The 72089-nt window shown below is 36.9% G+C and overlaps 1 long non-coding RNA gene and 1 pseudogene across 2 annotated transcripts; one reads left to right on the top strand and one right to left on the bottom strand.

Moving 5' to 3' along the window:
* Positions 1 to 27891: 27891 nt before the first annotated feature.
* LOC138311768 (uncharacterized) lies at positions 27892 to 43155 on the top strand. Of its 2 annotated transcripts, none has more exons than XR_011206739.1 (3): positions 27892 to 28212; positions 35572 to 35732; positions 41395 to 43155. It is a non-coding gene; the product is annotated as an uncharacterized lncRNA (long non-coding RNA). The 2 variants fall into 2 exon arrangements; XR_011206738.1 differs by lacking the exon at positions 27892 to 28212 and adding an exon at positions 29700 to 29795.
* Positions 43156 to 43835: 680 nt separating this feature from the next.
* Positions 43836 to 44981, bottom strand: LOC138311767 (uncharacterized; annotated as a pseudogene).
* Positions 44982 to 72089: the final 27108 nt, after the last annotated feature.

Below are 72089 nucleotides of genomic sequence, written 5' to 3'. Positions count from 1 at the left end.
ATGAGAACTGCTATGACAAGTAACGAATGAATAGGATTTACCTCTATTTCCCCTATTGGCCCCGCCCCTCCTGCCCCCGAGGGACCAGAGCCAAAATTTATACAAGTTCTGTTCCCCTTCCCCCAAGGATGTTTGTGGCCAAATTTGGTTACAATTCATGTAAAACTCTATGACTAGTAGTGATTTAAAAGATTAACCTCTATTTCCACTATTGTGCCCCGCCCGTCCTGCCCCCGAGGGACCAGAGCCAAAATTTATACAAGTTCTGTTCCCCTTACCCCAAGGATGTTTCTGGCCAAGTTTGGTTACAATCCATGCAGAACTCTAGGACAAGTAGCGATTTAAAGGATTTACCTCTATTTCCCCTATGGGGCCCCGCCCCTCCTGCCCCTGGGGGATCAGAGCCAAAATTTATACAAGTTCTGTTCCCCTTCCTGAAAGGACGTTTGTGGCTAATTTTGGTTACAATCCATGTAGAACTCTAGGACAAGTAGCGATTTAAAGGATTTTATTACCTCTATTTCCCCTATTGGCCCCCCGCAGCCTCTCCTGCCCCCAGGAGGGGGGTGTGAGAACCAAATTTATACATAGTTCTGTTTTTCCTCCCCTTTCACCCCAAGGTGTATTCTGGCCAAATTAGGGTACAATTCATGCATCGATAAACTCTAGGGAGGTAGACGAAGTTAGCGATTTATAGGATATACCCTCTATTTACCGCCCCCAATTGTAGCCCATGCCCCCTAGCCTTGGCCCACTCCGTTGGGTCTGAGGGCCAAAATTTATACAAGTTCTGTTCCCCCTCTTCCATAAAGGAATGTGTGAGGCCAAATTTGGGTGCACTTCCATGCAGAAACTCATAGGACAAAAGTAGCGATTTAAAGGATTTACCTCTAATAGCCCAGTCTATTTGGGATCCCTACCCCTCCTGCCCCCTTGGGATCTGAGCCGAAATTTTATACACGTACTTGTTTACTATCCCTTGGTAGCCCCAAGGATGTTGTCAAGGCGCAAAAGTATTGGGATTGCAATTCATGCAGTGAACTCTAGGACAAGTAAGCGGAGTTTAAAGGAGTTACCGTCTTATTTCCACTAATTGGGGCCCCGCGCTCGACCACGCCCGGGGTGTCAGAGCCAAAATTTATAAAGACAAATCTCAGATCCACCACTCCCAATGAATGTTTTTGTTGCCAAGGGTTTGGTTAGCAATCCATGCAGAACTCTAGGACAAGTATTAGCGATTTATAGGATTTACCTCTTATTTCCACTATTGGGCCCCTCGCACGCTCCTGCCCCGGAGGTGTTCACAAGCCAAAATTTTAATACAAGGTTTCCCCCATCCCCCAAGGATGTTTGTGGCCAAACATTTGGTTACAATCCATTCTGAACTCTAGGACTTAGCGATTGTTTTTAAAGGAAAAACCTGTTGACGAACGGATGACATAAGCTCATCAGCCCTTACGGGCCATTGAAGCCTAAAATATTCGATCATGATTTGCTATTTGTAAATGTTGAAAACTGGCTTTGAAAGGGCATGGACAAAATTCACTGCTTTGTATTCTTTATTTAGCTGTACTATAGCTTCATACCATTAATTATTGAACTACATGTCATTGACAAGTTTTCAGTTGGAATTGGTAAAGGGAGGTAATTTGCTGTTTGTTAATTTTCAAAAATTACTCAGCAGCATTAGCAATGCTAAATGATTAAGAGATATTATCTAAGGAAACAGTTTATTTTTGATAAAAATGGTATTAGGGAATGAGCAAGTCCATGTGTACACTTGCAATCATGTACATATATTATACTGGCAACATGTTTTTGTACAATATACATAAATGTGCACCCTATCATGAATAGTGTGTGTTAGGTAGGGGGGGGGGGCTTGTATTTTTCAGAATTGAAATCAACACGTCTCTTCTCTTGTTATCTACAATGTTTATAGCGCCTCACTAAATGGTATGATAGTAACATAATAATATTCATGTAATACTAATCCTAGATGTATGATCATTTAATCATGACTTTTAAATTATAACAGAGGCCCAGAGGGCCTGTATCGCTCACTCTGAGTTTGTAATGCCAAGTAATGTTTCTGAATACAGGTTCATTGTTTGCTGAAGGAATTTTCATATTAACCTCTAAATCCCCTATAAGGGCCCTGCCCCTCCCGCCCCCCAGGGAGTCAGAGCTCCAAAATTTATACAAGTTCTGTTCCCCGTTCCCCCAAGGATGTTTGCGGCTAATTTTTGGTTACAATTCATGCAGACAAAAAACTCTAGGACAAGTAGCGATTTAAAGGATTTACCGCTATTTCCCTATTGGGCCCCGCCCCTCCTGCCCCTGAGGGGTCAGAGCCAAAATTTATACAAGTTCTGTTCCCCTTCTCCCAAGGATGTTTATGGCCATATTTGGTTACAATTCATGTAGAACTCTATGACTAGTAGCAATTTAAAGGATTAACCTCTATTTCCCCTATTGGGCCCCACCCCTCCTGCCCCCGAGGGACCAGAGCCAAAATTTATACAAGTTCTGTTTCCTTCCCCCAAGGATGTTTGTGGCCAAATTTGGTAACATTCCATTCAGAACTCTATGACTGGTAGCGATTTAAAGGATTTACCTCTATTTCCCCTATTGGGCCCCGCCCGTCCTGCCCCCGTGGGACCAGAGCCAAAATTTATACAAGTTCTGTTCCCCTTACCCCAAGGATGTTTCTGGCCAAATTTGGTTACAATCCATGTAGAACTCTATGACTTGTAGCGATTTAAAGGATTTACCTCTATTTCCCCTATTGGGCCACGCCCCTCCTGCCCCCGGGGGGTCAGAGCCAAAATTTATACAAGTTCTGTTCCCCTTCCCCCAAGGATGTTTGTGGCCAAATTTGGTTACATTCCATCCAGAACTCTATGACTAGTAGCGATTTAAAGGATTTACCTCTATTTCCCCTATTGGGCCCCGCCCCTGCTGCCCCCGAGGGGGACCAGAGCCAAACTTTATACAAGTTCTGTTCCCCTTCCCCCAAGGATGTTTGTGGCCAAATTTGGTTACAATTCATGTAAAACTCTAGGACAAGTAGCGATTTAAAGGATTTACCTCTATTTCCCCTATTGGGCCCCTCCGCTCCTGCCCCCGGGGGGTCAGAGCCAAAATGTTTATACAAGTTCTGTTTCCCCTCCCCCAAGGATGTTTGTAGCCAAATTTGGTTACAATCCATGCTGAACTCTATGACTAGTAGCGATTTAAAGGAAATGTTGACGGACAGACGGACGACGGACGCCGCGCCATGACATAAGCTCACCGGCCCTTCGGGCCAGGTGAGCTAACAATAATGACTGACTAATGAGCGCTTTCGCTCACTTGTCAGTCGTTATTGTTTTTATTTCATATATATATGCAAGTATCAAATTATTTTTATAATTTTGTCTCTTTATCAATTTTAGATTGAGCATCTGTTGATACAGACTATCAAGAGAGTTGCCACTGAGACAATGATGTGCTAGAGCCTTGCTGCAGCTCCTAGACATCAGTGGTATTCCCACTGCAAGAAATCGGGTTATCTCCCCTGTCAGACATGCTTATCTCCCCTGTCAGACATTGTAATGATCTCCCCTGCCAGACATCATGATTATGAGCGAGTTCGATCACAAGCTATAGTCACCGTAGTGAAACTAAAGTGTGATCGAACTTACTTTAGTTTCATTTTGTTCAAATGTGCACAGAAACAACCAGAGGCCCAGAGGGCCTGTATCGCTCACCTGGTTTGTAATGCCAAGTAATGTTCTGAATACAGGTTCATTGTTTCTTTTCTGAAGGAATTTTAATATTAACCTCTAAATCCCTATAGGGCCCCGCCCCCCCCGCCCCCAGGGAGTCAGAGCCAAAATTTATACAAGTTCTGTTCCCCATCCCCCAAGGATGTTTGCGGCTAATTTTGGTTACAATTCATGCAGAACTCTAGGACAAGTAGCGATTTAAAGGATTTACCGCTATTTCCCCTATTGGGCCCCGCCCCTCCTGCCCCTGAGGGGTCAGAGCCAAAATTTATACAAGTTCTGTTCCCCTTCTCCCAAGGATGTTTGTGGCCATATTTGGTTACAATTCATGTAGAACTCTATGACTAGTAACGATTTAAAGGATTAACCTCTATTTCCTTTATTGGGCCCCACCCCTCCTGCCCCGAGGGACCAGAGCCAAAAATTTATACAAGTTCTGTTCCCCTTCCCCCAAGGATGTTTGTGGCTAAATTTGGTAACATTCCATTCAGAACTCTATGACTGGTAGCGATTTAAAGGATTTACCTCTATTTCCCCTATTGTGCCCCGCCCGTCCTGCCCCCGAGGGACCAGAGCCAAAATTTTATACAAGTTCTGTTCCCTTACCCCAAGGATGTTTCTTGCCAAATTTGGTTACAATCCATGTAGAACTCTATGACTAATAGCGATTTAAAGGATTTACCTCTATTTCCCTATTGGGCCCCTCCGCTCCTGCCCCCGGGGGGTCAGAGCCAAAATTTATACAAGTTCTGTTCCCCTTCCCCCAAGGATGTTTGTGGCCAAATTTCAAATTTAGTTACAATTCATGTAAAACTCTATGACTAGTAGTGATTTAAAAGATTTACCTCTATTTCCCCTATTGGGCCCCGCCCCTCCTGCCCCTGGGGGACCAGAGCCAAAATTTATACAAGTTCTGTTCCCCTTCCCCCAAGGATGTTTGTGGCTAAATTTGATAACATTCCATTTAGAACTCTATGACTTGTAGCGATTTAAAGGATTTACCTCTATTTCCCCTATTGTGCCCCGCCCGTCCTGCCCCCGAGGGACCAGAGCCAAAATTTATACAAGTTCTGTTCCCCTTACCCCAAGGATGTTTCTGGCCAAATTTGGTTACAATCCATGTAGAAACTCTATGACTTGTAGCGATTTAAAGGATTTACCTGTATTTCCCCTATTGGGCCCCGCCCCTCCTGCCCCCGACGGACCAAAACCAAAATTTTTACAAGTTCTGTTCCCCTTCCCCCAAGGATGTTTGTGGCCAAATTTGGTTACATTCCAATTGGAACTCTATGACTAGTAGCGATTTAAAGGATTTACCTCTATTTCCCCTATTGTGCCCCGCCCCTCCTGCCCCTGGGGGGTCAGAGCCAAAATTTATACAAGTTCTGTTCCCCCTTCCCCAAGGATGTTTCTGGCCAAATTTGGTTACAATCCATGCAGAACTCTATGACTAGTAGCGATTTAAAGGAAATGTTGACGGACAGACGGACGACGGACGCCGCGCCATGACATAAGCTCACCGGCCCTTCGGGCGAGGTGAGCTAATAAAACCACATTAATATTTTTTATCTGAGAGAGTGGTGGTGGTGGAGGGGGGCTTGTTCCTCATTAAAAGACCAATGGTCTGGACATACCCATTACCCGATTGATGCTCACTACATCCATCCTTTTCTGTTCATTGTATTTTTAACACAAAAGGCATGTATATGCCTTGTGTTTATACAAGCACGTATGGCTGACCTATATAGCTACTCATTTAAATGTGGTTGACCTCTCATTTAAATTGCGATTTTTTCTTTATCTTCTTCTTATTCATACCTTTATACCTTCCATTACACATCTTTGATTCTATCTAATTTAAGGAAACAGTATGTATTTAATGCATAACAACTTATATAACAAAAACACATAACACCAGGTTTGTAAGTTTATTGGATGGCTGGTGCTCTAAATTTCCTGCAATATGGAGTTATCTTCCCATGCTGACAAAATCCATAGAAAATACAAACAGATACATATTCCTTCACAGACTGAATATTCTTGAAGGATTCTTTGAAATGTATTGTGTACAATTTTCTGCAATTTTGGGTCAAAACTTAAAGTCATGATATTTGGCAAATTTTCATGATATAAATTTGCATGAATAAGCACAGGAAATGGAGAAATACTATCTGAATATCATAATGCAATTGCATATGTTGTGCAGATAAATTATATATACTTTTGTACAGGTATGTTTAACAGTTGAATGAATAAAATTTAGATTTCTAAGTCTGACATGTGCCTTTGATATTCTATAAATTGACCAAATCTTGTCCGAAACCAACCGGAGCAACAGATGGGAGATAAATCACATGTATTATGTGTAATGCCCCATATCGTTCAGGTTGTATGTGTAATGCCCGATGTTGTTCAGGTTGGCCCAAACCAAGATTTTAACCAGGGATGGGTAAGGGGAGGTAATTGGCTTATTTTCACAATTTCATGCCATGGTATGTAATCAAGGTTAATGTTAAATGATTCAGCTAAAATTATTGTTTTTGTTTGAAAAACTAACTCAATATATAATAACTTATTGAGTGCCATACAGTCCATATACATGGAAACTATAGTGTTATTTTGATATTCTTGTAAAAACACTATTTAACTTTTCTTGTTTCCTAAAATGTATGTATTTGTAAGAGATCGAGTGTTCGGCCAGGATGATATTGTGGACTGTTAGCAATTTCTTTTTTATTTTTTTTTTTGAGGAAAAAACAGTCTCTATTTGATAAAATGGGGTTAGCGGAAACTTTTACATAATTATTCATAAAAATACATGTTTCCAGTAATTATACAAAATTTGTGATGTCATATACATGACATTTCCAAATCTTTCATATCATGTAATTATTATTAGATTGAGAATCATTTCACGGGGGTAATCATGGTACATCGGTTTTTCAATTCCGTCAGAGTAGTACAACGGTATTTCAATTCCGTCAGAGCAAAATGTTGGCTACAAATTCCGTCAGAGGAAAAAAGTTATACACTGGCACTTTGAAGCAGAAAAAAAGAAAGTATATGTGATTAAAACCATCTTTTTACTTGCGAGACATGGATATAGATACAATTTTAATGTCAAGCTATGGTAATACACATCTACTGAAAGTTGCTATGGAATTATATCAAGATTGCCGTAATAGTTAGTAAAAATTGCTTTTTGTGTGTTTTTTAGATGTATTTCGTATTGTCCATAGATTATAACCAGAGTAATTATTACGATAATCATTATATTTGTGTAATAAGTGACCTATTGGTAAGTAAAATCATGGTTTGTAGATTATTTTCACTGTATGTAAAATTCAATGATACAATTTCCGTCAAGTTAAAAATGTAGGATGATACAAATTCCGTTGAAGTACGATACAATTTCCGTTCATGTCTTTTGATATTCCATTTACATCAATGAAGACATTTGTAACGTCACCGTACCCCATTTGGTACACGACCCCTTTTGGTACAAAATTAGGGTTTTCCCCTCTAAAATCCTAGTTACTGTGTTTTGTTATTTATACTATTGTGATATGAAAATACAAGTATAAAATGACAATTTAAGCTCAAATTTGACTTCGATCGTCTAGATTATATTCCTATAAGCCTACATCGAAATGGGCGAAATGGCCGTAAATGTTAGCAGTGGGTGCCGTTGAGCCATTCGACGGCTATTTTATGCTACATTGTTATCCGTTTTCATCTAAAGTAAACGCATTAAATAAATCTCTATATCACTAAAATTCTTCGGATATCATTTTCATAACGATACCTCTTTTATTAGCGCAGATACGCCACTTTTCTTAGTGTAACACCGCAATTCAAAAATCCCGCTTCGCCATTTTTGTTTTTACTACCAATGCGCATGCCTCAACGTTGCTGACTAAAACGATCTACCAGGCCAGGTGCTCAGTTGGGGGTTTAATGAGATCCGGATTTATAGCAAGGATATGTATTATGTGTTGGTGTCAATTATTACTTTCTGTCTATTAATCATTAAGATTGTAAGATAACCTACATGTACACCATATGATTTTTTGTCTTAAATAAAATGAGATAATCAAACAACAGACCATTGACATTTCCCCAAGACAATGACATACAAATGTACTCAGTACAGATACATGTAACTTAATGTAAGCAGTATCTCAGTAGATTTTTTTAAAGTGGTTCCTCAAAATTATAAAATGACTTAATCCAGATTTGCAGGCAAATACTATTTCATTGTTAATAGAGTTCATTACACAAAAACAGCAATAAACTGGATCAGTGTTGAGAATCACCATGGGGATTTAATGTCACATGCAGTCATGGAAAAAATATAACATTGAACTTACATGTACATCCTAGATCTTTCATTATATAGAAGACATTGCTCACAAATATTTCATTTATTCTCTCTCTCCATCTTTTCTATTTACATTAAAAAGGTAGTTGTATTCTTGATTTAAAGTTGCAATGTTATAAAATATAATATATAGATATAAAAATTCTTAAACAGGTATGACAAATTCTGCATTTCTGAAAACTGTGTTTAGGAATCAATATTGATATACCAACCAAAATATGGTCAGTGCATAGCATCAAAACTAATATCAATGTGAGGCCATGTATACACATACATGTATAGATAATTCATATTCCAATTGCAAGTGATCCTGAATTGAACAAACGTGGATCATTTATTTTCATCTGTAACTTGTAAGAAGATATTGTAAGAATTGTAATTGTGTGTTCAGTATTGTTGTGTTTAAATGAAACTGTACTACCTCCTTAGGCCCTATTGCATCCATTTTTATCCACTAATGAACTTAATATGCAATTATACAGTGTACCTGCATGTATTACCTAGTACCTACAAGTATAAATGTACATGTACCAGGTATATATTGCCTGTACCTATACTATTACCATGCATACTCTATATTGTGATTCCCAGTATTATAACTTTAAAGAAAGAACAAATTGATATATTAATGAGTGCTGTAATGTATTTACTGAAAATTAACAAGCATAATTAGGGCAATTCCAGTTATAAACTAGATCTTTTTTCTTAAAAATCATACTTAATTTCACAGTAAAACCATTTTCTGAGACATTCACGTCTTCATATAGGTTTGCATATGGCAATATGTTCCAAAATTATTGTGCTAAATGCTGAATGCTGCAGTTTTCCAATGAACAAAAGAAATTTAAACAAAATTTAATGACCTCCTCCAAATATAAATATAAAATTACATGAAATTATATAAATAACCGGTTATTTATAGCAAACGATAACCTTTTATTAATTAAATCTTTATCCATCTTGTGATATATTGCAGTATTATTAAGCTATTCATTTTTTCATAAATCAGAATTTTTACTACCCCCCGCGCATGCCTTTCAATTATTACTTGATTCTGTCTATTAATCATTAAGATTGTAAAGATAACCTACATGTAAGATAACACCATATGAATTTTTGTCTTAAATAAAATGAGATAATCAAACAACAGACCATTGACATTTCCCCAAGACAATGACATACAAATGTACTCAGTACAGATACATGTAACTTAATGTAAGCAGTATCTCAGTAGATTTTTTTTTTAAAGTGGTTCCTCAAAATTATAAAATGACTTAATCCAGATTTGCAGGCAAATACTATTTCATTGTTAATAGAGTTCATTACACAAAAACAGCAATAAACTGGATCAGTGTTGAGAATCACCATGGGGATTTAATGTCACATGCAGTCATGGAAAAAATATAACATTGAACTTACATGTACATCCTAGATCTTTCATTATATAGAAGACATTGCTCACAAATATTTCATTTATTCTCTCTCTCCATCTTTTCTATTTACATTAAAAAGGTATAGTTGTATTCTTGATTTAAAGTTGCAATGTTATAAAATATAATATATAGATATAAAAAATTCTTAAACAGTATGACAAATTCTGCATTTCTGAAAACTGTGTTTAGGAATCAATATTGATATACCAACCAAAATATGGTCAGTGCATAGCATCAAAACTAATATCAATGTGAGGCCATGTATACACATACATGTATAGATAATTCATATTCCAATTGCAAGTGATCCTGAATTGAACAAACGTGGATCATTTATTTTCATCTGTAACTTGTAAGAAGATATTGTAAGAATTGTAATTGTGTGTTTCAGTATTGTTGTGTTTAAAATGAAACTGTACTACCTCCTTAGGCCCTATTGCATCCATTTTTATCCACTAATGAACTTAATATGCAATTATACAGTGTACCTGCATGTATTACCTAGTACCTACAAGTATAAATGTACATGTACCAGGTATATATTGCCTGTACCTATACTATTACCATGCATACTCTATATTGTGATTCCCAGTATTATAACTTTAAAGAAAGAACAAATTGATATATTAATGAGTGCTGTAATGTATTTACTGAAAATTAACAAGCATAATTAGGGCAATTCCAGTTATAAACTAGATCTTTTTTCTTAAAAATCATACTTAATTTTCACAGTAAAACCATTTTCTGAGACATATAGAAAAGGTATGTGTATGCCAAAGAAATTCTTCTTATATTATGGGGGTTTCCATACCTGCAACATAAACAAAATAGAAAATTAGACATGAAAAATTATACCAGGTATACAGAGCTATCGATTATAGGGTATCTTTGTTCTATAGGGAACAAAATGCACCATGTACAGGTAAAAATACAATATTATTGCATTGACATGACCATTATGAGAGGACTTTTCTTAACCTCTTATTTGTGGTCTTCCAGTAAAAATGGACAGGATATATTTATATATATCATTCCCTGTATAATTTTACCATTTTACAGATAAACTCCCAGGTAAAAAATGATTTACATGTAGATAATTAATTACATATAATAAGTTAACAGAAGGAAGGATATCTAGTCATTGGTGATTTATATACCCAGTAATTGAATAGAATGGTATTTGTTTTACCATAAAAATATCTATATATGCTATAAAATAATTATACATGAATCACATGTATTTGAATCCTCTTAATAAATTAATATGGGAAAATTTAAATATGTAATGTTTTGTAATGCAAACCTTTTAAAATAAAAAATGGAAGATTATAACAAATTGAGTTGTAAAAAATTAAAACAGAAGAGTGTATAAATTCATTTTGTATTGTAATTTATAAAATTATTTCTAAATATCATACATACATAATACATAAAAACATTTTTAATTACCCAATATACCTACATGTATCTATCTATGATTTTGTTTAATTTTTCATATAAATAACATTTATTAACAAGTTCTCAACCTCATGATACAGTTGCATAACAAGATTTTCAGCAAGTATGTACTATTATGCATTAGCTGTGTATTGAGGGCTAAATGAAGTCTTATCAAATTAAATACATGCACATTATAAGGTTATATACATTTTACATACAAACAGTTCTGAACAAGCTCTTTTTTCACAATATGTAATGTACACTACATGGTACAATTAATAAAATCTTATAAAACCAGATACCATATCTTATAATTATGTTCTATTTGCTTTATTTCTAATGCTTCATTTGGAGAATGGATACTGGATAGATCTATAGTATAGGCCTAGTTATAATATGGACTGTTTAGGCATGTTATTTCAAATTTTATATGCAAATGAGCAGGTGCTTGTTTCGTTTTGATAACATATTTTAAAAAGTTTTGAAAATTGGTATTTACCGGGATTATAGATTGCAGAATATTCTGAAACAGGTATGTTCTATTTTAAATCAGTTTATATGAAGAAGTGTAGTGGATATTCCTCATATTTCAATTGTAACACCAAACCGTCTTTCAATTTCACTGAAAAATACGGGAAATGACTCGCCAGATTAGGTAGTGTTTTGAATGGCGGTACTTTTTAAATAATCGTCGGTAAATATCAAAGACAGTCACACAGAATGATGAATGAAAACTTTGTTTAGGAATCAATATTTCGATTAAAGTGCATAAATTAAAATTTCAGCATATAAATCGAGAATCTCAAAGCAAAACGTCCCGTGTACCAAAAGGGGTCCGCTCGCTGTATCAAAACCGGAAGTGACGTAGTGAGGAATAAAACCGGTCTATTTTTAGCTTGCAGTTACGACGATAATTTTTTTTATTGTGGACGTACACCCCAGAGGCAGTCCTTGTCAGAAACTGACAAACATTGAATCACAAGGAATGCATATTAAAAATATCGCAAAAAATATGTCAAATTTGTACCAAATGTGGTACGGTGACGTTAGCTTATTTATCTGTATTTCTTATTCCAATCGTTTTATTTTGTTGTGACAAAGCTAATTAATTATACATTGTATCTGTTTTGTTCATTAGAAGACCATTTCAGGTTCAGTTTTCTTGTTTTGAAGGGAATAAAGACAAAATTCAAAACAAGCACGATAATTTACAATTGTATTACAGTAGTGTTGTGGTTGTCTTGGTTGTAATTAGTCTTTTCATTAATACACGTATCAGGCGTGTAAAAATTTATTTCAAAGCACTAGCCCAGGGCTAGTAGACACCAAAATTTCACTAGCCCGGCCTAAATATCTACTAAGCTAGCCGCAGAAAAAGAAGGAGAAGAATTTATAATACAATAAATTTTTATATATAAATTCAAATTTTTTTTATTGAGGTGCCGTTTTTTTTTATTTATTTGCAGTTACTTTTTTTATTTAAATTCTAAATAAACATTAAGAAAATTTTTTAATCTGTGATATTTCTAGAATCCTACATTTTTTTAGATTTTTTTTAATCCTGAATCCGGATTCCGGATTCCGACCTTTGACCCGGATATTAGAATAACCATAACAAAATATGGCTGCCTGCTACAGGCATGGCTTTGCTGCCGACTTTTTGAGGAATAGATTCCAGTTCTTTAAAATCATTTTTAGATCACCTGGCCCGAAGGGCCGGTGAGCTTATGTCATGGCGCAGCGTCCGATCGTCCGTCGTCCGTCGTCCGTCGTCCGTCTGTCCGTCAACATTTCCTTTAAATCGCTACTAGTCATAGAGTTCTGCATGGATTGTAACCAAATTTGGCCACAAGCATTCCTTGGGGGAGGGGGAACAGAAATTGTACTAAATTTTGGCTCTGGTCCCCCCGGGGGCAGGAGGGGCGGGCCCAATAGGGGAAATAGAGGTAAATCCTTTAAATCGCTACTAGTCATAGAGTTCTGAATGCAATGTAACCAAATTTGGCCACAAACATCCTTGGGGGAAGGGGAACAGAACTTGTATGAATTTTGGCTCTGACCCCCCGGGGGCAGGAGGGGGGCGGGGCCCAATAGGGGAAATAGAGGTAAATCCTATAAATCGCTACTTGTCCTAGAGTTCTGCATGGATTGTAACCAAAATTTGGCCACAAACATCCTTGGGGGAGGGGGAACAGAACTTGTATAAATTTTGGCTCTGACCCCTTGGGGGCAGGAGGGGCGGGCCCCAATAGGGGAAATAGAGGTAAATCCTTTTAAAACGCTACTTGTCCGTAGAGTTCTGCATGGATTGTAACCAAAATTAGCCACAAACATCCTTGGGGGAAGGGGAACAGAACTTGTATAAATTTTGGCTCTGATCCCCCCAGGGGCAAGAGGGGCGGGGCCCAATAGGGGAAATAGAGATAAATCCTTTAAATCGCTACTAGTCATAGAGTTCTGAATGGATATGTAACCAAATTTGGCCACAAACATCCTTGGGGGAAGGGGAACAGAAATTGTATAAATTTTGGCTCTGGTCCCCCGGGGGCAGGAGGGGCGGGCCCAATAGGGGAAATAGAGGTAAATCCTTTAAATCGCTACTAGTCATAGAGTTCTGAATGCAATGTAACCAAATTTTGGCCACAAACATCCTTGGGGAAGGGGGGAACTAAACTTGTATGAATTTTGGCTCTGAACCCCCGGGGGCAGGAGGGGCGGGGGCCCAATAGGGGAAATAGAGGTAAATCCTTTAAAACGCTACTTGTCCTAGAGTTCTGCATGGATTGTAACCAAAATTAGCCACAAACATCCTTGGGGGAATGGGAACAGAACTTGTATAAATTTTGGCTCTAATCCCCCAGGGGCAAGAGGGGCGGGGCCCAATAGGGGAAATAGAGATAAATCCTTTAAATCGCTACTAGTCATAGAGTTCTGAATGGAATGTAACCAAATTTGGCCACAAACATCCTTTGGGGAAGGGGAACAGAAATTGTATAAATTTTGGCTCCTGGTCCCCCCGGGGGCAGGAGGGGCGGGGCCCAATAGGGGAAATAGAGATAAAATCCTTTAAATCGCTACTAGTCATAGAGTTCTGAATGGAATGTAACCAAATTTGGCCACAAACATCCTTGGGGGAAGGGGAACAGAAATTGTATAAATTTTGGCTCTGGTCCCCCCCGGGGGCAGGAGGGGCGGGCCCAATAGGGGAAATAGAGGTAAATCCTTTAAATCGCTACTAGTCATAGAGTTCTGCATGGAATGTTACCAAATTTGGCCACAAACATCCTTTTTGGAAGGGGAACAGAACTTGTATAAATTTTGGCTCTGGCCCCCGGGGGCAGAACAGGTGGGGTCCAATAGGGGAAATAGAGGTAAATCCTATAAATCGCTACTTGTCCTAGAGTTTTGCTTGGTTTGTGTGACCAAACTTGGCCATAAAACATCCTTGGGGGAAGGGGAACAGAACTTGTATAAATTTTGGCTCTGACCCCCTGGGGGCAGGAGGGGGTGGGGCCCAATAGGGGATTTAGAGGATAATATTATAATTCCTTCAGAAAAGAAACAATGAACCTGTATTCAGAACATTACTTGGCATTACAAACCAGGTGAGTGAGCGATACAGGCCCTCTGGGCCTCTTGTTGTAAACTATTAAATCTTACTTATCTGATAGCTGAGATGATTTATTTGATGGTTTGTATATTGTTTTTCTGGAACTTGTGTTGCAAAATTACGTAACTTTCACATGAAATGCATCAATATTCACTGTGATGATCGGGAGGTCTACAGTACTGTACCGGTCCACAGTCGTCAATAAAATTAGACTCCAGATTAAGATTTAAAGTTAGATACGAATATTACATAGAATTGCAATGTTTTAAAGTGTTATTTTGACTTAATATGATGTTTTTCATTTTGAAAATATCTTTGAAATATCTTTGAAAAAAAGTCACTAGCCCCGGGCTAGTAGGGCTGAAATTTTCACTAGCCCAAGCTGAAAATTTGGTAGCCCCGGGCGTCGGGCTAGTGGATTTTTACACCCCTGCGTATAATGATCTACACCCAAAGTGTATGTACAAATTTCTGTAGATAAATATACACATATATTCATGTACCTTTTTAATTACCACGACATAGTGTTAATATCGTAAATCGCATTTTACTGATCAGAATGCGGTATTCGCTGTAAAAATATTCCGTACTCTTATACCCTAGAAGGCAAGCATTGATTGTTACGCACGTCCTAAATATGTGTGCGTAAATTATGTTATTTCCCAATCTCTGCCAGGTATTTTTTCGGTCTCTCAATATGACAAATATAAGACGTATTAACCGTTACCTACCCGCAAGGAATGATAGCTCAACAAGGGGTTGTTAGTAACTCTGGTAGATTGAGAGTTGGCATTTGATGGAACCGGTGAAAGGAAGCGAACAAAATGTAATTAATAGTAAACTGAATAAAATGTTTGTTTTTTTCGCAACTCCACCACAGCGGATGAACCATCCCTATCATTCACCAAGAGACACGGAATAACCCTGTATATTATAAATGCATTAAATTCACAATGTCCGGTAACATCATGCTGTAATTAAAACTAGAACACAAATATGGTACATGTACTTATTTTATTGGAATATTCCTTATTTTTCCCCATAATAAAATTGTAAAATTTCCATTTCCAAATAAGTAAACCTTGAATTCAATGCCTAAAGTACATCATTCCGTCATTAGGTGGACTCCTCCTTTCGTAGGATTGTTTCAGCGGCTTGTCCACTACAATCTGCATAAGTACGCCGACTGGGATGATCAAGACCCAGCGACGGGAAACACTCAGCTATCCGACAATCTAGAATGGGCATCAATCAGTTGGTATGTTTCGGAGTAAAGAATCATACACAGTAGGTCTTACTTGTGTAGCACTTTCCACACGTCCTCTCGTTCTCCTCCACACCCATAATGAAGCCATTTTCTGTCCTCCCGGCACAGCACATCCGGTCAACTTCTTCCTCTCTGCTCAGGTGTGCAACCAATGATTCGCATCTTCTGCACCCTGAAAGCATCCCTACCTTCCGATCTTCCATTCACTCCTTAAAAGACAGTCATGCAATACTAGATCCTGGTATTTGGCTGCTGCCTATTCATTTCATACCGCAATTTGTCATCCCCAGACCTCTCAGCCAAGACTAAAACTGTTTTTGGTAGACGTGTTAATGAGGAGGTGGGGGGGGGGGGGGGGGGGGGGGGGGGGGGGGGGGGGGAGGGGGGGGAGGGTACACACAATTGATCTTGTCATTTCGAATTAGTCTCGTGAATGCATTATGGTCGTACATTATCTCTGGATTGGAACGGAGAGGCATTCGACATTCTAGATTTGCTCGCAAAAGAAGAGCCCACTTCCTTGAATCGACACTGGGCATTTTCACGTAATCTGCTCTCATGTTCGGCACAATGTGAGAAAACAACCAGTTATATCATACCCTTTTGCACTTTCTCGGGCTTCTTCCTGTTCTTCTCTAAAGCATTTGCAAGGACAGATATAACCTTGTTGTTTTTCATATGGCGTCATTTTATACCGTCCATCCCGCCAACCTTACTGAGCATGATGAACGAGGACTGTTGCTCTTCTTTTGTGCTGAGTTTTCCCCAGGAGGCTGTGCTATCATGAGCATCCTCTTTAAATTAGGTCGCCGAGGCTTACGGAAGTTTGATGGTGAGGTGCAAAACATCTTATACAGACAATCAGCTGGACCAGTGCAGTATCTGCGCGGTAAACTTCATAGGTCAGATACTCGCTCCACATAGTTAACTTCTTTTGACCAGAACACTTACATCAGATATCTAACAATACCCAAACTCACCACTGCAAGCGTCAAGATTGTTGCCCGGGGATACTCGATTCTTAGTCAATTACTTCCTCCAACTGAGCCGGCACTCTTCTTGCTGCTATAAGCGATGTCTCATTCACAATCACGTAGCTGGTACTGCTACACCTATCTTGCTACTACCAGTTGTTTCAATCGTCAGTGCATGCCTGCCCCACTGCCACACTTCAACACCTGATTGAGCACACTGTGCCTCAAACGATGAGGTCAGTTACGGCTATTACAATAGTCCTCTTTGCTCCACCTGATATATCTACACACGTATAAGGTGAGTTTCCTCACTTCGAAACTCCTCCCAACTTATCCATCTCATGCAGTCTCCCTAGTCGAAATTAGTATCAGGTATGCTGACTTTGGTCGCACCGAGTAACTCCTCTGTTAGTGCACAACATGGGACAGTTGTCATTTTTTTTCTGAACTGCCATTCGCACTGCCGTTCATATATTATCGATAATTCCGGACTCGTACTCTAGTAGACGACCAAATGAATTTGATGATCAAGCTACGCCGGTGTTGATAACATACAGGGCTTGTCATCAACCCACAGGTAAGACCGCTTCATAACTATTGTGTCCATCCACAATTCTCTGTTTTGCCTGATGTTTCGTTTCACTCATATTCCTTGCGTGTCAACACAATGAGCCGTTGTAAGTATTTATTTACCAGGGAATTCCACTGTCTTCGTGGACCACAGTTGGAATAGTGTCTTCTTCTATCTCAAATGTAATTTGGTAAACTTTTCCATTCTTCGAGTAGATCCGTTTATGCTCACACATAGCTTCGACCTGACCCATCTATTGGAGTACGTGCCATTAACCAGCGTCATGTCGCATCCCGGCATGAAGGAGCTTTTACTGAATAATAATCACCTGCATAATACCATGCGCTAATAATAGACTTTTATTTAGAGTACGATAACACTTTGGAGTCACAGACTCGTCTTCCCAAGTGGTCGACATAAAAATATACAAATATTTACTCAACATGGAATATATCATAGACCATACATATTACAAGCGTGTGCATGTATTATTATAATGGATATCGACAGTCAGATTATCACAGAAAATGCAGTAAAAAATTAAAAAGGCACTCATAAAAGCTCATGGTGCATAAATATATGGAAAAATAAAAACACATCATAATGACATTACGTGTCTAATTTACAGTATATGCCAATATGACAAAAGAATATAAATGACAGAAAAACGATATACTTCATTCCAGTGAAAATATCAATTAACGATTATGTTTTCACCCGCTTTTCACCAATATGAATGCAGCATTGACGACCGTGAAAATACCATATTGAAGTTATTACGTCATTAGTTTATAGTGATTAATAATCGAAAAGGTGAAATAATTGTTTTTAATTCAATGGGAATAACCTTTGGCGAATCTAGTTTTTTTTTTTAGTCGAATGAAGCGAAAAAAAATTACTTCTTCTTCCGTTGAAGGCCTTAGTTATGTACACCAGTTCTGATAGATCAATCCAATAGTGTCATGATGGCTCCCCTATACGATAGTAGCTGTCATGAGCTCTTAAATTTTTCTGTTTTAAATCTAGGTAATAAGTAATTTCCCTGAAGTCGAATACCTGAATACACTCATTATATTTTTACTCTTTTGCTAAAAGGTAGCCATTTTAATTTACAAAGAAGTTCCTCACCTGATACTTTCGTTCAAGTCTTTTACATGGCCCTTTCTACATGGCCCTCTACTCATCTTTTCAAAAGATTTAACCATTAGGTTCATAGAGAACAAAATTACTGACACAGTACATTCGGTAACTATTCCAGCTACTAGACACTACCAGGTGGTTGTGTAATCCAGCACTGTAAACTTCATCTGAAGTCTGTCAACGTAATCCTTAAGCAGATAGCTTATCTTCCCCGGCACATGGTAACTCTACAGCGTGAACCATACGCATTTTCCAGGTTTAACCACATAACAGCCAGATCCCCTTTCCTTTCCTTGGCCTCTCTGATGATCTGTGTTAGAGTACTGTGTTAAATGCATCCTGACACACCTGGACTTCTTCTTCCTGCACAGCAATGTCTATTATTTCCATTGGTCAGCATATATTGATACTTTTCATTGACTTTTAATTTAAAAGGTATTATACCATTTTAGTGGATTTTCCGCAATAAAATATAAGGTAAACATAAAAACGATATACTTCATTCCAGTGAAAATATCAATAGTTATGTTTTCACTCGCTTTTCACCAATATGAATGCAGCATTGACGGTGAAAATACCATATTGATTATTACGTCATTAGTTTATAGATAATAATCGAAAAGGTAAATTTATATAATTGTTTTAATTCAATGACGGAATAACCTTTGGCGAATCTAGTAGTATTGTTTTTTGTAGATGAGAGCGAGAAAAAATATACTTTTTTGTAATAAATAGAATATTCCTTGTTTCTTGATGAATACCAATAATATTTAATCTAGTGAGGATGTTTATTGTGCTTCGCATACGTACTTTATGTACATTTTCCCCGATTGAAACGGTAAAAAAACTTTTTATTTCTTAATTTAAGATGAACGGAAATTGTATCACGTCTCAATCAGTAGGTAACGGAAATTGTATCAGTAGTGAACGGAAAATGTGTATCATTGTTTCAAATACTTTATTTTGATCAAAGCAAACCGCCATAAAATTTCTTTTTCGCCGGCTTTGATCTGTTATAATGATCAAATGATCATATCCTTATATTGTTTGTTTAACAAAATACTTTTCAGAACTCTTTTATGTATCCAAAACGTAATTTCAACTAATTGACACATTTTCTTTACAAAGATGCATTTATCTGGAGTTATATATTCACACTCGCCAAAAATGAAATAATAAAGTGTTCGAAATAGTGATGTTGTGACATACCACAATAATCGCAGCATGTTTCACAATAGTAATCTTTCTACATGTAGTAAAAGTCACACACATGTCCTGCAATTTTGCTCTGACGGAATTTGTAGCCACCATTTTACTCTGACGGAATTGAAATACCGTTGTACCACTCTGACGGAATTAAAAAACCGATGTACCACGATTACCCCCGTGCATTTTATCTATTGCAGAACAACAGTGTCAGTAGGATTTGTGCTGATATTGGTGGTGTCATTGAGTATTTATGGTTTTGGTTTTATGAGTTTAATGTCATATTAACAGCCAGGGTCATGTAAGGACATGCCAGGTTTGTTGGTGGAGGAAAGCCGGAGTACTCTGAGAAAAGCCACCAACCAGTGGTCAGTACCTTGCAACTGCCCCACATGGGATTTGAACTCGCATCCCAGAGGTGGAGGGCTTGTGGTAATATGTCGGCCACTTTGGCCCTATACTTACAGTGCTGAAAACAAACATTCTTCATGGATTAGTACTGTTAAAGCAATGTAAAGTTGGCCCTAATAGGAAAAGATGGTATAAGTAGATTGATTCAATTATGAAATTAAAAACAATGAATTTCTCCATTACAACTGAAAACTGTCTTTGAAAGGATGTGCTTTCAATTACCAAATTCTGAGATGGACAATTCAGTGAGGCTAATTCTGTTACATAACCACTATTACATAAATGTGTTGTTCAACATTCCTTATTAAACATATAACAAGAAATATCGACAAATTCCAAGACATTGTTAAGCAGGTACAACATGTACGCTGTACCCATACCCGAGCCAAAGTCACGCACGTTAAACAAATGCAATACATAACCACCGTGTAGTTGATGAAATTATTTTTAGACAAGAACATGTATCTAATAAAGTAAACACACTACTGAAAATCGAGCGATTTGGGTAGTTCTGGACCAAAAATTCTTTACTGCACTGGCAAGGGCCAGTGTTCCGCATACAAGACAACTGACCACTATATGTGTAATGGCGGACAGTAAGCGAGTTTGAACATTTACATACATTTCACTACAGTGGGCTTTTCTGGCATATCACAGTAAAACCAACTAATCTACCCAGGTAATATCTTTATATTAGAACTGGTTTGTTTCTGGTATATGTGCAAATTTTAATGTACTCTTAGGCTGAATTGTACCTTTAATTATTATTTATAATTGAAGTATTACCTGGTAAGCTGTTCCATATTTATTATTACAGAAATCACAGTGGGACTGAATAAAGGGAGGTAATTTTCTATTTTAGTCATTTTTGAGCTATATATAGCAGTGTGTGATTAGTTGAAATATATCACATGGCTGAGAAATAAGACATTGTGTTTCCATCGAGAGAAATAAAGCATCATATTTCCCTGAGGTGCATGTCCCAATAGTGACTGTTCATCTTTCACACAGAGTTATCTCCCCTTCCAATTGCACAACGATAACGGACAAAGCTTATATACTTAACACGGAAACATTTAATCGATCACCACAGATTTAAGAAATATTATAACTTAAATAGATTAGCGGATTTTTGGTATAATAAACAATGCATGTCGGATTGTCCCCAGGGGCCCTAAATTCATAGAAATCATGAAAAAATAATTTCGCATACCAAGGCAGATTTTCACAAGGGATACATAAAATCATTTGATAGCCATTTTGATGCTACTTTTATTAGGGAAAGTTACTTTTAAGACAAAATAAAAGTGATTTGAGTAGTTCTGAACTTTTCTCCACTGATGTGGTTTGTTCAAGTTCGGCTGGCGAACTTGTTTGTTTGATTAATTTATGTCCAGCTTATATTCTTTATTTCTTTGCACTACAAACACGGAACACTCCACAGTACATGCCTGTAGGCAGATCACAGTGATACCAATTACAACTTCACCTTTCAGAAGAACTGGTTTATTCCAATATAAATTAACATTTAATGCATATTCAGAATTGTCACTTTTAAGTGATTATGAATTAAAGTCATATGTCAGGGTTAAATACTATGTAATCATTGTTTTTTGCTTTATTTCATTGGAGAAGCTTAATTACTATACATTTTTATTAGGTCACCTGTAGGTTATGGTGACCTATTGCGATAGTCTTTTGTCCGTCGCCATCCGTCGTGTGACTGTAATTTACGGAGTAATTGCCCTTTGCACTAATAATTATTATCGGACCTTGTGAACGCAACAATTTGAGTAAATATAAACCGATCTTAATGAAACATTGTATGTAGTCTAACATTAGAAAGATCTCGGACAAGTTCGACAGTAGCATGATTCGATTGTAATTTACGGAGTTATTACCCTTTGTTCTAATAATTATTATTGGACATTGTAAACGCGGTAACTTGAGTAAATATTAATGGAGCTTAATGAAACTTTGTATGTAGACTAACATTGGAAAGATCTCAGACAGGTTCGAAAATCAGTGTGATTTGCTTGTTATTTACGGAGTTATTGCCCTTTGCACTGATAATTGTAATTGGACCTTGTGAACGTGATAACTTGAGTAAATATAAACCGAGCTTAATGAAACTTTGTATGTAGACTAACATCTGAATAATCTCGGACGAGTTTGAAAATCTGCTTGATTCAACTTTAACTTAATTACGGAGTTATTGCCTTTTGCGATAATAATTATTGAACTTGTGAACACGATAATGTGAGTTTAAACTGAACAAATAACAGTTGACAGAGGTATATAGAAAATGAACTAAGTTTATTAACTACAACAATGAAAACAATCCCAATATAATAATTTCAACATTACATTTGGCGAAAGGGGTACTCAGCTACCATTAACCTATCCAAAAATATATATCCTTCTCCACGTACATATCGATTCGCACTAAATTGAGGTAGATAATAATGAAAAATAAATTGGAGAAGGATATAGAATGATAATGTTTCTCACTTTCCTCGAGAGAGTAAGCGGACTGCATAGAAGGCGTGTGTGTGCCTGTGTCACAGTGCTAGGCTTGACTAGATGAAAAAGGAGGATAGTGAAGAAACAACCAATTTCCCAAACTGGTGCAGCCTGATGAGCTACTGAATGAACCAGTTGAGAAAAAGTTTTGGAATTACAGCATATGTATTATATCATCCCGTTTGAAACTATTTCTCCTTGTACCGGGGTAGCTTGCTGAGGTACCAAGTCCGGATAAAGGGAAATAATGAAGATCAGAATAAAATGTGTTAAAGTCAGTAAATTGAATGAAATCAACATGTACACCTCTTAAACCTCATCGTTGCAACTTGCTGAGTTACAGACCAGCCAAGGAATAAGATAGTATTAACTTACATGAATGATTGAAAATTAAAATTAAAGTCAATTAAGAAACTAATATTTTGGGGATGATATGAATCTTATTGAAAACACTTGAAAATAAGATGAAAATTTTCCGAAAATTTGAAAACAAAATGAAAAATTTTCCAAAAGCAACTGAGATACCCAAAAATACACAAATATGATGATATATATATATATACGATACGAAAAATGAAACACTTGATACATGTAATAAAATTACAACCTCACATGAAATGAATACACATGAAAATAAATATCAGACAATGCCATATGGCATGTAGTCGTAATGCAAGTAAACAGGTAGGTGGACAGGGGTGGTGGTGGTCAAGTCGAACACACCAGCTTCTGTACCAGAGTTATGTAAATGCAAAACTGAGCTTGTATACAAGTACGTACTATAAATAGAATCATTAAGCCAATCAGGAGGCTTAAAACAAGAGCCCTATATGTAAGTGTCTGTGTACGCATGTCACTACGATACTATAGGTGGGCTGTTAAAATTGACGCGGTAAATATGACTTGTAACAGTAAATGCATGATTAAATCAAAGTACCATAATTATTTGTCAATTTAAACAACGCTTATTTACATAAGCTTCATTTTAAACTGAACAAATAACAGTTGACAGAGGTATATAGAAAATGAACTAAGTTTATTAACTACAACAACACAATATCATAAACAATGAAAACAATCCAATATAATAATTTCAACATTACATTTGGCGAAAGGGGTACTCAGCTACCATTAACCTATCCAAAAATATATATCCTTCTCCACGTACATATCGATTCGCACTAAATTGAGGTAGATAATAATGAAAAATAAATTGGAGAAGGATATAGAATGATAATGTTTCTCACTTTCCTCGAGAGAGTAAGCGGACTGCATAGAAGGCGTGTGTGTGCCTGTGTCACAGTGCTAGGCTTGACTAGATGAAAAAGGAGGATAGTGAAGAAACAACCAATTTCCCAAACTGGTGCAGCCTGATGAGCTACTGAATGAACCAGTTGAGAAAAAGTTTTGGAATTACAGCATATGTATTATATCATCCCGTTTGAAACTATTTCTCCTTGTACCGGGGTAGCTTGCTGAGGTACCAAGTCCGGATAAAGGGAAATAATGAAGATCAGAATAAAATGTGTTAAAGTCAGTAAATTGAATGAAATCAACATGTACACCTCTTAAACCTCATCGTTGCAACTTGCTGAGTTACAGACCAGCCAAGGAATAAGATAGTATTAACTTACATGAATGATTGAAAATTAAAATTAAAGTCAATTAAGAAACTAATATTTTGGGGATGATATGAATCTTATTGAAAACACTTGAAAATAAGATGAAAATTTTCCAAAACTCAGTTTAAGAGGATATTGAATTTAAACTGAGTACCCCAAAATATATAATATAAGCTAAGATATAAATTCAAATGACACGGTAGTTAAGAACAACACAAAGAAAAAACATATACCCAACGTAATATCAAAAATAGAGAAAAACCAACACTACATATATACAAGCTATTATTATGTAACCAGAAATTGTTCCATATATGCATCAGTATATAGGTTCGGTGTTAAATTTTGTGTCGTCGTATTCGTAAAATGTGTCGATGTAGAATCAATCTGTGATGCATTGTTCTCAGATACAATCACGGCATTGTCACTGTTTTCGACAGATCTGTCCCTCCTTCTGTTCACATTCTCTAAGTACAGATTGCGTAACGATGCTTTCGTCATACTAGTGGTAGACACGTGAATGTCCATTTTCTCAAGTTCCGATTTCAGTTTTTGAACTGTCCAATTCTGCGGGTTTTCTGAATCCCACGGGGTCCTGGTAGCCCTTTGTCTAGATCTGGCCCTTTGTGACGCCATCGCTAACACTTGTTAGAATTTTGATTAAATCTTCCCATAGGCTTCGTAGAAATCGTATCAGAATTGCGATTCCGATCACTGCAACATTGTGTTAAAATCTAACATCCGAGTATAAAACGTAGTTGTTTAAATATGTTTAAAAAAAATGAAGATTCAAGTCGAACACACCAGCTTCTGTACCAGAGTTATGTAAATGCAAAACTGAGCTTGTATACAAGTACGTACTATAAATAGAATCATTAAGCCAATCAGGAGGCTTAAAACAAGAGCCCTATATGTAAGTGTCTGTGTACGCATGTCACTACGATACTATAGGTGGGCTGTTAAAATTGACGCGGTAAATATAACTTGTAACAGTAAATGCATGATTAAATCAAAGTACCATAATTATTTGTCAATTTAAACAACGCTTATTTACATAAGCTTCATTTAATATGCACCAATCTTAATGAAACTTTGTATGTAGACCTATTGGATATATTTTCCTATTTCGTGAACAAAAGACATCAGTTGGCTAGTAAATGACTAATTTTTATGAAATATCAGGTGACAGTCATTAAGGAAACGGACTAATTCCGAAGATTAGGCTAAGTCATAAAAGAATTACTACTAGTTTTATTCTAGCTGCAATGAGTGAGTTATTGTCAACAGAACTGATGTTGGGCCTGCGACATGCTGAAATGGAAGGCTACCAAATTTGTTTAAATAAATCCCCTAATTACCTTCATTTAAGGTCAGTGTCAAATGGGCTAAAATCTTTAAATGACTCCTCTATCAATATCTGACAGATCTGTAGCCATGATAATAAGTTTGTAGTCCGAGATGACGGACTATCAAGTTTGATCAAATGAATGACCTTGACTTTCATTCAAGGTCACAGTCACAAGGGTGAAATAGACTTAAATCGTAAAATGACTTTAAAATGTGGGATATTATTTCCTGAGCTAGTGAAATTGCTCTCTAAGCTAGAGTTAAATCCCGTTCGCAATTCTCTTCATTTCATCTGCGACATTCCTTCAGGTGTCGCCCACTAGTAGACATTTACTTAATGAAAATAAATTAATCTTTGTTACTTTTGCAGTGAAAAGGTTTTATTTATGTAGCAGAGATATATTTACTAAGAAAAATACCGTATAGTTATATGTACTGTACACTTACTTATTAGATATTGTAATCAAAAAAATTAAACACTAAAAAATTTTAATTATGTATTATTTCAAATTTAAGAATGTATTCTTCCCCTGATCCCTAGCTGTAGCGTATCACCATGTCTGTCTAGGTCTGAATGTACCTGGACACCATGTCCACTCGTCGTGGACACTGTGATCACACGTAGTGCACTCCATGTCTACCTGTAGTCTAAATCTTGTGCACTCTGTGTCTACCTGTAGTCCAAATCTTGTGCACTCCGTGTCTACCTGTAGTCTAAACCTTGTGCACTCCGTGTGCAAAAGGGTGTAACCTTTAGTCTACTAGCAACTGTATTTCCATTCTCGTCATCGCATGTGTAGACCTTCTTGTCAATACGTGCACACAAATTTGCAGATTTTTTTAGTGGAAATAGCATGGTACACTGCACCACACTCAAGGACTTCAAGGCACATCATTTCTCAAGTAACCATTGAAGTTCTCGTGCATCCTTGGTTTTGCACAGATCTTTTATCTTTATTAATAAAAAAAATCGCCAATTAATTTCATTCACAGTCTTGCACGCCTTGATATCAACCTCGACTTAATCGTCATTATATTGACGGCGTCGTGAAAGCCACAGAAGAAGATCTAGAGTGTCTTCTATTAGAAGATTACTTTTCTCAGGTTGGGCACAATCCTGCATATGCATATGGATATAATCCTGCATTTGAGTAACAGTTACCCAGATATGAAAACACATTTGTACAACCCGTTACAATACACTCTTTCCCCATCTCTGTATGTAACCATATGCCAAGGCCAGCTGACGGCCAATGCCTCTGCCACGATTTGAACTCGGGACCTCAGGGTTACTAGTCTGATGCTCAACAGATTGAGCTAAAGAGAAGTACTCTCTAGTCGAGCGGTATATTGCAGATAGTATTCACAGGGTTACATCAGCATGTTACTCAATTGCAAAACTGTTACTGAGATGGAACCTGTTAATTTATGGGAGTGACTACTATCGCCTATCATTTTAACGATTGCAATATAATGCTATTGGGGAAAGCACTATTGCGATAGATCATGATTGAGAGCAGTATCGGCAACCGTGTTCCCTGTTTGATTGTATGCATTTTATCGTGATTGTTACACTGTTAACCTGTTACTGGAAGACTACCAAATCTCTGAGTTCATCTAGCTACATGAAAATATCTGACTATTAAAACTATTGAAAGCTTATTAGCACACTTTCAGCTATTGTTATCGACTTGTTGAATTTTCCATTGATTAATCGAATAGACAATCACAATATATCGATAGTCCAATATTTTGTTACACTCGTATTAATTTATCAATGTAAATTTGCATGACAGGCTAATCGTACAGATCATACAGATGCGATGGAGAGAATTGGTACTTGTTGAGAAATGGTCGCTGACCAGTAAGGGCCTGTAGAGTACCTAATCATTGTTTATATTCAGTCTGGATCATGGGCCGTAAAACTCAAACAAACAAACAAACATATATCTATATTTAGCTATGATATATATCATATTGTAATCTATATTATGTGTGTATAGTTTACATGTGCATAAATCTCAGTCATTTCAAGGCTTTAATATGATCGATTAGATTACACCAATAATTCTTATCATGTAATTATGCATATCAAATTATGCGTATCTTATACATTTCACATCAAGTCTGTATCATCATCCATATATATAAGACTGGATTATTTAGGGTAATGTTTATTACATAAAGGCTTAGGCCTGTAGTTGCTAGTTTTCTCTTATTTCCAGTTAAAGCCAATGGAATTGATCGAAGAGCAAGAACGAAAGCTTATATTACATAGGTAACTGTTTCATATTTATATTTTCAGTGTCAAAGGTCCACATTTCACTTGTGGTGACAGAATTGCCGCCGTCATAGAAACTAAGAGTGAAGGAACGAGGAAGAAGCTGGCACAGTGTGGAGTACGCTGGAGCATTATTACAGTGCACAGGCAAAGTAACTCTGGCACAGGATGCTTAGTACTTTTCCTGGCAATTCCGCTGCGACAAGTAGAGCGATGGCCACCCAACTATTAATTGTGTAAGCCTCTGGATATATACACATACACACACAGTATATAAATAAACACTTGCTGAAAGAATAAATGCTAAAAAGATCACTGCATCTGTATCAGGGTATTTGTCATATTCACCAATGCATCTCAAGGGATGAAAAGCATTTGCAAGTTTACAGTGACAGATTCATGTGCCATGAGTACAGAAAGAATAAATGTATGGATGACATTTTGTGAGATTAATTTCGTCCACAACTTACATTTTGGTTTCCTTTTAAACCTAGCGTCCCATTTGTTACATTTTTAGCCCACCATCATCATTCAAATTGCCTTTCGTCCGGGGATCCGTGGTCCGTCGTCCTTTCGTCCGTCCGTTAACAATTCTTGTACTGCTATTTCTCAGAAAGGACTGAAGGGATCTGTCTCAAATTTCATATGTATGTTTCTCTAGGGCCCTCGTTGTGCATAATGCATTTTGGAAATGATCGGTCAACATGATGGCTGCCAGGCAACCATCTTGGATTTTGATTGTGAAAGTTTGTTACCGCTATTTCTCAGAAAGTACTGAAGGGATATGTCTCTAAATTTACATGTAGGTTCCCCTATGGCCCTAGATGTGCATATTACATTTTGGGAACGATCAGTTACAAAGATGGCCAACTGGCCGCCATCTTGGATTTTGGTAGTTAAAGTTTTGTTACTGCTATTTCTCAGAAAGTACTGAAGGAATCTGTCTCAAATTTTCTTATGTTGGTTCTCCAAGGGCCCTAGTTGCATTGTGAATATTGCATTTTTGGACCTATATGTGAACAAGATGTCCGACAGACCGCCATCTTGAATTTCGGTAGTTGAAGTTTGCTACCACTATTTCTCAGAAAGCACTGAAGGGATCTGTCTAAAATTTCATGTACAGGTTCCCCTAAGGCCCTAGTTGTGCATATTGCATTTTGGGACTGATCGATGAACAAGATGGCCGATAGGCCGTCATCTTGAACTTTGATAATTGAAGTATGTGACCGCTATTTCTTAAAAGTACTGAAGGGATCTGTCTCAAATTTCACATTGTTACCAATATGAAAGTGGTTAATTAATAAACCTATAGATATACATTTTGGAATATTCACAGTATTAATTGAAATTAGGTCAATAAAAAATGTACAACATTAGGTTTGGTCACACAGTAAAACATGTAATGAACACACTTATAGCAAATTCATTGTTGTCTGTAATAGAATAGCGAACTATGCTTATAATTACAACAGAAATATTTAATTGGTCCATAGAAGTTCCTTATATCCGTGATTTACTGAATTTTGCTTTGTAGAACCTTGTAATTATTATAACAGAGTTAGCCTTACTAAATTGTCCATTTATTTTTATTTAATCAAACTTAAAATCTATGTGTTGGAGGCAGTTCTATTTCTTCGAATTCTCCTTTATATATGGATTGAACATGAGCACTTGTTTTTAATTCTTTACTTACAGGACTTACCCACTGTCTGCAATAATATATTTTTTAGACAACAATGTATGCACATGGAGTTCTGGACGATGGATGGATAGTTTCTGGCCTATCTTCGTCACATGAACAAATTAAAGTGAAGGCAGGGTATGTTAAATTTTATATATAATTTATTTTAACATGACTGAAGGGCACATCAGTTGTTTCATTGTTCATCTATGTACACATACCAATACAGGTTCTTTCTTAAGTACCCAAGGCTAGTAGTAGATTTAGTTATAGTGTACATATATCAAGTTCACAGCCAGACATCATTTGGTTCACATGTTATAAAGGAAAATCATACAGCAAGTCTACAAATTGTGAACATGACATCTTGTAATCAGTTATGTAGATATCATTAAATCATGATCAATATGCTTGTTTAGTACAAAATTAATATATGTGCATATATATATACACATAAAATAATTGGAAATCTATACAAAATGTATTGGAAATTGCCCAATTGATTGTCAGACAGTGCTCCACTAGGGCACATAGGCACCATTTTGTATCTGACAAAAAGGTATATTAAGCCGGTTACTATTTCGTTCTAGTAGTGTAGCAGACCACCGTTAAGCTCAGGGTTTGATCCCAACTGGCATTGTTACATGGGGTGCTGTAGAACACTCAAATTGGATGTAAGAAGAGAGAGATAACCTGGATTGGTGTGTGTTTTAGGGTGAACACATTTCAAAGGGGAAATTGTTAAGTAGTATAACACGTTTTAAATGTAAATAGGCATGTAGAGATACAGGTTAGAGTTGCTTTTTAGCTTTTCACTAGGAGGAAATTTCCTTTAGCTCAGTCAGTAGAGAAACAACCAGTACGCATGGCGGAGGTCACAGGTTTGATTCCTGCTGAGGCACACTATGCTCTATAGGCCTAAGCTAGTTACTGGTCTGAAGCTACTGACTCTAGGGGAGGACCTTCTTAATGCAAATTAAAGTTAAAATATGTCCATATCACTGTGTACAGCATTTACAAATATACAGAACAGTGTTTAGTCAGATAAGTGAAGTTCATTACCATATATTTACATTTTCACTGCAGTCCCACTATGTAACCTTACCAAACGCAGTTGGCAGTCATATATAGACAATGAACTTCAAGCGCTAATCATGACGTCATTATCATTGTGACGTCACAATTGCCGTGCCAGCGATCATGGAAGGCGGCAGTTCAAATCGCTGTTCCATCCATGACAATAACCAATGATTATTTCATTAAAGATGCAAAATTCCTTGGGATTTCATCATAAATTGTAACCAAATGTAATATAAGCATTTAACGTCTTTCAGTTTGCGTTCATAGCCAATATGAATGGAAACTGGCCAAAGGCAAATTCAACATGAAGCGCTAGATGTTCAATGCTTAAGTGACTTTTAGCTCATTCACCACTGAAGACACATTTGAATGCTTTGAATTCAAAATCTGAAACAGTTCGTGAACTTTCAGGATTGAATGAGTATCGGACTGTATTCAGTTGGCTATTATGGGAGTATGAATGGCAAGAGATTTTGCATCTATAATGAATAAATATTTCTCCCATGCATAAATCACAAGGATATCCCATGGTTGATTGGAAGAAGATAACTAGACAATTACGTGACGTCATCAAAGCATGCGATGTGCATTGTCGATGTCATATATTTTGATACCTAAACGACATTCTTGTTAAAATGGCGTAATGAAAAAGCTAGAAAGCCATGAAAATTTCATATTTTATCTACTTAGTATGGGAGAAAAAGAATCAAACATGGATCTGTCAAGTGGTCAAAGATATTGCAACCCTTGCAATTGGTAGGCCTGAGTCGACAATCACTTTTGTTTGTGGTCATCCGTTGTCCGTTGTGTGTCTGTAAACAATTTACAGTTTCGACTTCTCCTCCAAAGGTACTGAGGCAAAATCACTAAACTTCACTAAAACCTTCTATAAAGAAAAAGCCAATCAATATTTTGAATTACTGTAGTTGGTTCAAACCCCCATGGAGCTGTGAGATGGGCCAAAGGGGATAAAATTGAATAAATTTTCAAAACTCTTCTTATGAACTCACAGATATGATGAAATTCAATACTGTTTAAAAATTGACTGGTCTAATTAAGCTAAGGTCCTTTACAAACAAGAGGCCCAAGGGCCTTAACGGTCATCTGACTATCTTGGCAATAGCTGTATAGGAAAATAATTAGATATGGTTTCATGGTAGCCATCTCCAATCTGGGATCAACCAGAGATATAACAACACTTTGACAAGATCATATCAGTCGCATTTCATGTTTCAAGTTTCAGTTAAATTGCACTGGTAGAACTTGAGAAGAAGTTCAAATGTGTTTTCAAGATGGCATCTGTGGCAGCCATCTTGGATCATCTGTGGCAGCCATCTTGGATTTTGGATCAACATAAAATATAACAACACTTGGTCGGGACCATGTCAGGATCATTTCATGCAGGTTTCAGCTTAATCACACTGCTAGAACTTGAAAAGAAGTTCAAAATTCAAGATTTTGGAATATTTGACTCTCGTAACCTTGAAAGTAGGTCAAGGTTATTCATTTCCACAACTTTGATAGCCCTTTATCTCAGCATTGACTAAATATGAATACCCTGGACCTTTTGGCTAATTAAAAGGTGTAGTTAAAAGATTTTAGCTTAATTGACCCCTGTGACCTTGAAAGAAGGTCAGGGTCATTCATTTTTATAACTATGGTAACCCTTCATCCCAGCATGCCACCAGCAAAATATGAGTACCCTGGACTTTTGGGTTAGTTAACAAAAATCGTTCAAAGATTTTAGCCTATTTGACCCCTGTGACCTTCAAAGTAGGTCAAGGTCATTCATTTTCACAACTTTGGTAGCCCTTCATCCCAGCATGTTATAGGCCAAATATGAGTACCCTGGATCTTTCGGTTAGTTAAAAGAAGTCGTTCAAAGATTTTAGCCTGTTTGACCCTCGGTAACCTTGACAATATTTCAAGGTCATTAAGTTTCACAACTTTTGTAGCCCTTCATCCCAGCATGCTACAGTCCAAATATGAGTACCCTGGACCTTTTGGTTAGTTAAAAGAAGTCGTTCAAAGATTTTAGCCTATTTGACCCCCCGTGACCTTGACAATACGTCAAGGTCATTAATTTTCACAAATTTTGTAGCCCTTCATCCCAGCATGCTACTGGCTAAATATGAGTACCCTGGACCTTTTGGTTGGTTAGAAGAAGTCGTTCAAAGATTTCAGCCTATTTGACCCCTTTGACCTTGAAAGTAGGTCAAGGTCATTTATTTTCACAACTTTGGTAGCCCTTCATACCAGCATGCTACAGGCCAAATATGAGTACCCTGGACCTTTCGGTTAGTTAGAAGAATACGTTAAAAGATTTTAGCCTATTTGACCCCCGGTGACCTTGACAATAGGTCAAGGTCATTTATTTTCACAACTTTGGTAGCCCTTTATCCCAGCATGCTACAGGCCAAATATGAGTACCCTGGACCTTTCAGTTAGTTAGAAGAAGTTGTTCAAAGATTTTAGCCTATTTGACCCCTGGTGACCTTGACAGTACGTCAAGGTCACTAATTTTCACAACTTTTGTAGCCCTTCATCCCAGCATGCTACAGGCCAAATATGAGCACCCTGGACCTTTCGGTTAGTTAGAAGAAGTCGTTCAAAAATTTTAGCCTATTTGACCCCTGGTGACCTTGACAGTACGTCAAGGTCACTAATTTTCACAACTTTTGTAGCCCTTCATCCCAGCATGCTACAGGCCAAATATGAGTACCCTGGACCTTTTGGTTAGTTAGAAGAAGTCGTTCAAAGGTTTTAGCCTATTTGACCCCTGTGACCTTGAAAGCAGGCCAAGGTCATTTATTTTCACAACTTTGATAGCCCTTTATCCAAGTATGCTACAGGCCAAATATGAGTACTGTGGGCCTTACGGTTATTGAGAAGAAGTTGTTTGAATGAAAAGTTTACGCACGGCGCACGGCGCTCGGCGCATGGCGGACGACGACGGACGGTGCATGATGACTATAGGTCATCCTGACCCTTTGGGTCAGATGACCTAAAAATGTGGATTTTATGGTCCTGGGATCTCTCATATTTTATTCTCTGTGGATATTATTTATTATAATAGGGAAAGCATATCAATATGCATGATTTGTTCAAATTCCATAGGAAATATGTCGAACATGGTAAAATGAAATTTAACATATAGTCAAACTGGACCAAAATAACCCCAGGGGATTAATGGGCGAACAAACAAGAGGCCCAGAGGGCCTGTATCGCTCACCTGGTTTGTAATGCCAAGTAATGTTCTGAACACAGGTTCATTGTTTCTTTTCTGAAGGAATTTATTAACCTCTAAATCCCCTATTGGGCCCCACCCCTCCTGCCCCCAGAGGGTCAGAGCCAAAATTTATACAAGTTCTGTTCCCCTTCCCCCAAGGATGTTTGTGGCCAAATTTGGTTACAATCTATGCAGAACTCTATGACTAGTAGCTATTTAAAGGATTTACCTCTATTTCCCCTATTGGGCCCCGCCCCTCCTGCCCCCGGGGGGTCAGAGCCAAAATTTATACAAGTTCTGTTCCCCTTCCCCCAAGGATGTTTGTGGCCAAATTTGGTTACAATCCATGCAGAACTCTAGGACAAGTAGCGACTTAAAGGATTTACCTCTATTTCCCCTATTGGGCCCCGCCCCTCCTGCCCCTGGGGAACCAGAGCCAAAATTTATACAAGTTCTGTTCCCCTTCCCCCAAGGATGTTTGTGGCCAAATTTGGTTACAATCCATGCAGAACTCTAGGACAAGTAGCGATTTATAGGATTTATCTCTATTTCCCCTATTGGGCCCCGCCCCTCCTGCCCCCGGGGGTTAGAGCCAAAATCTATACAAGTTCTGTTCCCCTTCCCCCAAGGATGTTTGTGGCCAAATTTGGTTACATTCCATTCAGAACTCTATGACTATTAGTGATTTAAAGGATTTACCTCTATTACCCCTATTGGACCCTGCCCCTCCTGCCCCCGGGGGACCAGAGCCAAAATTTATACAAGTTCTGTTCCCCTTCCCCCAAGGAAGTTTGTGGCCAAATTTGGTTACATTCCATGTAGAACTCTAGGACAAGTAGCGATTTAAAGGATTTACCTCTATTTCCCCTATTGGGCCCCGCCCCTCCTGCCCCCGGGGGACCAGAGCCAAAATTTATACAAGTTCTGTTCCCCTTCCCCCATGGATGTTTGTGGCCAAATTTGGTTACAATCCATGCAGAACTCTAGGACAAGTAGCGATTTATAGGATTTACCTCTATTTCCCCTATTGGGCCCCGCCCCTCCTGCCCCCGGGGGTCAGAGCCAAAATTTATACAAGTTCTGTTACAATCCATGCAGAACTCTAGGACAAGTAGCGATTTAAAGGAAATGTTGACGGACAGACGGACGCCGACGGACGACGGACGCCGCGCCATGACATAAGCTCACCAGCCCTTCGGGCCAGGTGAGCTAAAAATGACAAAATGACTTAAATAACAAGAATCACCTCAACTCACAGATGTGATGGAAAGTACTCTTCATAGTGTGAGAAGTCAAGTTAATGCAACCAGTTATAGTGGTTCTCTAGATAATAAAATTTTTCATTTTTCTCTTTATTATTTTACAAAACGTTATTGCGCTCATATTAGTCTTCAATGACATCAAATGAGGCTGATTGGTGCATGGAGCCAAATAGTCTAAGCATATCTATGTGACTTTCTGTATCAAACCTGATTTGAATGTTAAGGCCCATGGTTCTCTTTTTATTTTGTGACTAATATGAAAAGGGTTATTTATAATTTTGAGTTTGACAATGCAATTCAAAAACCTTATTGCACAATGTGTATTTTTTCCTTGTTATTTCAGTCAGCCTCTTTGAAGACAACGAGGAAGTCTCCCAGATACCCATATTATATCACATGTCAACACTGCTGATATTTCTAAACTTTTTGCTTGGATCTCCAGAAATGACAAACCAGACTCTTTGAGGGATCTGAAGAACAGCTTTTAAGAAATTATGTGATCAGGTAATAAAGTCTAATCATTATTTTCACATTTGGGATAAGTAACTTCCCACATCACCCATATTCTGCATATTGCATTTTGGAACCAGAAAGTCAACAAGAGGCAGCCAACTTAGAAATTTGTTATTGCTACTTCTCAGAAAGTATTGAAAGGATCTGTCTCAAATTTCATATGTAGGCTTCCTTTGGGGCCCTACTTGTGTATATTGCATTTTGGCACAGATTAGTCAACAAGATGGCTGATAAGGAGTCATTTTGGATTACAATATTTTAAGAAGGTTTCCGCTATTTGTCTGAAAGTACTAAAGTTTCAAATTTCATGTGTAGTATCCTAGATGTGCATATTGCGTTTTGGACTGATCTTTCTACAAGATGTCCAACAGTAGCTATCATGGATTTTGAAAATTGAAGTTTGTTGTTAATATTTCTGGAAAAATTACTGAAAGTTTCTCTCTGAAATTTCATATATTGATTCTCTTGGTCCCTAGAGTTCTTCCAATACAGGGGTTTCAAGATCCCAAAATGAGGTGGGTAAAGTACAATTTACCATCGATTAGTCCTATCTTCTGGTGATTATGACGTCACGAAACTCACATCAAATGATATCGTAATAATCACCTGATGTTGGGATTAATCGACGGTAAATTGTACTTTACCAATGTGAGGAGAAAGAGTGGGGCCCTTTGGGAAATTAGAGGTAAATCTTTGAATTCCTTCAGAAAAGAAACAATGATCCTGTATTCAGAACATTACTTGACCTTAGAAATTAAACCAGGTGAGTGATACAGACACTTTGGGCCTCTTGTTTGTCTATGACTTCATAAGCCCAAAAGGTACGTATACTGAGAATAATCCTTAAGTACCTGGAAGCTGTTAAAGATACAAAAACAACAAGCAAACATACTAATATATACAAAAGGAGAATTAAAGATTCTTCACCTCCAACGCATGGTAATTTTAATTTCTCAAAAACAGGATCAGATTCATTAGTATATATTATCTTTCAGTAACACAAGTTACTTACTTTACACTTTTACCATCATTGAAATGTTTGAGCTTTATATTATTTCAGAATAAAAAAAAATTGCAATATAGAGGTTCCCCAACACGTGACTGTTGTTTATCAAACTCGAGTAAGTTAATTTTAAAATTTTGAAAAGAAAGAAGCTTTAGCGAGTGTCTTTTACAAATTTGAAAATTGACTAACGAGAGTTTAGATAAACATGATAAACAACAGTCACCTGTTGGGGAACATATTTATCCCATAACTTTAACTCCATATTTATACCGTGTTGACCATTTTCTCGTCTTCATTCAGGGAACTTGCCACCATACAATGTATAATGATAACTTCCCTATTCATTGAATAATGTTCCTTTGGACCAATCAGAAGACGGCCTTTCCATTACTGCAGATACTGTAAGGCAGTCATGGGAAGATGTAGGCCACCATAGAATCACAAATTTTTAGGACCTCACATTGTTGATATTTCCTATTTTGTTGAAAATTGATACATAGGGACTAAGGGAATGCTGAACAACATGCCTTTCTGGGGGGGGTGGGGGTGGGGGGGTGTATCTGTAATGGTTCTCGTTATAATCAATACTTTATTATTATTTTTAGCTCACCTGGCCCGAAGGGCCGGTGAGCTTATGTCATGGCGCGGCGTCCGTCGTCCGTCCGTCCGTCCGTCCGTCCGTCCGTCCGTCCGTCGTCCGTCCGTCAACATTTCCTTTAAATCGCTACTAGTCATAGAGTTCTGCATGGATTGTAACCAAATTTGGCCACAAACATCCTTGGGGGAAGGGGAACAGAACTTGTATAAAGTTTGGCTCTGACCCCCCGGGAGCAGGAGGGGCGGGGCCCAATAGGGGAAATAGAGGTTAATCCTATAAATCGCTACTTGTCCTAGAGTTCTGCATGGATTGTAACCAAATTTGGCCACAAACATCCTTGGGGGAAGGGGAACAGAACTTGTATAAAGTTTGGTTCTGACCCCCCGGGGGCAGGAGGGGCGGGGCCCAATAGGGGAAATACAGGTAAATCCTATAAATCGCTACTTGTCCTAGAGTTCTGCATGGATTGTAACCAAATTTGGCCACAAACGTCCTTGGGGGTAGGGGAACACAACTTGTATAAAGTTAGGCTCTGACCCCCGGGGGCATGAGGGGCGGGGGCCCAATAGGGGAAATAGAGGTAAATCCTATAAATCGCTACTTGTCCTAGAGTTCTGCATGGATTGTGACCAAATTTGGCCACAAACATCCTTGGGGAAAGGGGAACAGAACTTCTATAAATGTTGGCTCTGACCCCCCGGGGGCAGGAGGGGAGGGGCCCAATAGGGGAAATAGAGGTAAATCCTATAAATCGCTACTTGTCCTAGAGTTCTGCATGGATTGTAACCAAATTTGGCCACAAACATCCTTGGGGGAAGGGGAACAGAACTTGTATAAATTTTGGCTCTGACCCCCCGGGGGCAGGAGGGGCGGGGCCCAATAGGGGAAATAGAGGTAAATCCTATAAATCGCTACTTGTCCTAGAGTTCTGCATGGATTGTGACCAAATTTGGCCACAAACATCCTTGGGGGAAGGGGAACAGAACTTCTATAAATGTTGGCTCTGACCCCCCGGGGGCAGGAGGGGTGGAGCCCAATAGGGGAAATAGAGGTAAATCCTATAAATCGCTACTTGTCCTAGAGTTCTGCATGGATTGTGACCAAATTTGGCCACAAACATCCATGGGGGAAGGGGAACAGAACTTCTATAAATGTTGGCTCTGACCCCCCGGGGGCAGGATGGGTAGGGCCCAGTAGGTGAATTAGAGGTAAATATTCGAATTCCTTCAGAAAAGAAACAATGAACCTGTATTTAGAACATTACTTGGCATTACAAACCAGGTGAGCGATACAGGCCCTCTGGGCCTCTTGTTTTATGATTTTTTTTATTTTTGAAATCATTTTCATTTTTACAGACAATACAGACAAAGACAATTAATTTAACATCATAAATACAAAAACAAAAGTATTTCATTTGTATCAATTTTACATGACATTCACATTTATACTTTTACACACACAATCACACACCCTTACACATATACCAAAGAGTTTACTGAAATTATTATATACATTCAAAGGTTTCCATACACCCACATTCGTTCAGACATACATGACATTTATAAGAGGTTAAGAAAGATAGGTTAGAGAGGAAAAAGTTGTATAGGAGGATAGAGTCGAGATGTGGAATAGATGTATTTTTTATCTAATGGTAGAGAATTTATCCTTGGTTCTTATTTTTTTTTTCGTAAAAAGAGTTCATATATCAAATTGTATAAACGGTGTCCACTTACTCCAACTTTTTATAAATTTTGCTTTCAAAAAATCATTTTGACCATTTGATATGTGTCTGTGAATATTATAATATTCTTTTTGTCCTGCTAAAGATTAAAGTTACATGTATACATGTTTACATTCAAATCAGCAAGGCTTCTTGGTCCATACCTCGAGCTTTGTTTGCTCAAAATTTTCATGAAATAAAGACTGAACATAGGATGGCTCTTAAATCTTGGCATACCCTTGATAAAGAGGGGAAGCCGTTTATTTTATTAGATTTATATTATAAGGAAATATGATTTTAAATTTCTTGAAAATTTTTAGCGAAGGTGAGCGAAAATAACGCAACAAACATGTAACCTAAACGAAAACAAAGGATGAGGATTACAATATGCATAATACAAAGATATATTAATAAGAATAAAAACAACCATAAATTCACACATAAAGGTTGGAAGGACGGGGTTGGTTGGAGGGATGTTTTAAATTTCTTCTACCTTTTAAAACAGTATGTAAATGCTGACATTTTTAGAAATATTCCCAATTTTGAAAGATGGCGTCTGAAGCTGTATGGATGGGGCTCTATAGTGGGGACTCCCTTTGTCTTACAAGGGCTAAATCAGGGGCTTGACCAATCAGAAGACGTATAAATCTACTATGGGGCTTACAGCGGTCAGTGACCTATGGCCAATCAAATTAGGACTAATTAACATATTTGTAAATGGGAATCAATTATGTGTGAATCTTTATGGTACAAAAATATGTCTATGAATAGACATTTGTTTTTATATTTTTTGCCAATGTGTTTATATTTAAGGTTTTATGAAAACACCTTGTTCTGTAAATGTATTGCTTAATGATTAAAAGTATAAAATTATCGACTGATGCATTAATGTTGTTAGTTTTAAGACCAAGAAGAAAAGATTGTTTGTTAATTTAAAAAGGAATATAAAGAGCATCTAAAAGAGTTTCAAAGTTTTGCAATAGATTTTGTACTTCTCGATATTCCCACATTAAATTAATCATTGTTTCTCTCTCTGAATTACAGAAAGTACACATAGGGCTAGCTACTATGCTATACTTAAATAATTTGAATTGGTTGTCAGAATATAATGAGAAATACGAAACTGAAGCCATTGATGTTTAGTGTTTTTTGTTACTTTAAAAGGAATGTTATAAATATGCTTCCACTCTTCTTCATCTAATAAAAATTCTTCTTGCCATTTCAGCTTACCTGTAGGTTCAGTTTCTGACTTATTAAGAATAGCATATAGAAATTTTGAATTTTTCATATTTGAAAAGAAAATCCGTATATTTAGGGGAACATATGAACGTATAAGTGGTAATAGGTTTTGCGGCTGAGGGTTAGGCAGACGTTTACGAACAGCAGATATTAGTCCTTGAAATTGAAGGAAGTTGGTGTGTAAATTATCATATTTTTGTAAAAATTCTTCAAAAGAGTAAAAATTTATGTTTATTTGATATTTCAGAAGATCAGCAATTGTGTGAACTCCTAATCTATACCAAGCCCTGTAGAAAACAGGTTTACCATCAACAATTATATTTTTGTTATCCCAGATACTTTCTGTTAAGAAGGATTTATTTTGTAAATCTTTAACTTCTTTGGAACTGTTCAATTTATACCAGGCTTTAAAAGTATCTTTCCAAAAATCATTTGTACAAAGGTTAACACATTTTAAAATATATTCACCACCAACATTTAATAGTAAATCAAAATCAATGTGTTCCTTTAAAATAGATTTCCATTTCCCTTCCCAGGTGAATAATCTCCTGATCCAACCTAATTTAAGGGAATTAATAAAAGCATTTAAATTTACCATTTTCAAGCCACCATTAAAATATTCTTGAACGATATTGGCTCTTTTAACTTTGTCTGTTTTACTATCCCATAAAAATTCAAATAAAATTGTATTTATTTCTTTTATAACCTTTTCACTTGGGTTGGGAAGAGATATGAATAAGTGGTTAAATTGAGAAACCATTAGTGATTTTATGATATGGACTTTACCAATAGGAGTCAGTTTCCTTTTTTCCAGGTGCTGATCAGACTTTTCAGTTTAACAATTTTTTTGTCAAAATTTAGTTTTGGTATATTATCCAGATTTATATCAAAGTCAATACCAAGTAGCGTAAATTTAGTTTTTCCCCAATTAAAATTGAATTCCGGAAGCATCCTTTCGTTACTGTATTTCATACTACCAATCCAAATTATTTCAGTTTTGTCTACATTCATTTTTAGACCAGATATTTTTTTAAAAGAAGTTAGTTCTGTTAGAGTCTCATCTTATTATATAAATTAATTTATTTTCCAGGACGCTTTGACATGAAATGAACCATGTGTGACAGAAGAATGCAATGAACCATGTGTGACACAAGACTTTGCAGGAAATACTGAAAACATACACAGCTCCTGTAAAAAAGCATTTGAAAACTGGCATTATTGGCCTGACATCCAGTAACTTAACCGATGTGATGTTTTTACTTGTCACTATTGCATATAACCAAACTGTGCCATGCAGGAAATAACATTATCAGAAAATAGACTGATACAATTATGTTATGTTAGTTGTAGCACGTTTTTCGACAACAAAATAAGTACCGTGAAATTATGTGTCAAAATCCTATTGTTATATTAGTAGTAGAGTTATTTGTACATAACATTTGTATATGTCAAAGAGTGTTGTTAGTGAAAATCTACAGAATCCAGAAACCAATTAAAATTCCTTCCTTCTGTAATTAATCATTACCAAGTCAAATGAAGCTATATAGTTAAAATGATATACTGGATTCATGTACAAGGTTCCAACGTTTTAGTATTAAAGGGACAAATCAGTTTAAGAGAACATTAAAATTTGCACATATATATAGGAAATATATGGTTTTTCTGTGATATGCCAAAAAAGACCATGGTAGTGAAATGTGTGTGAAGTGACACGTTACTTACAGTAGTATGTTTACTTTACTAGGTGTATGCTCCTGTCCAAAAACCAATTTCATCAACACTTCTGTGGTTATGTATTGCATTTGTTTAACATTTGTGACTTTGGCTCGGGTGTGAGTACAGCGTACATATTGTACATTTCAGTCTTCAAATGACAAAAAATAATTGGAAATGATATCATTGGCGCACATCAAACCCCCAACGTTGGTAATATAGACCAATTGCCTTTAAATATCCACTACACAACTGTTTTCTTTTGTCGGGGATTCCTTCTCTGTATTATGATTGGTCGATATATTTAGACATAATATGCTGTAATGAAAAATCACAGAACAAAGGAATGTTAATTGGTGTAAGGATTCAGTAGATTTGCAAACAGAACGTTTTTGACATGTACACATTTTTTGTACAAATGGTGTTTTCATTACATGATTATGAGATTTTATAGAATTAATTGATTAAGCCTTAAAAACGATAGTTAAAAATATTTCAGGGTTTTAACCAGTGCAAAAACTGTAAAAGGTAACAACACCAGACTTTTTTTTTACTAAACTTGTATATACATATACATGTATGTATGTTTTTCCATCCTATTACAATAAAGCATAAACTTTTTTCCAATTTAATTTACTTACGGATTAAAGTATCTTTCTGGTGGTTTTATCGAAGGATAAAGTTGAGTAGGGTACCAATATTTGGTATGGACCGTGGAGCAAGTATGCATTGCTTCGAGTTTAAAGGTCTTTTCATGTAACAATTGCTGAAATGAAATGTCTCTATTAAGGTCATATCACCTATTTAAACTAGTGATATTTGTATTCCTTTCATACTATATATCTTGAACATAACTAAGAAGATAAAATGTGTGTATGCATCTTTGCCACTTAATATGTATTACTGTTGACTTGTAAATTTTGGTTTTTTAGCTCGCGAATTTTGGCAAAATATGCGAAAAAATGTACATTTCATTTAAAAAAAAAAAGGTTAGGAATATATTGCTGCCACCAAATTAGTATGTCATAGGTACAAGGAGCATTTGTTTTACTGTATTCGACTTTACAAAAGCCTAGATATTGAGTTCATTTTGACATTGTCATGCACATGACAGTTGTGTATATATCTTGCAAACTTGAAGAGGCTGTGCCCAATAGGGGAAATTCTATTAAAGCCACACTATACTTAACTATCAACAAAAATTCAAGTTAGTATTTGTAGATGTATTTGAAATTATAATATATCAAAGAATATTTATAATGATTTCTTAATAGCTTTGGTACGGCAGTTGTTAAATGTCGATACTTGTAAACATGCCTTCGTTTTAAACTGGTCGCCATAGAAGTTACGATTATTGCCGAACGGAAATCAGAGTTCTCGGAAGAGTTTAGACAGACGTTACGTAGTTACGATAGTCACATGACGTCCTCGGCAACGACGTTACAGTGTCTGCTAACTTCAGTCTGTTTTACTAAATGGGACCCACCTAGCAATATTCAATATTAAGTTGATTGTCATCATGTTTTGTCCGTCGTCGTGCGTCATGCGTAAGACTATTTATACAAAAGCCTACTCTTCCTTAACACTTGAGTGGATTACATCCATATTTGGTGTGAAACATCATTGGGGAAGGACAATCATATTTTATATAAATGAGATAGGTCCGACCCCTAGGGGCAGGCCCCAAAATGTTTTTTTTTTTAAATTTAAGCTTTACAGTGAAATGCGTTCAAGCGTCCGGAATGGGCTTTCCGATCGTTCAAACCACAAATCACGTGAATAGTTTCAACCAGTCGTAAGCACGTTTATCGGCTCGGTAATAGTGTCAGTCAAACTGTGGGCGGAGTTTATTAGCAGCGACAATCTAACTGGGGGCGGGACTTACCTGGTTACACATTCAAAAAGCATCCTGTGTGCCGGTAAAACCCCCGTATGTCCGTCTCGCTCACTTCTTCGATGGCTTTTACTATAGCAAGTTTTAAGTTTATTCCAGCTAGGTCCTGAAACCTCTCTTGAGTAAAAATGTTTTTTATTTTAGCAAAGCAGTTTTCCACAGGATTGAAATTTGGCGAGTATACTGGGAGAAATGTGTATTGGACTCCCTGCATACTAAAATATTGACGCAACACTCTCTCTGCATGGTTATGATGTATACTACAATTGTCAACTATCACGACGTCTCCTGGTTTAAATAGTGGACATCCCATATTATCTTGGCACGCGCTTGCTTCACCCCAGAAATTCAAATATGTGTTCATATTTGAAGCACCATTTACAAAATTAAAATACAATACACCATTTAATCCAACAAGTAAATTAAGAGTGAGGTTTGTACCCGGACGATATTTCCCTATTTCTACACACGCCTGTCCTTTCTTGGAATGACCATACGCTGGATTTGTTGTTGTTAGTTTGAATCCACTCTCGTCCATGAATTTTATTTGATCAGCTCGTTTAGTTTGACAAAAGTCAATAAAAGCCTGAGTGTACTGCATATTATATTGTGTAAATCGGTCACACGATGGGCGGTTTATACGTTTGTACGTTAAATCCAATTCTCGCGACATTGCCCTGTATATCGTGCTGTTATGAACATTTCCCGACACAGGAGAATATTTACACAAATTCCTTTTAATCTTATTTCCTGTAACTGAAGGTGTATTGCGTTTTAAAAAACTTACAAGTTGAACGTCCGCTCCATTAAGTTTTGGATTCCCAGCTTTATGTCGAGCAGTCTCAGACATGCTTCCTTCAGATATATATTTTTTTCCAAAATGTCCGAACGCTTTTTTCGTCAACCCTGAACGTGTTCACCACTTTCACGTAGATTCCACGAGGAACATTTCCAGACTGACTATTGCCACCAAGTTCAATTATTTCTTGAATAATAAGGCTGCGGAGATCTTGGCTAATTCCTGTTCCATTATGATATTCTCTACCGTATTTGTTTTTTCGTGTTGCCATCATGAATTGTAGACTTAATTAATCCTCACTGATAAAAACGCGCCAAATGTGTACAATTATATAGAGGGCCCCTGACTGATAAGGGGTGGAGTTTTTAAGCTTATATATAATTAGCAAAATGATATGAAACTATACATTAAATACAATATATGTTTGGAGCTTGTGTGTATTTTGAATGTTTTAAATTGCAATGTATCTACCAATTATATAATTAATATAACAGTTATGACGCGAAGCTTAAAATATGATTTGACCCTTACCTGGCCCCAAATCATATCAACATTGAACATCTTTAGTATTTCTATTCCGCGAACCAATCAGAAGGCACCCGTTACATGTACCCCGCCAAACCTATATCTACCCGCCAAATCAACCACATCTGCATTGGTCTCATACATGTATCTACCCACAAAATACTAGCAACATGGAAACACTGCAAATTCAAATCGAGTATGGAGTCGGCAAAGTTAGAAAATTTAACATTCCGGACCAGGTATGTACATTTGAAGAACTGAAATGCAATTTGCAAGGTCGAATCGAAAGTTTGAGAAACAAACTCTTTGGTTTACAATACCTAGATGACGAAGGTGTATGGATCATGGCTGTAAGCGACACGTGTATTACAGAAGCTTTTCGTTGTGCAAGACCTATATCGGGAACAGCAATGCGGAGACTAAAGTTAAAAACTTTCGATGGAAAATCCCCTACACCTGCAGAAGTTTCTCATCCTCGTGATACATGTACTGCCCTGAAGTCGCTTAAACCTCGGTCACTTACGTTTCCCGACAGTGCAACGGACAAAGTTCAGGAATCGGTACATGTACAGGTGACTGACGCACCCGTTTCCAAAACTATCGTTTATAGATCGCCACTGCAAATGATGATGGATGATCTGAATGATGAAGTTCGTGTTAAAATGGTTGAACTTGACAGTGCCAGGGAACAGTTGCATGCATTGGAACGAAAATATTCAAACCACAGTATCAAACAGGACAAAACAAAATCTCAATGTGGCCAGTGTTATATGCGTTTAGGACACACCAAGAGGAATTGCGAGTGGGGGAGTGTGTGAGGGGCCGCACACATGTGTAATGACATTGATAAACACGATATCGAGAAAAAACAAATTAACGACGCTGCTACTACAGTGAAAACTCTAACGAAAGACATGGAAAAGTTGCGTCAAAATCTTGCATTGAAACAACACAACTATGAAGACACGTGTAATACTTTTTTTGCGAAAGTGTTACCGCATCTTGTAAACACAAATATTGATAAATATTATCCAGTGGGTGCATATGGGTTACGTGCTCTGGCAATGAGTGTGATCCACCCGGATATAGCAGTGTTGGAAAAGCATTACCGTGGGGTAGTTCCAAAAGATTTGGACGGAGCGGCGAAATCGTTTTCTCATATCTTGAAAACTGATCGAAGTGTGAAGATTACCAAAACTCGTCCAAGTGATCCCATTAAGGATATGTTGGAACAGAGAGGAGTGAACTTTCCATCCTCCGCCGATGTACATGTGGCCACACCAGCAAACTCCACCATACCTACACCCCCAACCCCCGGGAATACTACTGTCTCCATGAATCCGTATTTTGTTAGTCCACAACACTTCTACTCAACACCAATGGCATACATGATTCCCGACCGTCCGACAACCCCTACAGCATCTACTTGCACGCCTATAGTAAATCTACCATTCCCATTACATCTAAATCCTGGGTATCAGGCGCCTTCATCTACAGTGTGTACTAATGAAACTGAGTTACCGGTTCCATTGAAAAAAGGAGACTTTGAAGGTACACATGTATGCATGATAGCTACATGACAATTGTTTCTACAAAGTGATGATGAACGTTGATCAGAACGATATCGAGTGCCTGAAATCAGTTTAATTGTGGTTAATTGATTATTTAACTTTATTTGATGCATTTACCTTACTAGTAAGTGAGGCAAACAATTTCTTAATTTACAGTTTAACCGGGTGTTTTCAACATTGAAATTATAAACGTCAATTCTGCAACAGACTTGTGTTTTACTTATTAATTCAAATTTAAAATACATAGATCATTAAATAGAAATTATTTGCTGCACGTGCAAGTTACAATGTTAACACACGGTAAGTTAGGTAAACAAAATTGTTAAAAAATGCATCACAGGCCAAATAGTTACATATGTAAAGACGATATTTCATTTTAAGTGACAGACCCGAAAATCACTTTGTTATACATAATGTATTTAGACCTAAACGTCGTACATTCGTCAGTATAATCTTCAATAGTATAATATCTTGTAATTAACAATGTATGGTAGAGGTCGGGATGTCCAATTTGACTAAAAGACAAATCACCATTATACATTACATGTGAATCAATATACCTATCTATATATAATGTTATATTCATGACGCGGTATACTGGTGGTCTGTACTTTATTCAGAGTGTGGGATGTTCGCCTCCAGATTGGCTTCCCTTCCCCACCTCTCAAACGTACACGTGGCTGTCGATGGTTATGTGAATATACATGTGGTATGCTAACAAATCTTAAATACAAAGGTGTGAACAAATCATTCCAGTAGGTCCTTTTGAAGTCAACATTGTTTGCGCAACACCACACGGAGTCTAGTCAATCGCGGCAACTTCCCAGGGTTTTCATTGGCTGTTGTTACAGAATGCTAAAACATTTGGGGGAGGAGTCTAATCCGGACGCTTGAACGCAGTTCACTGTAAAATCCTACTCCTCCTTCATCCTTGGATTGATTTCATCCATATTTGGTGTGAAACATCATTGGGTAAGGACAATCATATTTTACATAAATGAGCTTGCTCCAACCCCTAGGGACTGAGGAGTTGGGCGCCAAATGTAGAAAATTTTCTAATTTTAGCTTTAAAATCCTTCTCCTCCTTAACTCTTGAGTGGATTTAATCTATATTTTGTGTGAAACATCATTTGGGAAGGACAGTCATATTTTATATGAACAAGTTAGGTCTGACCCCTGGGGACAGAGGGGTGTGGCTCAGAAGGGGGAACTTCAATGAAATTTATCTTTAAAATCCTACTCCTCCTTAACCCTTGAGTGGCTTTTTTCCATATTTGGCGTAAAACATCATTAGGGAAGGACAATCATATTTTATATAAAGATTTTGGTAATCCAAGAAGGCCACTGGCCCACTTCATGTTTTCAGGTTTCTTTCTCCGATCTCACTGAAATTATTATCGCTCATCTTGACTTCAATTTAGTCATGTCTCTGCATGATTTACAACAATATTTTTTCAACATTCTTCTAAATCATGAAAAAATAAGACAGATACAGATATTGGGACTTTAAAGTGAACAGTCGGGTAAGGATGGCTAAAGTCGGTAAAAATGGTGTGTGATTGTATCCAGTATAATTTCTTATGAAATGGAAAAATAAAATATCTCGTCCAAATCTGTCTGCGTACGAAGAAATTAATTTAAAGTATGGAAATTCTAAAACGTCCTCCCGGCTCACTATGTCTGTGGTTACATTTCCACACAGCCTCGCTTTCAATGCTTTCAATTTTTTTTTACTTTAATGGTCAGAACTGGGAAACTAAGCAGAACTTGACCGTCGTATTAATATGTGAGAACTTTTGGACGGCCAATGAACGCATTTAGACTGGTTTTCTTTGCCCGACTATTCACTTTAAAGTTATACATGTACAAATGTAGTATTAAGTTATCTATATTTTTTATTTCTGTGTAAATCCAAACAAACTATAAGCTGACAATCAAGATTTTGTAATTTCCAACTTCTAGTACTAGTGATGATGTCATAAATTATTAATGTCACTAGATAGCATTCGAGAACATTCAGTATATAATTATGAGGGTTGAATGCCAAATGGACAATGGCAAATTTGATAAAGCATTAATGAACCAAGGCCAATCAAAAGCACAGTTTTAATCGACTTTGGTGAACCATTAGATACAAGATAATGGAATGAGACTGCTTTGAAGCCATGAACTAATGGTTTTAATCAGATTGTGTAAATATTACTGTTTTGTCATAATTTGCAACATAATTGTGGCACAAGATTTTGTTACATTAATGTTTTGTCAGAATTCATTGAATTATAAATTTGTCAGAATTTATTACATTGACTCTTATAATTATGAAAGAAATATTATAATGACAAAATTATTGATAAAATTGTATATTTCATTTCTACATGTATTCAATAAAAGGTGTTGCTCATTTAATGTCTCTTTGATTTCATTTTTAGGTCATCTGACCCTCTGACCTGAAGGGTAACTTGCATTTTTTGGATGACCTTTTGTCATCATGCATCATTGGCCGTCGTGCACGTCCACCATCCGTAAACTTTTCATTCAAACGACTTCTTCTCAATAACAAAAAGGCCCAATGTACTGATATTTGGCATGTGGCATGCTGGTATAAAGGACTACAAAATTTGTTCAAATGAATTATCTTGACCTTCATTCACGGTCACATTGGTCAAACAGGCGAAAATCTGCAAACAACATATTGTGAATCACTATGAAGCCTGGCCCCGACTTAAGTACTTAAGTATTGCTCCCTATGTAACTTACATGATTTTTTACTTCAATTTTTAGCTCACCTGGCCCGAAGGGCCGGTGAGCTTATGTCATGGCGCGGCGTCCGTCGTCCGTCGTCCGTCGTCCGTCGTCCGTCCGTCCGTCAACATTTCCTATAAATCGCTACTTGTCCTAGAGTTCTGCATGGATTGTAACCAAATTTGGCCACAAACATGCTTGGGGGAGGGGGAACAGAACTTGTATAAATTTTGGCTCTGACCCCCCGGGGGCATGAGGGGCGGGGCCCAATAGGGGAAATAGAGGTAAATCCTTTAAATCGCTACTTGTCCTAGAGTTTGGCATTGATTGTAACCAAAATCAGCCACAAACATCCTTGGGTGAAGGGGAACAGAACTTGTATAAATTTTGGCTCTGATCCCCCAGGGGCAGGAGGGGCGGGGCCCAATAGGGGAAATAGAGGTAAATCCTTTAAATCGCTACTAGTCATAGATTTCTGCATGGATTAGAACCAAATTTGGCCACAAACATCCTTGGGGGAAGGGAAACAGAACTTGTATAAATTTTGGCTCTGGCCCCCCGGGGGCAGGAGGGGCGGGGCCCAATAGGGGAAATAGAGGTTAATCCTTTAAATCGCTACTAGTCATAGAGTTCTGCATGGATTGGAACCAAATTTGGCCACAAACATCCTTGGGGGAAGGGGAACAGAACTTGTATAAATTTTGGCTCTGGCCCCCCGGGGGCAGGAGGGGCGGGGCCCAATAGGGGAAATAGAGGTAAATCCTTTAAATCGCTACTAGTCATAGAGTTCTGCATGAAATGTAACCAAATTTGGCCACAAACATCCTTGGGGGAAGGGAAACAGAACTTGTATAAATTTTGGCTCTGACCCCCCGGGGGCAGGAGGGGCGGGGCCCAATAGGGGAAATAGAGGTAAATCCTTTAAATCGCTACTAGTCATAGAGTTCTGCATGGATTGAAACCAAATTTGGCCACAAACATCCTTGGGGGAAGGGGAACAGAACTTGTATAAATTGTGGCTCTGACCCCCCCGGGGGCAGGAGGGGCGGGGCCCAATAGGGGAAATAGAGGTTAAATCCTTTAAATCGCTACTTGTCACAGAGTTCCGCATGGAATGTAACCAAATTTGGCCAGAAATATCCTTGGGAGAATAAGAACTGAGTTTGTATAAATTTTGGCTCTGGTCCCGGGGGGCAGGAGGGGCGGGGCCCAAGAGGGGAAATAGAGGTAAATCCTATAAATTGCTACTAGTCATAGAGTTCTGTATGGATTGTAACCAAATTTGGCCACAAACATCCTTGGGGGAACAGAACTTGTATAAGTTTTGGCGCTGGCCCCCCAGGGGCAGGACGGGTGGGGCCCAATAGGGGAAATAGAGGTAAATCCTATAAATCGCTACTTGTCCTAGAGTTTAGCTTGGATTGTGACCAAATTTGGCCACAAACATCCATGGGGGAAGGGGAACAGAACTTGTATAAATTTTGGCTCTGACCCCCTGGGGGCAGGAGGGGTGGGGCCTAATAGGGGATTTAGAGGTTAATATTAAAATTCCTTCAGAAAAGAAACAATGAACCTGTATTCAGAACATTACTTGGCATTACAAACCAGGTGAGCGATACAGGCCCTCTGGGCCTCTTGTTTCCTGTAGCATGTCCAGTTTGTTCAAATCAATGGTTTTGACTGTGGTTGGCGGATAGCCTTTGTTCTTAACTACAGTTGATTTTTCTATTTGTACGTATCGTCTTATGGAGTTAGTTCAAGAAATGACTTCTAAATGGTGGGATATACCTGTATGTAGGTTTGGGTACGAACTACATACTGGTGAGTAATTGACATGGAAATAATCCCTTGTTTTGGGCAATAGTTTTACATATACACATGTAACTACGGACAAATATACAATTTTGCTGACAATGCAATTTGCCTGTTATATACTGTTATGTATGACACTAAATACATGTTGTTATTAGATAACGGAGATAACTCCTATAGCTTTATTATCAATACATCCTATAAAGGTCATATTATTGATTTAGGTTATAGAACTTTCTAGAATATTATCATGTATAAACAAATATGTTTGTAAACATGTTGATTATAAGTAGAGATCTAGAATGATCTATTTCCAGAAAGTTCTGTGTGTTTATTTGTTTACTGTTTTTAGTTAGATATTTCTAGAAGTAGAAGGTTCTCCAATATTCTTGAATTAGGGTTTAGCTATATATATATACTCCAACTGTCCAAAGCTAATGAGAACTGTAATGAGACCTGTAAGGAGACATATCAAGAATTGTACAGTGCCATATTAGATTCTATTGGGAGAGCTATTGTGACTTTATCTGTGGATTATTACAACACTTTGTGTGGATTTATTCATATTGCCTGGAACTTTACAAATAATCTGTGGACATTCAATTTCCTTGTGGATTTGTGATTATTGTTTTATACCAGGACTTTCGCATACAAATAAGTAACACTTTAAATCATCGTATTACTCTTGTACCACCACCAGTTACTTTAGATATTGAAACCATCTCTGTATAATATTGTATATATAATTAAATTGTGTTTTGAATTTAGCTGCTGGTTTCTCATTTCTGTTATTCTGGGTCATAACAGAATTGGGGGCTCGTGTCCGAGATCGATATTTTATTTGTGAAATCCAACTTTGAAAAATTGATGAAGAAATTTTAAAAATTTGTGTACAAACTGTGAGTTTACATTTGAAACCAACAGCTAGATAAACATGACTACTATGGAGGTAGAACAGTTTGTTAAAGCGCCATCCCTGGAAGTTCTTTTGCAAGTTAATAAGAAGGATTTACTGTTATTGAGTAAACATTTAGGCCTAGCTATCAAAACTAATTTGAGGAAAGCTGAAATTCGGAATGTAATTATAAGATATTTTGTTGACAATGGCAAATTTGACTCTAGTGCATTAGATAACATAGAGGAAACAGTCACTTCAGAAATCCAAATTAGGCAAATGGAACTTGAACATGAAATGAAAATGTGCTGTAACTCGTTCTATGAGTAAGAAGGTTTCTGATGTTGCAGTAGTTGAGGATCATAATAGTCCAGGGTTAGGTGACACTTTCTTGGCTCATGATATAGAGGATGTCGGGTGTAAGTGTGATCTTTTGAGCAATCCTGTAGACTTTGATAGTGATGGAGTTGTTCCTAACAAAAGTACTTCATTGGCTGACATGATGAGTAAATCATCTTTGTCTAGAGAGGAGCTTATAATAGAACAGGAAAAAGATCCTGAAATCTCCTTATTGTGTAATCAGGCTTTGAGTGAAGAAGAGGCTGAGAAAGTCCCGGTTTTGTTACTTCCGTCGGTCAGGTGTGTTGATGCGCAAGTGGCGTCCCCCTGATGTGTCTCCCGAGGAAGACTGGAAGGTTGTCAATCAAATAGTTGTCCCACCAAGGTATAGGCAAGATACTCTGAGTTTGTCTCATGATGTACCTATGGCAGGGCATTTAGGTGTGACCAAGACTTATAACAGGATCTTAGATCACTTCTTTTGGCCCAAGTTGAAACGGGATGTGGCTGATTTTTGTAGGTCTTGTCATACTTGTCAGGTGGTAGGGAAACCTAATCAGAAAATCCCTGTGGCGCCTCTGCACCCCATTCCAGCATTTGAGGAACCATTTAGTAGAGTCATTATAGACTGTGTAGGTCCGCTACCCAAAACTAAGTCTGGGAAAGAGTATCTTTTAACTATTATGTGAGTTTACACACGCTTTCCTGAAGACATTCCACTCAGAAATATTAAGGCCCCTAACATAGTCAAGGCTTTGGTTAAATTATTTACACTGGTTGGTCTTCCAAAAGCTGTCCAATCGGACCAAGGTTCGAATTTCATGTCTGGTATTTTTCAACAAGTCATGTACCAGATCCAGATCAAGCAGTATAAGTCTAGTGCTTATCATCCAGAGTCTCAGGGTGCTTTAGAACGTTTTCATCAGACATTGAAGAATATGATGAGATCTTATTGTTTTGAAAACAAAAGAGATTGGGACAGGGGATACACATGTTGTTGTTTGGCGTTAGAGAATCTGTACAAGAATCTCTTGGCTTCAGTCCCTTTGAACTTGTGTTTGGACAAACTGTACGGGGTCCTTTGAAAATTTTGAAAGGCAAAATTTTGGACGAAGATTCTAAAGTGAATCTCTTAGAGTATGTGTCTAACTTTAAGCAAAGATTTACAAGGGCATGTGAACTGGCAAAAGAAAATTTGGCCGTTACTCAAAACAAAATGAAAACATGGTATGATAAAGATGCCCGTGCAAGAAGTTTTGATCCAGGTTACCAATACCGAGTCAGCCTTTGCAAGCTAGATATTTTGGACCCTATGTTGTTGAGAAAAAGGTCGATGATGTTAACTACATTGTACAAACTCCAGGGAGGCGCAAGAAAACTCAATTATGTCATGTTAATGTGCTTAAAAAATATGTAGATAGAGAAGAGAGCAAGACCTCTCAACCTATTGCTACTTTGGCCTCTGTACCATCACAAAGTGAAAGTACAGCTGATATTTGTAAATTAGACTTAGATGGTGGTGTACAAGATGTAGGTTTAGACTGTGGGGTTAGGTTAAGGAACTCAGATGTGCTCGCGAACTTGGACAAGAAACGATGTCATCTATCAGAAAAGGAACGCAATGAACTGAAAGATTTGATACTTGAGTATAAGCATTTGTTTCCGGATACACCAGGCAAAACAGATGCTATCTATCATGACGTGGATGTAGGCAATGCGCCACCTGTCAAGCAACATCCTTACCGTGTCAATCCTTTGAAAGAAGAACATTTAAAGAAAGAAATTCAATACATGTTGGACAATGATATTATTGAACCAAGCAAAAGTGAAAGGAGCTCTCAATGTGTTCTGATACAAAAGCCAGACAAGACATACCGGTTCTGTACTGACTTCAGAAAAGTAAACTCTGTGAGTAAAACAGACTCTTATCCAATTCCAAGGATTGACTCGTGTATTGACAAAGTTGGCAAAGCCAAGTACCTAAGCAAGTTTGACCTGTTGAAAGGATATTGGCAGGTGCCATTAACAGAAAGAGCTAAAGAAGTGTCGGCATTTGTAACCTCACAAGGTTTGTACCAGTACAAAGTTATGCCGTTTGGTATGAAGAATGCCCCGGCAACATTTCAACGTCTTCTTAACAGCGTGATATCAGACCTGGAAGGCTGTGATGGATACATTGATGTCATCAACTACCACGACACGTGGGAAGACCATCTACGCGGGATTCGTGAATTCTTCGAGAGACTCACTACCATGAAATTGACTGTAAACTTATTGAAATGTGAATTTTGTCATGCAACTGTTGAATTTTAGGCCATGTTGAAGGACAGGGGCAGGTTAAACCTGTTCAGGCCAAAGTAGAATCAATTATAGATTTTCCATCTCCTGGAAGCAAGAGAGAGCTGATGAGATTTCTTGGTATGGCTGGATACTACAGAAAATTTTGTCAAAATTTCTCTGTTATAGCAGCTCCACTTACTGCTTTGTTAAAGAAAAATGTCAAATTTGTCTGGTCAGACGAATGTAAGTCTGCCTTTGAGAAATTGAAAGCCATACTATCAAACTCACCAGTTCCGACTGCTCCAGATTTTAATAAACAGTTTAAACTGTTTGTTGACGCCAGCGATGTAGGTGTTGGTGCTGTTTTGATGCAAGAAGGTTCTGAACAAATTGACTATCCAAATTGTTATTTCTCGAAAAAAATTGACAAACACCAGAGAAATTATTCCAACATTGAGAAAGAATGTTTAGCATTGATTTTGGCCTTGAACCAATTTGATGTGTATCTCTGCACTACAGTTGTGCCTGTGTTGGTCTTCACCGACCATAACCCTTTGACATTCATTGGGAAAATAAAAAACAATCAAAGTACTGAAAGTACTGAGAGCTTAAGGCAAGTGAAGAAATTTAATTTGCAGGTATTCAGATGAGTAGACATAAAAAACAAGTGTTAGCTACCCAAAAAGCTAAGAAGGCTACCATACAGTATTGTTTATTAGGAAGCAATGATAGGAAAGCTTGACAAATTGTTCTTTTCACAGTTACCTAGGGTAGCTGCCATAGTTCTTATTCTCATTTTTGAATAATGATAATTCAAATGCTTTCACATTCAATGTAAAAGATTATCAACTTCATGATATTCATGAAAGGGCCACTATGCTACCTTTCCGAAACAAAAAAATTAAAAATCTTTTTATAACAATTATAATATAATAAATTGAAGTTTTGCCTTGTGGCGCAGAAATGGTCAACTAACCCATTGTAATTATGACGACGCCAGGAACATAATACAACCTGCGATATGAAACTTAACCTTTTATTTATTTCAATAAAGTTGTTCATAATGTGAAGAGGGCCTTTTCCTTATGCTAACAAGTTTTCCGTCAAATATACACTATACTGATATACATTTACATGTACTTGGACAAGTTGGTGAAATACATAGTATACAAGCATAACTTTTCGGTTAAAACTGTACTTTACTTTAGCGCATACAGATCCACAAATATCCCCTAAGTAAAGCCTAACTTTGTTTCAGCATCTCCCATGTACCGACAGTTTTTACAAGTAGGTCATGGCCATCTAGCGTACAGTACCAGTTAGGCTATATCTAGATGCTCCACGTGCTCCCGGCAATGTTTCTATTCAGTACGTGTAGCGACGCCTTATGTGATTTCTGATAATAATGTCCAACAACCAGAAAAAACATTCAGACTTCTCTGGGTTTATCTAATGATAATTTGTTTGCAATGATTTCCCCACTGGTACCCCTTACACACATGAAATCTTCAACAACAAGTAACCAATTTTTTGTTGGCCCTGCAGGTAGGGCGTTAGAATTGTACCTGCTGCCCTTATTGCATGATCGTAAAAGGTGACTAAATTTAGGATCTTATCTTTTCTATTCTTCCTAACTTACTTTATCTTTCCCAATGCCTCCATTGGCACCGCCTCACTTTTGGCCTTGAGATGAGCGTTCGCCCCTGTGAGGAAGGCTCTGGGTTCTGTCCCCTGGCCGAGACAGACCAAAGTCTATAAAAGTTGTAGTTTCCGCTCCTGCTTAGCGTTCAGCATAAGGGGAGTGGGACGACTGGTTTGCCCGTTGTCAGTATAATGTGACCGGGTGGGGAGTGTTGTTTGGTGTCTTCAGTTGCATGCTTCAGTGATATAGCACTATAAAAAGGGCAACAGTTCCACTATACAAGAAGACACAACATGAATTTACTGCAGTCTCCCAAAACACGCACCTCGCACAACATTCACGCAACACACTGCATACATAGGAGGCCATAGCTGTTAATAGGACGTTAATTAATCAAACAAACAACACACGTAAATCATTTGGGAAAGTCAATCAAAGTGCAGTGATAGGGAAGGCCACACGCCCTGCGCCATACGCGCATTTGTTGGATAAATGACGCATCAAAAAACATACTTAGACATTTTGATTGATCATCGGTAAGATATTATGGTTTTTGAGACGGACCCCGGTTTCTAAACACGATGACGTAAGGTCTTTTTTTATTGGTTCCCCCACCCGCTGATTTGTCAAATGTATACAGAGGTTATATGTATTACAAACCACTAATGCATTGAAATATCGAGTTTTGTTTATCGTTTTTTAAGAAAATGTAACTATTTATCGTGTTCTGCCTTCAAGTGTAAGCGTTTTTCATCTAAATAAGCGACTTGTCACGTGACACTCAGCAATGGTATAAGCGGTCCGATGTAAACAAAGATGTCATAACGCAAAATCTGATACTGTTCAGGGAGTTCCCTGCGTTAGAACCTAGATGTAAATCTGATACTGTACTTGCTGGTCGAAATCATCTATGAGAGATAATTTCCATTCTTTTCACTCAACAGCTTGAAAGCGACAGAGACAATTTCTTTAGCATCCCCCCGATGTGGTCGATCACATTCACGTAACTTTATCTGAAGAACACCTGAACAACGCAACCACGTGCATTACGCTAGTAATCTTCAACATCCCTTCCGTATTTGGAGACAGAAACAGTAAAATTCGTAAGCGTTCATTTCGTTTTGTTTCTACATTAAATAAATTGGTCTTTGGGTCGGTATATGAACTACATACCACTTATGTTTCTGATTTTGTATTTGACAAACAATGACGCATGAAGTGAACTAGGTAACATGTCTGTGTATTTCTGCTAACATACATATAATCAATGTTTTGTTTTACAACAAGAAAAAAAAAGTTTAATATTACTTCTAATTTTGAAGCAGTTTCTGGTTAAATTATCAGTGAACAAATTCATCTGCTAGCATTATTTACTTATTTGCTGAATCAACAGTACACTGACTAATGAGTGACTAATAAAACATTGATGATACATGCTGATGTTAATTTTTGTTTTCGCCTCAATGTCCCTAGAAAATGTTGTTTTGGCGCATTGTCTGATCAAATGTCCCATCGAAATTTTATTTCAAGGGGACATATAGTCGCATAGTAACAAATCTCCTTCCCTATCACTGAAGTGAACTGTGTTTAATTATGTTTATTCAAAAATACTTGAATAAAATAACATAGCATAACATAACAAAACATTATTTTTATTTTACTCTTTAGTGATACATGTCCATCTGAACGTATGCTTTTTGATATGTTTTTACATACCGTAAATCTGTTCAATTGCAAATTTACTTGAAACCTGCAGTCCGCTAATTATGTCATGTTCATCATTAGATGTTTTGCAACACTACGGTCAATTAGACAGAATTGTAACCCTAGATCTGACGACAAAGTTGTCTAGAGCTTTATATATCTGCCATTGCAGCTAGTTAATATATGCCCGGTATTATTTCACTGCTTCTTGATAATCTCAATTCTTCAACATTTTGAGTCTGCTGTGGATGACTAGGAAATATTTGGTCCTGTTATTTTAGAATTTAACAAAATATGCAATAATTTCAATAAAAAGTTATAGAGTCCTCTAACATAAACTTAAAGAATTTTGTTAAGTTCAAGTCAGTTGTGGAGTCTTGTTTACAAGTAATTTGAGTTAATATATATTAGCATCATTTTCAATTTTTTTATTTTTAATTTTTATCAATATTTTAAGCTCATGTTTCCAGTTTTTAAATCAGAGATAATAATTGTCTTAATAAAATCTAGCCTTATTAGTGGATTACACTTGTCTCTTAAACTTCATATACACACATGTATATTATGTACAAATGTATTGTGTATGCATGATTGTGTAACAGGAGAGGAGAAAAATGTAGCGGCCAGACTGGGATTCAAACCCGGGACCCTCAGAACACTAGCCGAGTGCTCTACCGACTGAGCTACCTGGTCTCCGATGATTGACCCAGTCCAATCCTGCTACACTCCTCCCTCCTTTCTCGAAGTCTTCACCCTCGAAGACATACGAGAATCTTCCAAATACCACCAACGTGGGTTATTTAGTTGGGCGCCAATTTTGTAACAGGAGAGGAGAAAATGTAGCGGCCAGACCGGGATTCAAATCCGGGACCCTCAGAACACTAGCCGAGTGCTCTACCGACTGAGCTACCTGGTCACCGATGATCGACCCAGTCCAATCCCGCTACAATTGTATCTCTATATTGATTAGCTACTGTTGTAGCAGAGTCAGTCAGAAGGTGATATCTTTTCCTCTACAACAGTAGCTATATATTAATTGACATCAATCAATATGCTAATTCATTGTCATGTATGTTACTAGTCCGCTAAACCTGCCTATATTATCAGGTTTTTTTTTTTTTTTTTTTTTTTTTTTGCCTAATATATAGTCAGCTCGCGGTACCTCTTAAAAATGTGAAATCGTAGGCCAGATTTGGCCTACGCTACGTCAGCGGCATATTTCTAATATATCGTCTATGCAATGCTGGGAAAACGTACACATACCTTTATATTGGGATCTTATGTACTCCTTTGCCCCCATGTTACATCCCATTTATGAAATTAAACAACTGTGTACAATGAAATACTTCCGAGACCCTTCTATTTCATACATTTGTAATGGCCGCCGTATACACATTTAGTAGAGCAAACGGCAGCCAATCAACTTCGCTTCCGGTTTTATTTTTAAATATCCACGTGTAGTTGAAAGATAAACAAAATTCTACCGTGTATATGCTACATGTATATGAAACGTGAATATCGCGAAAGTTATGCGGTACCAGCAATAGTCGTGTTCAATTTGAATATTTGACAACATTTCGTGTATGTAGACCATGATTTTACTTTAAAAACTCTAACTGGCTAGCATTTTGTTTATCTTTCAACTACACGTGGTTTTTTAAAAATAAAACCGGAAGCGAAGTTGATTGGCTGCCGTTTGCTCTACTAAATGTGTATACGGCGGCCATTACAAATGTGTGAAATAGAAGGGTCTCGGAAGTATTTCATTGTACACAGTTGTTTAATTTCATAAATGGGATGTAACATGGGGGCAAAGGAGTACATAAGATCCCAATATAAAGGTATGTGTACGTTTTCCCGGCATTGTATGGACGATATATTAGAAATATGCCGCTGACGTAGTGTAGGCCAAATCTGGCCTACGATTTCACATTTTTAAGAGGTACCGCGAGCTGACTATATATTAGCAAAAAAAAAAAAATTAAAAAAAAAGCCTAATAATATAGGCAGGTTTAGCGGACTAGTATGTTACACACAATACAAAATCCTACATACTGTTATGTTTTGTGATGTGACACTCCATTACCACGGTATCAATATGGACAATTTGGCAAATTAAATCTGTTACACCTACTGAATTAAATGCATTAAATTGTATGTCATAAAATTAGAAAATAATGCTAGCAGTTAATTTTTGTCAACTTCGAATTTGAAAAGGAAACTGCTCCAAAATATAAAGTAATGTTCTTGTTCTTGTAATAAAATAAAACATCTATATCACATACTTTAGCAGAAATACACAGAGACACGTAAGTTCACTTCATGTATAATTTATTTACTGTAGACAGGTATAAGCAAAACGAAATGAACACTTACGATTTTTGCTGTTTCTGTGTCCAAATACGAATGGAATGTTGTAGGCCTTGATTATTGCCACACGGGTCGTGTTGGGGAAGTACCCGGGTACCCGTCAAAATACACGTAGGAACCATGTGTAGGCTTCCCGGCCGGGCATCCGTCATTGAAATACTGACGAAACATACTGATACTGAGTGTTAGATGTCTGTGTAAACGTAAAATTCAGTAACAAGAAGTACAAAATAGCACTCTTTTGTTCTATTTTACTCACAAAGGATGACACTTCATCTGCTAACGACATGTTCACAAGCAACATTGTTGCAATTCTTATTTCCCATGATCGGAGAAGTGATCATGAATGGCGCACATGTTTACTTTCACTATCGGTATGCTGTATATGACAACACCAGAGGCTATCCGAATGAAGACTACGTCACTCTTTTGTACTTCCTGTTGCGCATGTGCAGTAAACAACATCTGTCACGGACATTCTGGGCTCTGTCAGCTTGTTACATTACGATTGTATGATGTTACCGATTGATATTAAATTGATATACCAATGCCATTTGCAGTATTGGAGAATAAATCTCTCACATTTCATTATGATTACATTGAAATTTGCTCCATCTGCAGATCGCCCCAAACAACATCGGTAAATTGTACCACTAAGCTAACTCACGAAGTTGATACGTTCACATAGGAATACGTTCACATACTGTAGGAATACATGTCGAGTATCTAGGTACGGATCGGATACTCAAATTCGGGTACATGAGGACAAAATTTAGTACCCATACCAACCCTACTTATACATACTTAAATCCTGTCAATTCCTTTATTTAGTGTTATCTAAACTAGAAGTTCATCCTATATGCAAATGATTGGCGATAATTTAGGTCATCGATCGCTATCATTCATGCAAATTATTCTCACTATTTTCCATTAATAGACAATGATATTATAGCTTTGGACACATTTTTGAAACTATAACACTTAAGGAAATACTACAGATTTTTTTCATGCAATCATAATTACACCATGACAGCATATTTGCTTTAGAAAGCGGATTTTTTGGACCTGAGGTGTAGTACTTTTTCACGCTAGGTGGTGTCGTAGTCGAAAAGGCATTTCCAGTATTTCCGGTATCGCAGGCAATGACAATACGCTGTAAGGCTATATAGCCTTAAGCGTAAAAATCAAAGAATTCTCAGGTGGAGTTTGACTTTGCAAGAGTACAATCTTGACATCAAACATATCAAAGGGAAAGACGATATTCTGGCTGATGCGTTATCAAGGATTTAAATGTAATTTGATATTTTAAGAAAGTTTCCTTTCCAAGAAAACTTTCTTTTCTTTAAGGAGGGGTGTGTTATGTATGACACTAAATACATGTTGTTATTAGATAAGGGAGATAACTCCTATAGCTTTATTATCAATACATCCTATAAAGGTCATATTATTGATTTAGGTTATAGAACTTTCTAGAATATTATCATGTATAAACAAATATGTTTGTAAACATGTTGATTATCAGTAGAGATCTAGAATGATCTATTTCCAGAAAGTTCTGTGTGTTTATTTGTTTACTGTTTTTAGTTAGATATTTCTAGAAGTAGAAGGTTCTCCAATATTCTTGAATTAGGGTTTAGCTATATATACTCCAACTGTCCAAAGCTAATCAGAACTGTAATGAGACCTGTAATGAGACATATCAAGAATTGTACAATGCCATATTGGATTCTATTGGGAGAGATATTGTGACTTTATCTGTGGATTATTACAACACTTGGTGTGGATTTATTCATATTGCCTGGAACTTTACAAAACATCTGAGGATATTCATTTTCCTTGTGGATTTGTGATTATTGTTAATTTGAAACCTGGAAGGATCAAGGATTATACCAGGACTTTCGCATACAGATAAGTAACACTTTAAATCATCGTATTACTCTCGTACCACCACCAGTTACTTTAGATATTGTTAACCATCTCTGTATAATATTGTATATATAATTAAATTGTGTTTTGAATTTAGCTGCTGGTTTCTCATATCTGTTACTCGTTCATGTAACAATACCGAGTATATAGTCGATATGTCTCTGAATACCAATACCACACGCACGATATGGTCACATTATATGTCATTTCATCAACTTTTTAACATTTTTACATCCGTCCGCACGTGACCACTTTCCAACATCACAAACATATAATTATATGCACACTTCACAACAATTTCATATAAAATGTCTTCATATGCCAACTTTCTAACATTTTCATAGAACAACATTTGCACTTGACCACTTTCCAACATTTTGACATACATAAGTCCTTATACGCACGCATTTCAACAATATCATGTACACCCGTCCTCATACGCACACATTTCAAGATTTTGACATATATTCGTCCTCATATCCACACATTTCAACAATATCACGTACATACGTCCTCATACGCACACATTTCAACAATATCACGTACATACGTCCTCATATGCAGTTTTCTACAATATCACGTACATTCGTCCTTATATGCAGTTTTCTACGATATCACGTACATACGTCCTCATAAGCAGTTTTCTTCAATATCGAACACATACGTCCTCATAAGCAGTTTGCTACAGTATCACGTGCATTCGTCCTTATATGCAGTTTTCTACAATATCACGTACATCCGTCCTCATATGCAGTTTTCTACAATAACAATCATACACGTCCTCATATGCAGTTTTTCTACAATATCAAACACATACGTCCTCATATGCAGTTTTCTACAATATCACATACATACGTCCTTGTAACGAAGCTGCGGTGCGCTTCGTTGCTATATATTCCGGAAATTATATTAACCGAGACTTTGGCGGGAATTTGCTGTGCACGAGATCTCGGGACTGCGCCGAGGCTTTCAGTTTTCTGCCGGGCCTTGAGAGGTGAGGGTTGTGTTTTTGAAACCTATGTAATTTTTATATATTTGTCGCCCATCCTTGGATTACCTCCCTTTATTAAGAGATGTTTGATTTTGTGAACTTGAGGTTTTTCTTTCCTTAAATTACCTCCCCTTGATAGGTTCTTTAAAAATTTAGTTGTTTTTTTTTCATCCTATTTTTTTTATTCTAGTTCGAGTTCGTGAACTGGATACCTCCAAATTCGAAATTTGTGCATCTTGCTTTTGGCTTTAAATGTTTCAACTTTTGTTAGGAACTTTTTGGGTTATTTTTTTTCCAAATTATCTCCCTTAGATCAGTTTTACGGCTACGGGTCGCAGCCTGTCTAGGTGGTTGGGGGGTATGTAACGAAGCTGCGGTGCGCTTCGTTGCTATATATTCCGGAAATTATATTAACCGAGACTTTGGCGGGAATTTGCTGTGCACGAGATCTCGGGACTGCGCCGAGGCTTTCAGTTTTCTGCCGGGCCTTGAGAGGTGAGGGTTGTGTTTTTGAAACCTATGTAATTTTTATATATTTGTCGCCCATCCTTTCCCTAATTTGCTGTTATCGTATAGTATGGAAATGCATCAACATTACTGTGTGTGTATTTTTCGCTGTCAGTCGATATTTTTGCTATATTTTTGAGGTTGAAATACTTGTGAAATTGTGCAATGTCGGACTTGGCATGTCTCGCTTTTAGACGGGTTTCGATAGTAAGTAAAAGTCTTCACTCTTGTGTTGAGAGCCGTTGGTAGGCTGGAAAAGAGTGGGAGCCTCCTGTGTTGAATTTCGGGGTTAACCGTTAAGGAGATATTTTGAGAATCTTCGCTGGAGAACGGTGTTTGTGAAATTGGAGGTTAAGCTATCGATAATCGGCCCGGTGTGTAGCGCCACGTGCTCGGTCTTTCATTGATGGGTAGGAGTTAATTCTGGTAGCGAAAACGTGAGAATATTAGCAGCAAAATTGTCCATTTCACAGTACTTCCCACTGAGCCACGCGGGTATTTTCTTGTTGTCACCTTTACACATGTTAAATATTAATAAACTGTTAAATGAATTTGATATCGTCCATTGTCCATACTCACTAGTACCTTTGAATATTGTAGCGAGACATAGGAATCTGCAAGCTAACGCGGCAGTCGAACCCAGAGCAAAACAAATTAATTGTATCATTCTTACTCTACGCTAATGACTCCGGTCGTAGCGAAACAAGTCGTTACATCCTTATATGCAGTTTTCTACAATATCACGTACATACGTTCTCATATGCAGATTTCTACAATATCACGTCCATACGTCCTCATATGCAGTTTTCTACAATATCACGTCCATACGTCCTCATATGCAGTTTTCTACAATATCACGTACATACGTCCTTATATGCAGTTTTCTACGATATCACGTACATACGTCCTCATAAGCAGTTTTCTTCAATATCGAACACATACGTCCTCATAAGCAGTTTGCTACAGTATCACGTGCATTCGTCCTTACAAAAATGTATATGTAGTTTTCTACAATATCACATACATTCGTCCTCGTATGCAGTTTTTCTACAATATCAAACACATACGTCCTCATATGCAGTTTTTTCTACAATATCACACACATACGTCCTCATATGCAGTTTTCTACAATATCACATACAGACGTCCTCGTATGCAGTTTTTCTACAATATCACATACATACGTCCACATATGCAGTTTTTCTACAATATCACACACATACGTCCTCATATGCAGTTTTTCCACAATATCACACACATACGTCATCATATACAGTTTTTCTACAATATCACATACATACGTCCTCATATGCAGTTTTCTACAATATCACATACATTCGTCCTCGTATGCAGTTTTTCTACAATATCAAACACATACGTCCTCATATGCAGTTTTTCTACAATATCACACACATACGTCCTCATATGCAGTTTTCTACAATATCACATACATACGTCCTCGTATGCAGTTTTTCTGCAATATCACATACATACGTCCACATATGCAGTTTTTCTACAATATCACACACATACGTCCTCATATGCAGTTTTCTACAATATCACACACATACGTCCTCATATGCAGTTTTCTACCATATGTCATTGTCAACATTATACCATGTCATTGTCAATATTATACATTTGATGTTGTCAACATTATACAATGTTGTTGTCAACATTATGCAATGTCAGCATTATACCATGTCATTGTCAACATTATACCATGTCATTGTCAACATTATACCATGTCATTGTCAACATTATACCATGTCATTGTCAACATTATACCATGTCATTGTCAACATTATACCATGTCATTGTCAACATTATACCATGTCATTGTCAACATTATACCATGTCATTGTCAACATTCTACAATGTCATTGTCAACATTATACCATGTCATTGTCAACATTATACCATGTCATTGTCAACATTATACCATGTCATTGTCAACATTATACAATGTCATTGTCAACATTATACCATGTCATTGTCAACATTATACCATGTCATTGTCAACATTATACCATGTCATTGTCAACATTATACCATGTCATTGTCAACATTCTACAATGTTATTGTCAAAACTATACATTGTTGTTGTCAACATTATACCATGTCATTGTCAACATTCTACAATGTTATTGTCAAAACTATACATTGTTGTTGTCAACATTATACCATGTCATTGTCAACATTCTACAATGTTATTGTCAAAACTATACATTGTTGTTGTCAACATTATACCATGTCATTGTCAACATTATACCATGTCATTGTCAACATTATACATTGTCAGCATTATACCATGTCATTGTCAACATTCTACAATGTTATTGTCAAAACTATACATTGTTGTTGTCAACATTATACTTTGTTGTCAACATTATACTTTGTTGTCAACATTATACTTTGTTGTCAACATTATACTTTGTTGTCAACATTATACGTGTCACTGTCAACATTATATTGAGAGGCAAAATTAAAATGTATTTTTTAACAACTATGTGTCAATGTCGGCATTATTTTTTTCTGATATTTTCAACATATTACTTTTTTTAAGAACAAACAACTCAAAGGCATGATGGAAAGTATTAATTGTGTCATAATTTATTCATTTGTTTTGGAGTAAAGAGAAGTAACAACTGTGGTGCACTGGTGTTTGACTCTCCAGTTAATGACACGGACAACAGAAACTTACACTACACCAAACCAAGTACTGAAGCTAAGTGAGTCAATTATATAAAAGTATTAAAAGATTAATAGGTTCCTGGGGTATGCCCACCAAATATGATAAGATTATTGCTGCTGAGAGGGTGTCTAAACCCTAACTCCCATAAAGAAAAGGGCAGGTATGATATTTCACAGTTTGCAAGTGTTTCATCACTTAGAAGTCTAATATGAATTTAGAAAATCACCTGAAATGGCCACAAGAATTAATATATACACAGTGAAATATAGCCCAGGTTACATGAATGTATGGTACCTAATATATACATATAATCAAAGTGCCAAGGCCACTCATAGATGCTGTGAATGAAGGACTCAAAGAAAGGAATAAAGAGTTTTTTTTTTTTCATTTAAATATAAAATTTAGTAAACTATACATAATTAAGTGTGCAGTGTTGAATTTCGGAGTTTAAAAAAATTTTAAAAAAACGATATACCGTATTTATTTTATGATATTTGAAGTTTTTCAAGAACAATAAGTTGAATAACTTATTATCCTGAAATAACTGTAATAAATTTTATTTCTTAATTATTTTTGAAATAACGATTTCAACACCAATGAAACCGTTCAGAATCTGAGTATCATTTTTTATAATTCTTTATTAATTGCTAAATTATCAATTTCATCAATGTCTCTTCAAAGACAAAAAAAAAATAATAAGTAAACATTTTCGTATCTTAATATCCTCTTAACATTGAAGAAAATATTACCATTTCCGGATATGTTTTGGTTTCCTTTTTAGAAAACTAACATGGGTTGCTTTGACGACTTTTGACTAATAAATCATGGCCAGATACTTTTGCCAAATAAAAGATAAATTATTTCATTACGTATATCACTCGGATTTCTTTTAAATTCACAAGAACGCTAGCCGTTAACATCAAGAAAACTTCATGTAATGTATCGGACTTTAGCAAGTCTACATAAGCCTAACAGTAACTGGTTGGCGAGATATTATCGTGCAGAACATTTCTCGCGAGTATTGCTTTTGCCCAATTTTGACATATAATAAAACATGATCATATACGTTTGTCAAGTAAAGGGTACATTATTTGGTTACTTATAACAGTCACATTTCTTTTGAATTCATAAGAACGCTATCATCAAGAAAACTTCCTGCAATACATCGGACTTTAGCAAGTCTTCATAAGGCTACCGTACATTAAACGGAAATATAAGTTCATTTGTCACTTTAAGTTGCTCGTACATAAATAGATCTATATTATCATTATATTTTGTAAGTTTAAGTTGATAGATTTGGTACTTTTTCCCTTTCAATATACCGCAGTTGTCGATAAACAAAAGACAGAACTCCCAGTGACAGATCAATTAACTTTTACTGCGCAATAATATCTCAGATATAGTTCGTCAATACAACCAACACAAAAAACTTTATAAGCGTTATAAGAACTTTTATTTGCAGTTACCTTCCTAACATATGATTACAATAATCGATCATTAGCATGAATTACGTAAAATTTAAATAAACATACACAATCCAAAAACCACCGAAAGTCTGTCGCGGAGGAAGACAGCGAAGAAGGCGTTGTTCGTGATTTTCGGGAGACCAGTGTTCTCGGAGTAATACAAATATTATAGAGTCCCAACTGAACACTTAAAACTCTCCATCCATGGTGTATAAGTATCTACAAATTCAATGTCTGTGGTTTTGAATATTGGGGTTTTATTTTTCCATACCATCAAATATTACGTGAAATGAACAAAACAACTTTTAATTTTCATCGCGGAGTGGTTTCATTGTTTTGATGTGCACAGGCTCTCCGAGCGTACCTAAGAATGCTATTTCACAGCATCAAAAAAACTACCTATTTGTACAGGTAATGCATATATATGGAGAACAAATATGTGATGAGAATCAATTACAGTACACTCATGCAATGAAATGGTAATACATTGTATCATACACTTGCCGTTTATCATACCCTTAAAAAAGTGGCACAGTTCAAATTTAAAATACTTGCTACATGATTTACAAGTAGTTAAAATGATCTATAGTCTAACCAGTTTAAATGCTTACTAACTGGCATTAAACATGCTTATGACCACTAATGAAATGTTAAAAGTTAATGTGAAATGTCAAGTATGACTGATATTATCATATAATAGTACTAATTATTATTATTCTAATTGTAACTTATCATCAAAAACTGAGATCAAAGATCAGTGAAAAATTGGCCAGGATTTGTATGGCGACATCTCAACCACACAATCATTAATTAAAGATGGCAAAACAAAAACAACCTATGTTACCTCTAGACACTATCAAAGGTTGGTAACTGTGGATATCAAAATGATGGCTATTTTGCCTCTTATCAAATCTTAGGCCAAATAATGGCTGTGACCTGGAAAGAATGGCAAGGTCATTGATTTGAGTAAAATTGGAACACATGTAGCTCTTCCTCTCAAGAGGCAATGTGTCTCTGGACATGTTATTTAACAGAAGCATGTTTGAATGAAAAAGTTGATGCTTGACTTAATGTTAATGGGTATTGCACCACAACATAAATTCACATGTCCTTCTGCACTAAAAAATGAATTATAAATAAAAACCATATTACATATTAAAATATCCCTCTAAGATATAAATGCCATCATCTTATGGTGAGGGTGTACAATATTTTAAAGGTATCTTGAAAATCAAGATTGAAACCAATCTTGTTGATAAATTATGAAAAATTTTCACATGACTAATATGAATACACAAATGTTATACAGGTATTACAAATGACAGTATGTATATAATGGTACAGTTTTACTTTTAGAGACAATCAATATCAAGCACAATGTGTTAATCTAATACTTTAACTAACATACATTCTAACATTGGTATTAGAAATATTGCTGGAAAACTATAAGTAATAAATTTAAGACTAAAGTGAGTACCACAGCCAAGCAAGATTTTACAAGACAATATAAAAGCAAGTGTAATATGTAGATTTAGCTGATTTTACAAATCCAAGCAAGTGAAAAACATATACATGTGTATTTAGCTGAAAAAAATATTTAATTTATTGCCTTTACAAGACTATATAAAAACAAGATCAAAATGTAGATTTAGCCGATTACAAAAGACCCAAGCAAGTGCAAGTTAAAGATTAAGCTAATTTCACAAGACCCAAGCAAGTGAAAAAAAGTAGATTTAGCTGAGTTCATAAGACCCAAGCAAGGGAAAGTTATAGTTTTAGCTGAATACACAAGACCCAAGCAAGTCAAAGTTATGGTTCTAGCTGATTTCACAAGACCCAAATCAAGTCAAAGTTAAAGTATTAGCTGAATTCACAAGACCCAAGCAAGTCAAAGTTATAGTTTTAACTGATTTCACAAGATCCAAGCAAGTGAAAAAGTAGACTTAGCTGATTTCATAAGACCCAAGCAAGTGAAAATTATAGTTTTAGCTGAATTCACAAGACCCAAGCAAGTCAAAGTTAAAGTATTAGCTGAATTCACAAGACCCAAGCAAGTCAAAGTTATAGTTTTAACTGATTTCACAAGATCCAAGCAAGTGAAAAAGTAGACTTCACTGAATTCACAAGTCAGTTTTACAAATGGTTTTCCACAGAAACCTAAACCTTCCATGACTTTAGTACTGAGTTGAGTTGAAATCTTTGTCCGTGTGATTGTCTAAGACTGGAATAAGATAGTCTTTCAGAAAATGACAATGCATACATTTAATACCCGTAGAAATATCTAGAGAGTCATAAGATACATTGTAATTTCTAAATTTCCACATTTTTAAATGTGTATGAAAAACAAGATTTCCTGGTTTGAACCAAATTGTGTATAAAGGAATAAAAAATACAATGTACCACATAGATTTGCCAGATTTTGAAAAGGAGCTTCTGTAACTGTCCATTAATAGCTTCAGCTGTAGCAACACACTTCCTTTTTGACCAGGAGGAACAATCTCATAAATCGTGTTTGTGGAAAAACTTTTATGTTCATCAATAGAAGTTTTACATGTTTTAAACACTTTCAGTACCTGTCCGATCTCACTTTTCATGAAATGCCAAATGATTTTGTTTCAAAAAGATTTTGGTAGGGATTTGGAGGTTGGAAATCTTTCTTCAAATCTTGTTTTGCCATCCGATAGTAGATGACAGTTAGATAAATGATTTAGAGAATTTGATTGTGCTAGTAAAGCTGCACTGGGAGAAACATTTTCTTCAGAAAAAAAAGGCTGGGGATTTTGATGGTTAAACTAATTTATCTAATGGAAATGACAATAACTTTCTTTGCCAAATAGATCTTGATACATCATTCAGGTCAGAATGTAAAAACCAGCCATCTGAGAATGCATTTAGGCTCAACTTCATCATGAAAGCCTTTGCCAACACAATGTAGAATATGATAGCTAAAATTGACATTACAGTTCTGAGCCAGGCTTACTAAATTTGCCAGTATCTGCTTTAAATTTTTTTAAATGTTTTTGTAATTTTTGTCTGCTCTACCTTTTTCCCCCTTTATTTTCCCTATTGCTCTTCCTCTTTTGGATTAACTTTAGAATGTCTGATTCAGTTACAACCTGGTGCAGAAATAAGGACTCTGCTGATGTATTTAAAACTTCCATCAGACAGTCCTTACCTACTTGGGCCATGAAATTAGTATAATATCCTGATTCAATAAATCTACAATAATTTATTTCTTTTCCACCAATCTCCACTTTGAAAACATTACATTAGACAAGAGATCCCTGAGGGATCTTGGCGCCCACCAAAGAATGATCTACATCTGACAATGGAAAGATGGATCTTTTCTCTGCTTTTCAAACTTTTACTACAAACTTCATATAAAATTTGAGAAAGATCCTTTCATTACTTACTAGCTAAGATATATGGCAGTAATAAACTTCAATTATCAAAATCCAAGATGGCTACCTGTTGGCCATCTTGTTCAGCAATTGGTCCCAAAATGCAATATATATGCACAACTAAGGTCCTAGGGGAACCTAAATATGAAATTTGAGACAGATCGTTTCAGTACTTTCAGAGAAATAGCAGTAACAAACTTCAATAATCAAATTCCAAGATGGCGGCCTATCGGCCATTTTTTCCACCGAATGGTCTGAAAATGCAATATGCACAACTAGGGACCTAGGGGAACCTGCACATGAAATTTGAGACAGATTATTTCAGTACTTTCTGAGAAATAGTGGTAATAAAACTTCAATTACCAAAATCCAAGATGGCTGCCTGTCAGCCATCTTGTTCACCGATCGGTCCCAATATGCAATATGCACAACTAGGGACCTAGAGGAACCTACAAATACAATTTGAGACAGATCCTTTCAGTACTTTCTAAGAAATAGCGGTAACAAATTTCA

This window comes from Argopecten irradians, unplaced genomic scaffold, assembly GCF_041381155.1.
Source record: "Argopecten irradians isolate NY unplaced genomic scaffold, Ai_NY scaffold_0106, whole genome shotgun sequence".
In the NCBI taxonomy this organism is placed as follows: domain Eukaryota; kingdom Metazoa; phylum Mollusca; class Bivalvia; order Pectinida; family Pectinidae; genus Argopecten; species Argopecten irradians.
The sequence above is the reverse complement of the archived record's forward strand: the minus strand, read 5'-3'. Positions and strand labels throughout refer to the sequence as shown.